This window comes from Coccinella septempunctata, chromosome 9 (genome assembly GCF_907165205.1).
Source record: "Coccinella septempunctata chromosome 9, icCocSept1.1, whole genome shotgun sequence".
NCBI classification, from domain to species: Eukaryota; Metazoa; Arthropoda; class Insecta; order Coleoptera; family Coccinellidae; genus Coccinella; species Coccinella septempunctata.
Window position 1 is genome coordinate 37163 of NC_058197.1, and position 72089 is coordinate 109251.

The following is a 72089-nucleotide window of genomic DNA, read 5'->3' on the forward strand; positions in this document are numbered from 1 at the left end:
TCTCAATGCGGATTTACTTTAAATTATGAAAAATGTGAATTCTTCAAAACATCGATAGAATTTCTAGGCGTAGTAATAGAAAAAGGAACTGTAAAACCTAGTCCGAGTAAAATAGAATCTCTCAAAAATACCCCTCAACCAGTAGATGTGAAAGGTGTACGACAATTTTTGGGTCTTGCTAGTTATTTTAGAAGGTTTATAAAAAATTTTGCCACACTCACCGCTCCAATTTCTTCTCTACTAAGAAAAAGCTCTGACTTTAAATGGACTGAGCAATGTGAAAATATCCGCTCATAAGTTATAACACGACTCACGCAAAAACCAATACTTAGGATCTTCAATCCTAACATCCCATCATACAGATGCTAGCGCTGTTGGAATTGGAGGAATTTTAATGCAAACAGATTCGGAGAAAAAAACACATCCGGTAGCCTATTTTAGTCGAAAAACCACTCTTGTAGAATCTAAGTATCACTCGTATGATCTTGAAACGCTGGCCATTGTAGAGGCCACTAGCTATTTTCGAAATTACTTGTATGGCATTAAATTTAAAATTTTTACCGATTGTAATTCCGTAAGAGCCACAGCCCTAAAGAAGGAATTGCTTCCAAGAGTAGCTCGTTGGTGGATTCGGTTGCAGGACTTTGATTTTGAGATAGAATATCGTCCTGGTGAAAAAATGAAGCATGTTGATTATCTTAGTAGAAATCTTCCCTGTGAGAACAACATACTGGCGCTCTGTAATGTTACAGGTTCTCCACAATCTATCAGAGAATGGCAAAAGGCAGACCCTTTCTGCATAGGACTACTAGATGGAAGTTTACATGAAGAGGGATTCTCAGTACAAGACGGAACCGTTTATTGGAGGGCAAGGATAACTGATCCAGCCAGATGTTTTGTTCCAAAGTTGGCGAGACTGGAGATCATGAAGCTGTACCATGACGAGTCTTCCCATATAGGATTTGAGACGATGATTGCCAAAATGAAAAAAGATTTGATTTGGCCAGGACTGAGTAAGACCGTTCGCAAATATGTACAAAGCTGCCGGTCCTGCACAGTTGGCAAATCTCATACTGGCAAAAGAGCTGGCTTTTGTCAACTTACTGATGTCCCAATTGAAAGATTGGATACGTGGCACATAGATCACGCAGGACCATTAGTGAAATCTTTTGGATGCACCCAGATCTTAGTGATTGTCGATGGTTTCACACGATTCATCAAACTATGCCCGTTGAAGCAGAGAACTACAGAAGAAAGTATAAAAGGTCTACAGAAGGCATTTGCAGAATTGGGAAAACCGAAGAGAATAATAGCAGACAGAGGAACTGCATTCATATCATCGAAATTCAAGCAATTTCTTGAGACAGAAGGTGTAAAATTGCATTTCATCGCCACAGGACTACCACGAGGAAACGGAAAAGTCGAACGAGTTATGAGAACTGTTTTCAATGCATTGAGGTGCATTCTTAACGAAAAGGAAGAGAAATTATGGTTCCAAGCCCCACCGAAAGTCGAAGATGACTTGAATAATACAGTTAATAAATCGACAGGGTATGCCCCAGCTGTTTTGATGAAAAACGCGAATAAACGATTAACAGCTACCATGAACCTATTAAGCGATATAGTAGTAAAGTCAATAGAAGTCAATAAAGGAGCTCTTAGGGAGAAGCTCAATGTTGCAACCAAGCATACAAAGAAGAAATTCGATGAAACCCGAAAAGCTAGTTACCCGTTTGAAGTTAACCAAAAAGTTGTACAACTATCTAATGGAGGAAAGTTGAAGCCAAAATTTATTGGCCCTTTTGAAATCAAGGCTGTCTTACCGAATGATCGATATGTACTGAAAAGGATAGGCGGCCAGAATAGAACGACCACGGCAGGCCAGGAACAATTAAGAATTTGGCCTGAAGATCCTTGTGAATTGTGAAATTTTCAATGTGACAGTGTATCTAACAAAAACTGTGAAAATGTAAACTGTTTAATGTTTGTATCTATCATTGCACTACAAAAGCTAATACTGTTTTATACGATTTAAGTTGAATTAATATGCTCAGAACTTGATAGCCTTGAGATATTAGCTTCTTTGAATGGTTTTAATGTCATTGCGAAGACCAGGGAGGTTCGCTTATTTTTGTTTTCTGGTGTAACAGGTGTTACAGTTTATTGTTTTTAGTTTTGCTTTTATTTTATCTGAACCGTAGTATTGACACGCATGCCCGTGACTTAGGCGAAGTCCTGTGTGGTATACCTCTGAGCAATGCTATGGTAGATCATGATAATTTACACTTTATTGTTTTTGGTTTCGCTTTTATTTTATCTGAACTGTAGTATTGACACGCATGCCCGTGACTTAGGCGAAGTCCTGTGTGGTATACCTCTGAGCAATGCTATAGTCTGATAAGAGTTTCTTTTGGTTAGCAAGGTTTGATTTTCTTTCATTCTTGGCTATTCAGTTCTAATTTACATTCAACTTATGAGCATGTAAGCGGTGGTGGTTTTTTTCTCGCTTGGCTCTTTTTTCCACCTATAATAATGCCGCAGCGCGAGCCAGCGCATCAAACAGAGCCATGTACACCAGATTAAACTGTTTTATGTTTACAAGTTCTCTTTAACAATGTTGTTTGTTATTAAGATAAGTGAAACGAAGACGTTTCAATGGTCAGTATGGCCGTGTTAGCAAATGTTAATTTTGACCCCCTTTATAATATAATGATAATGTCCGATGATGAATGTCAAAGGAAGAATAAGAGTATAGAACCCATGCTCTGTGCACCCTGTGCTTCTATGCAACCTGCTTTCTCTATGCATAGGTCTAAGACAGAATTACCCGACCTTCCTTGCCGAGTGGTATGCTTTTTACCTGATCCTTTGTTAGAGCACCGCCACGTGCGAGATAACCGTCCGCCATTTTACTTTGTAAATTAAAGCTTTCGCCCACGATACAAATTGAGTTTTTATTTCTTACATTTATTTATTTATTTATTCGCTTTGTGCTGTCTTATTTACTGATGGTTGTATATATACCTACATGCTGTACAGTGTGCGGACTATTTTGTGGAGTAAAATGTGTATACTTTTCTTCGCTGAAATGTTCAATATAATGCAAACGAACTTAGGGAGAGCCCGCGACGCTCATGACATAATGTGGGAGAGAGTATTGAAAAATTGCGTGGATGTAATTATAATATCTGAGCCCAACAAGAAGCTCTGTTCATCCAAGGGCTGGCTTACAGACGAAGACCAGGATGTGGCATTGGTTATAAAAAAAACAGAAATCTGGAAGTGCAACAGGTCAAAAAATATAAGGGCTACATACATGTACAGTTTTCAAGATTTCACCTGTTCGCAGCATATATTTCGCCCAACATTGGATTCCAAAATTTTAAAGATATAATTGACAAACTCTTCGAAAATGCAAGCAGATACGACAACGCCATCATCGCTGGGGATATCAATGCAAAATCCACATTGTGGGGATCTTTAGCGGCCGACCAGAGAGGAGAATATGTAGACACCTGGCTCTCCCAAATAGGGTGGACGGCAGTGAACAACGGGGAACCAACTTTTATAAGAGGAAGAACGGCAACGCATATAGATGTCACACTTTCACCGGAGATTTTCTGTAGGAGGCTGAAGGAGTGGCACATACAACACGAAAACCCGTATACTCAACACGGGCATATCTATCTCGAAGTCGATAGCGAAAATAAAAGAAGAAATAAACCCAAAAGAAAAGTAATTTACGATGAACAACTATTTAAAACAAAGCTGAGAGAACTCAGAGAAGCTTCAACCAGATCTTTATATGAGGACATGGTCGACGCGTACCGGCTGTCGTGTAGAGAAGAAAACACCCACGGCCCTAAGGATGCACCATATTGGTGGAATAGGAAAATAGAGGAATGTAGAAAATTCTACCTTAAACTGAGGAGAAAGATCACAAGGGAGAGGGCAAAATCTCCACATGGCATAAGTGACAGCTTGGAGGAAGCGAAGATGAAAAAGTTTAAGAATGAACTGAAGACCCTCATTAGAAGGTCAAAGAGAGAGTGCTGGAAAAAGCTTTTAGATGAGATGGACAAGGACATATGGGGCGAAGCATATCAAATCGCCACCAAAAAACTTGGCACGGGTTCACCCCCATTTAAACTGCCCGCTAATAAGAGGCGAGAGATACTAAAAGATCTATTCCCTGAAAATCGTGAGGAGCGTTTGTCACCCACAGGTGAAATTCCGAACCCGGAGCCTTTCACGATGAAAGAACTCACCACGGCCCTGTACAGAGACATCCTGTATAATATGTGTATGATGGGTTGTCTGAAAGCCAGGCGCTCCATTTCATCAAAATCTTAATGTTGTGGAAATCTTATCACTTGTCCATGTGTGGCGGTTTTTTCTTTTGTTCGCTGAATTAGTTTAATCATTTTCACAAGTCGACATCTTCTTGAAGAGCGAATCTTAATTATTGAAACTCTACGAAAGACTAATTGTGAACAGATTAACAGTGGAAATTGAAGAGAAAAAGAAGCTATCTGGGTCCCAGCATGGGTTCAGAAAGGAACACTCGACGACAACAGCCATTTTGGAATTATTAGACAAGGTCAAGGCAGTAAAAAGGAGGTGGTGTGCTGTGGTGCTGGTTGACGTCAAAAATGCGTTCAACACGATTAGGTGGAAAGGAATAGTGGAAGGCCTTGTAACGAGTGGGTAGTTTTCAAACCTACCCCCTCATTTTAGAATAATTATTTTAGTTTTCATTTTTAAATAATTTTGTTTGAATTAATTTTCCGAGAAATATTTTTAATTTCTAATTCAGGATTCCGACATCGTTCGGAATTGTAAACATAACGCACCGTTTTTATTTCCTAAAAACGATGTCGCACCGTATAAAACATCCTGAATTGGAAGATAACCGAGGTTTTTTGTTCGCTAGCGCAGATAAGTCGAAATTGAAACGTCTTCATCGACGCAAATTTACCGAATTTCGACTGCCGGGCACATCTGATTTCCGCACCCCTCCTGTGGGTATAAAATCAGATGTTCCCCCGCAGGCCACTTCACTTACGATTTTCGCTTGACTTATGACTGACGATTTTCACTCTTACCTTCCGCCGTTGAGTTTTAGTATAAGATTTCTTTTGAGTTTTGGGTTCATTTTTTTGCCGTTCAGAATATAAATTTTTAGTTTTGTTTTCTCTCAGTAATTACCGTGGACCATTCGGGTGATTTCGAGAGTTGTGAGTGTAAGTGGCCGAATATAGCCCAGAGGTAAGACGACACTCCGTTAGTTTTTTTTATTGGAACTTCAGTTTTCCGTCGACATCCCTCTTATACCCGAGTCTGAGTTCCACCCCTACTGTCATTAACGTACCCTGCTGGTGTGGATACCCGGGGAGTGCCGAACGAGCCTAAGGGTGAGCCGTCGTATTTCTGTGCTGTCTTTCATCCCCTAACCTGGCTGAAGTCCAATATCTGTCCGTCAAGTGTACGTCTCAGGTTCTGGCTGGCGAACAAGTCCGTTAAGCCCCGTATAACGTTTGAGATCGGATCCAGTGTTACTCCGTCCGTTTTGCCCTGTAAATCTCACTGATTTCGAGTCACTGTAAGAATTTTGTAATAGTGCCATTTGTGTTCCCCTTTTACGAATCGACCAATAAAAGTTGTATACGTTGATTCTGCCTATCATTGTGCGTCGCTAACATCCTAGACACCAGGGAACCCTGTCTCCGGCTAGTAGCTGCCAGGGTAGGTTTGCTATTCTCCCTTAAAGAATAGCTGGCGCTCGAGTACACCGAGGAAAACCCCAATTACAAAAATGGCGCAACGAGCAGGGACCGTTCAGAATCTACCAGGAAACAACTGAGGTGAGAGACAATAACCGGACAGTGAGTGAATTCCCGAAACAGTGAGTAAAACCTCAGAACAGTGAGTAACTATTCCTTGAACGGAAAACTGTGAAAAATAAACTTGAACTGTGTTTTATTCCCTGCCACTCCATATTGAACTGTTATACTGTGAATTGAATTGGACTATATGTTGAAAATTTTCCTACCGTTGAAAATAATTTGTGATTATTCTTTTTGCCGATTACTGTATTGAGTTGTTGAAAACTGCACTGTTATTACGCCGTTATATCAGTGAAAATTATTTCCGATTTCTAATTGCATATTTCTGATTTATTGAATTGAACTGTTTTAATTTCACATTGAAGGTGAGTGAATTTCCGGACTTTGAAAAATTGAAAATTTATTGTCGCAATTGGTAAAATTTAATAGGTGTGATTTACCTATCGGTTCAATAGGGAATCACCTATTACCTGTTGATAACCTATCTACCTGTTTTCTATTTTCTTTTGACCTGTACTGTTGAAACTTACCGATTATTTCTGATTTTTCTGAAAACTGAAAGGCAATTATTGTGATTTATTTTATGGCTATTGAACTTTGGAGACTTTTTGGAAATTTAACCTGTGCGTTTTGGTGCTATTCGAATTTCAGGAATTTTTTTTCGGACTATACGAAGTGACTTGCGATTGTGTGCGGTATTTCTCGAATATTTTCGGACTTTAGTGGGACTGATAGAAATTTTTTTTTTCGAGTAACGTTGGACTTTAAAAAAGTTTTTGAAATTTTTTTTTGTGATACATCGGGACTTAGATTGTTTTTGGTGCGCCGGGACTTAGACTCTTTTCTGATACACCGGGACTTAGACTTAATTTTTGTTTGGGGTACACCGATACCCACTTAAGTGAATAGGTTGGCTAACGATTAACTTACCGGGTTGGACTTAGAACTTAAACGGATTGTGAAAGACATACCGAGTGTGAAATATTGGTGCGTTCTGAATCGGACTTAGTTGAAAATAATATGTCGAACATGGATGTGAACCGGTTACTCAGTGATGAACTTACATTCGAATTACAACTGAGGGGACAATCGATACCCGGTACTGTGATGACTAAACGGAGTCTGTTACGACAAGTGCTTCAGTCTAATGAACCTCTACTACCCCCAACATCATTGAATCCCGCCTCCGAGATTGAGATCTGTCAAAATAAACTCACCGATTTGGTGGAATCCCTTCAGAACTTCAATCATAATAATGCGGCTAACGAATTTTCGCGAATCTACACCAGATTAATACACATTCAAGGCAGGCTGAACTTTATTTTCACCACGGACACAGCACAGTTACAATTAATTGAACAGATGAAGGCGACTACAGAAAAGGCATTGGAGACACTGGAGGAGCTGCGTAGGAGGAGTGATCGTGAACAGCCGCAGACATCCAACCGGGGTCAGAGGTCTCTTTTGGATGAGGAGGTGCCCAGTTCACCTGGGATGTCACCGATCCAACCGGAGAGGTTATCAAGGGTTGAGACATCACTTATCGACTTAGGAGATGGTGTCGACCCTCCTGTAGTAGTTAATGTCTCACGTACCGGTACACCTGTAAGGAATCCAACATTAGAACAGGTCATGAATGAGACAAGGCAGACATGTAGAGCATTACTGCAACAATTACCAGCGATACCTCTCACACAGTCGCAGGACTGTGGGACAGCAACACCTGAGGGCCCGACACAAAGTAGATGGGTTAATTCAACACGAAGGGTGTCTTTTCCTTACTTACCTGCACCATGGATAAATTCTGACCGGCCAATTATCACAACACCTGCCAGTTCGGAACCGGAGTCTCGATCAACAGTACCAGCTGTTCCGGTACACAAATGGAACATCTCCTTTGATGGCACTGGTAGTGTAACCGGATTTCTTGAGGAGGTGGAGAGGCTGGCTGAATCTCGTAAAGTATCCCTGGAACAAGTTTATGAATCAGTGTATGAATTACTACGAAAGGATGCTAGGGATTGGTTCATTCCCCGGAGAGGTACTTTCGAGAACTGGGAGGATTTTAGCAATCAACTGAAAGAAGCATTTCTGCCAGTTAACTACGAGGAGAATCTGTTGGAGGAAATAAAAAGGCGAACACAAGGCCCTGAAGAAAAGTAACTTCTATATGTTACCCGGATGCAGAACTTATTCCAGAAACTCACCTATGCAAAACCATCCGAGGTGGAGCAGATCCGGCTTATCCGACAGAGGCTGATCCCGCCTTTACAGCAAGCCTTGTCCTTCCAGGAGACCAAGACTTATGATGAACTTCTCCGTAAGGGAAAAGTTTTTGAACTGGTCCAGTGGCAGATAAGCCAGTACACCCGGCCACCCTCCAAACCAGGTTTTGTGGAAGAACGTCACCTGACATACAGTCCCCGTCAACTGAACCGATACCAAGCAAGCTTTTGTATGGACACCGGAGAGCAGGTTCACCAAACAATCAATCACAGGGAATCAGTACCGCCGACACAAGCCAACCAGACACGACTTTCTCCGCCGGGGGAAAGCCGTCCAAAGCCGCCCAGGTCCAGAGAGTCAATAGTCCCACAACAGGAATCACACCGTCCGACTTCTGGAGACAGGTCCGAAGGTCGATCCAGACCTGCAACACCACCACCCCGCCGTCCAGCCGAAAATAGCCCCGCTGACCGGACTGAGCCACCATCAGGGAGGAGAGTGTCCTTCCAGACACAGTGTTTCCGATGTGGTGAATATGGCCACATGCGTCGAGAGTGTCGCAGGCCACCGAAGATCTTCTGTTCTCGATACCAGAGGGAAAATATTCTCTCACGAGACTGTCCGTGTTCGGGAAACTGAAGGGGAGATTGGAGGCGGAGTCGACCACATCTCCCGGAATCTTGACTCCACTGGCACCGACTACCTGTAATGATAACCGTCCGTTAGTAGAGGTCAGAATAGCCGGCAAACCCTTCCGGGCACTGATAGATACCGGAGCGACCAGGAGTTTCTGCAGTCAGGCCGTATCCGATCAGTGTGAAAGTAAAGGAATCACAGGACAAACAATGCACAACAGTTTCGCAGTAATAGCGAACGGACAAACCACCGTCACACCGAAACTGTACACCACCACCGTGCAAATTTCCGATTACACACTGCCTGATTTGAAATTCTTACTGGTACCAAACTTACCGGTTGACATTATTCTGGGGATGGATGTTCTGTCGACTTTCAAGTTTTCCGTAAATCTCAGTACCGCCGAGTGCTTTCTGGAAGGCCGTCTGATCTCGAAACCGATGACTCCCGTCGAAGCCACCGCAGAAGTTCACACCGCCGAAGAACACCTGTTGGAGTTGACGGAGTCTCAGAAACAGGAGCTGGAAGCATTTCTGAAAAAAGAATTAAAGAAGTTTGAAAACCTATATGGTACAACCGACTTGATTGAACATAAGATCAAACTGAAACCGGGCACCGAACCGATCAAACAACGATACCGACCCCTAAACCCTAAAATGCAGGAGATCTTTAATCAGGAAGTAGACCGTATGCTGGCTGAGGGAGTGATTGAACCCTCCAAGTCACCGTGGAGTTCACCGGTAGTATTGGTCAGGAAGAAAGACGGAATACCGTTTTTGCATCGACTTCCGTGCCGTCAACCAAGTGTCTGTAAAAGATGCATACCCGTTGCCGTACATTTCTGGGATTCTGGATAAACTGCGTAAGGCCAAATACATCAAGATGGCGGATAATGATGACGTGTCAGAACGGTACTCCGAAGAAAGTGCCGATCTAGAATTAAAAACTACACAAAAATGTGGCAGATATTTCAAATGTTGCGTTAAAAAGCAATATACAACGTTTATATGTAAAAATTGCGGAGGTGCTTACCACGAATCATGTGCAAAAAGGCTTATGGACAAAAGTGGCTTATCATTTTTGGATGAAACCTTTATAAAGTGCTGTGAAATGAATGAATCTACTAAAACCACAATCGAAAAACCAAGAGTGGTGAAAAAGGGGTCAGGTGAGAGTGAAATTGGACTACTGAAACAGGAAAATACGGCAGTGAAGTATGAGAATCAAATGTTACGAGCGGAAATTGAGCATCTAAAGTCTATGCTAGAAGAGTATAAGGAGAGTAGAGAACGACTCATTAGTGAAATAAATGATAAAAACCTGATTTTGAAGCAAAATAATCAACTTTTATTTGAAAAGATTAAAAGGTTAGAAAATGATGATCCTAAAAAAGTGGAGTCCAAACATGAAAAAAATTGTCAAATCATAAACAATAAAAACATTGAAAGCAATGACAATTTAACAGTCACAGAAATACCCATGTCTCGTATAACCTCGAACTGGAAACCACAGAACACATTTACATCAAACAATAAACAAAACCCCAAAATGCATGAGAGAGATCTCAGCAAAAATCAAAAATTAACGACAACTTCTACGGGAAAAGGGCATGATGTGGAATGTAAAGGTAAACAACAACAATCACCTAATATTGCAAGAATGCAAGAAAATAGAATAAACCCACTTGATCATGGTACTGTGGATCTCACTGGCGTACTTGAGGACAGAATTCAGTTTTCAGGAGGAGACGGTCAGCAAATGGGAGAATGGAATCTAGTAGGACATAAAAGGAAAACTTCAAAACGGTCAAGACCAGCTCCAATTAAAGGAGAATTAGAAAAATTCAACTTGACAGTAGCCGAGAACCAATGTTGTCTGTTCGTGTCGGGTCTGAATCCAGATGTAGTTGCTCAAGAAGTGAAGGAATACATAGATGAGACCTTCAACATAAAATGCAAATGTGAAAAAATGAAGACTAAAAAAGATAAATTCAAAAGCTCTTTTAAAATATATGTCCCAGTTGATTCAAAGGACAAAGTTATGAATGGAAGTATGTGGGGAAAGGGGATTATTGTTAACCATTTTTTACACCTCAGAAGAAACATCGACAGAGAATTGAATTAAGTGATTGCTTAAATATATTGCATCAGAATATACAATGCCTGAGAAACAAACTGCCTGAAATAGAACTCTTGGTAGAAGAACTCGAAAAACCTCCTGATATTATGTGTTTCACTGAACACTGGATGGATGGGCAGGAAATTCAGTTTTTGAAAATCCCAAAATATAATGTTATATCAAATTTCTCCAGGGAACAGTATATCCATGGGGGAACATGTATTTTAATCAGGGATAACATTCATGATTTTGAAGACATTCCAGATATCACCAACTTAAGTGTGGAAAAGCAGATTGAGGTATCTTGTGTGTACAGCAAATCGAGGAAATTAATGGTCTTGTCTGTATATAGAACTTGTCGGGGAAGTATACAGGTATTTATGACTAAAATGGATCAATTACTCAATGTAGTAAACAAAAAATTTGCTAAAAGCAAAGTGGTACTATGCGGTGACTTTAACGTCAATTTAATGGAAGAAAGTGAAGCAAAATACAATTTCCTGGATATGCTTGATAGCTATGATTTACAACCAACAATATATGAACCAACTAGAATAACAAAAACATCAAAAACTTTGTTAGATAATATCTTTGTCAACACTCTTGATTTTGCAAATAACAGCAATATAAATTCTCTTTTGTGTGATCACATGGCTCAGTTCATAACCATAGAAAGTAATAATGTTATACATAAAAAAACTACTGAGAAGAAAAGACTGTTCACTAACACCAAAATTCAACAGTTTGTTCACAGCTTACAGGATGTATCTTGGCAGGATGTGATGAACGAAATGGATACGGAAAGAGCATATAACGGTTTCTCAGAGATAATGAAGATTCACTTAAACCTTATCTTCCCACAAAAAAAATGCACTGCCAGTAGGAACACAAAATCATGGATTACTACTGGGATAAGAACATCAAGTAAGCGAAAAAGAGTAATTTGGAATGAAGTACAGGAAGGAAAAATAACACTTGATTACTATAGAAAATACTGTCGAATACTCAAGCAAGTTACTAGACAGGCTATATGGATGAGCAACAGGAAGTATATAATGGAAGCTGAAAACAAAAGCAGAGCCACATGGAATCTGGTAAACAACATCACAAATAAAAAACATGGTGGAAGTAACTCTATTCTGAATGCATTTCCTCAAGGAAATGAAGACGATATACTAAATAATGTCAACTCATATTTTATTGACTCAATCAAGAAAAACTGTGAAGTAAATACTAATGTTGATAACATAAAATCTTGCAGTAAGAGTATTTTTCTGAGTCCAGTTGTAGAGCAAGAAATGTATCACTATATCCTAAATCTGAAAAATAAAAAATCTGTTGGTCATGATGAATTACCTGTGGAACTTCTTAAAAAGTGTGCATCAATAATAACATCACCTCTGACACATATATTCAATCAGATTTTACAAACAGGGAAGTATCCTCAGATGCTAAAGGAAGCACTTGTGATACCAATATTCAAAAAAGGCAGTAGAGAAAGATTTGACAACTACAGACCCATATCACTACTATCTAATGTGAACAAAATTTTTGAAAAAATAATCTTTGATAAACTCATTAAGTTTTTTGAGGAAAATAACATATTAGTTAAACAGCAATGCGGTTTCAGAAGGGGTAAATCTACCATAAATGCGATATACCAAGCACTCAAAACCATAATAAAATCACTGAACCAAAAGCACACCACAGCTGCTCTATGTTTGGACCTGTCAAAGGCCTTTGATAGGGTTGATCATGAGAAGCTATTAGCCAAGTTGGAAAAATATGGTATAAGAGGTGTAGCACTGAATCTAATAAGGTCATATCTCACAAACAGAATGCAAAAAACAACCAGCAAGGGGAAAGATGGTAACATAAAGACTTCGAAGTGGAAACAAGTGAAGAGCGGGGTTCCCCAGGGATCTATCCTAGGTCCATTGCTCTATATTCTTTATACAAATGATTTGATACAGTGCACTGACAATAATGCTGTTATGTTTGCAGATGATACAACTATAATTACTGAAGCTGATAATTTAAATGATTGTAGATCTAGTCTTGAAAAAGATATGGAAAAAATGAATAAATGGTTTAATGAAAACAACCTAATGCTTAATATAGACAAAACTAAAGTCTTATTGTTCAGAGGTGAAGAAACAGATGAGTTGAATTTAAAACATCAAGATACAAACATCAAAACAACACAAAGTCTATCATTCTTAGGATTAAATATTGACTCTAAGCTAAACTGGAAGAGTCAAATTGAAAAACTTGCTCCAAATATAGCACGACATTGCTATGCTTTAAGGGTCATCCGAGATACAATAGGGGTGGATGCTGCATTGTCTGCCTATCATGCTTTCGTTCACTCAAGAATCAGATATGGGATAATCTTCTGGGCAAGATCTCCATTAGTTGAAAGAATTTTTCTACTACAAAAAAAATGTTTAAGAGTAATTTTTGGAATGAAACAAACTGAAACCTGTAAAACTATATTTAAAAACTTTAGTATATTAACCCTTTACAGTTTGTATATATATGAGTGTGTAATGTTTGTCATTAATAATCGTTCTGAATTCAAAAATATAGAACATCCCTATAACACCAGAGGGAAAAATTGTTTAATTGAGGATAAGCCAAACTTCTCATACTTGCAGAGAAATGTCACATATAGTTTGTTGTCAATATGGAATAATTTACCTGAAAAATTCAAAAAACGATCTCTCAGTGTACAGAAAAGTAGCCTTAAAAATTTTCTTGTAAAGAAATGCTATTACAGTTTAAACGAGTTCCTAAATGAAAGAAATTATGAGGAACTGTAGAATTTATTTTCTTACTATTTTGTTTTTTTTTTTCTTTTTTCTTTTACCTTTGTAAATGAATTGTGTTTGACAAGATCAACAACTGTATTGGTTACATGATTGAATAAATGTATCTCTCTCTCTCTCTCTCTCATCTCCACACTGGATCTGAAACAAGGATATTGGCAGATACCGTTAGCAAAGGAAAGCCGCCCGATTACTGCCTTCACAGTTCCAGGAAGGGGATTGTTCCAGTTCACCGTCATGCCGTTTGGTCTTCACGCTAGTCCAGCCACATTTCAGAGATTCTTAGACACCGTTATTGGCCCAGAAATGGAACCGGAGGCGTTCGCTTACCTGGACGACATAGTTGTCCTGGGGGAAACTTTCGAGGAGCACCTGGAGAACTTAAGAGAAGTATTCCGACGGTTGAGAGAAGCCAATCTTCGTCTCAATCCCGAAAAGTGTGACTTTGTGCGAAAATCCCTAAAATACCTAAGACATGTCGTTACCTCCGAAGGAATCCGTACCGACCCGGATAAAGTTTCCTCTATCGTAGCATTCCCAGCGCCGAAAACCATCCGTGAATTGCGCCGTTTTCTGGGAGTTGCTAGCTGGTACCGCCGTTTTATAGAGAACTTTTCCGATGTCGTTTCACCGTTGACTCACCTGTTAAAGAAGAAACCACGTTGGAAGTGGGGTGAGGAACAACAAAAAGCGTTCGACCTCCTGAAACAAAAACTGACCGAATCACCGATACTGGCCTGTCCGGATTTCAATCAACCGTTCGTCCTGCAAACAGACGCCAGTGACGTAGGCCTTGGAGGAGCCCTGACCCAAGTTCTTGATGGAGAGGAAAGGGTGATCGCCTATGTCAGCCGTACCTTGAACACCGCCGAAAGAAATTACTCCGTGTCCGAAAAGGAATGTCTCGCCATTGTTTTCTCGATAGAGAAACTGCGACCATACCTGGAAGGATTTCATTTCACCGTAATTTCCGACCACATGAGTCTGAAATGGCTGAATTCCATCAAGTCACCGTCCGGAAGAATTGCTCGATGGGCCGTTTTCCTTCAGCAATTCGACTTTGAAGTCCAATACCGGAAAGGTGCCCTGAACAAAGTCGCCGACAGTCTGTCCCGAAACCCGTTACCGTCTGTAGATTCCGTATGCCTGGCCGACGTCGAAGTTCGCTGCAGTTGGTACAACAAAAAGCTCCAAGAGGTACAAAGAGACCCAGAAGATTTCCCTGACTACGCCGTTGAGGATGGGAAACTGTATCGTCACTTCTGGGACTCTTCCGACTTTACTGAAGTTGGATCCGGACAACCATGGAAGCTCTGTGTACCCACCGAACAACGACTGGAGGTCCTGAAAGAAAATCACGATTCGGAATTAGCTGGTCACCTGGGAATCTCCAAAACCATCTCACGGCTAGCCCGGAATTATTACTGGCCAGGGATGTTCAGAGATGTCGCAAAATACGTGAGAAACTGCCCATCCTGTCAAAGGTACAAAGTACCACAACAGAAGACGCCTGGAAAAATGCAACCACATAGAATGACTGATGCACCGTTCCAAGAGGTCTGTACAGATGTGGTTGGGCCACTCCCCCGTTCCAAGAAGGGAAATTCTTACGTAGTGGTGATGCAGGACCGTTTCACGAAGTGGGTTGAATGCCGTCCGTTGCGGAAAGCCACCGCTAAAACCGTTAACTCAGCCCTATATGAACAGGTTATACTCCGATATGGCTGTCCGAAACTGGTGATATCTGACAACGGGGTACAGTATGACAGTAGACTGTTCAAAAACAGTCTCCGAGAGCTAAACATTGCTCACCGTTTCACCCCTCCGTGTACACCACAGTGTAACGCCGTAGAACGAGCCAATCGTACGTTGAAGACTATGATAGGTCAGTTCTGTGAAGCCGACCACCGTACTTGGGATGAGAAGTTAGGTGAACTAACTTTCGCCCTGAATACCGCAAAACAAGAATCTACAGGATTTACACCGGCATTTCTGAACTATGGAAGGGAATTAACAGTTCCAAAGGCAATCTACTCGTCAAACACCCAAGACGAAGACACCGAGGAGACAAACAGAAGCCCAGAAGAAAGTAGAGTAAATCTTACTCACCGTACAGAACAAATCAGTCATCTTCAGGAGGCCTATGAGTTTGTCAATACCAGGTTGTACCGTGCATTTGAGCAGCAAGCTCACCATTACAACCTCCGTCGAAGAGAAGTTCGTTTCCATGTCGGTGATAGAGTTCTGCGCCGTGCTAATCCGTTGTCATCCGCCGTTGATAGCTTTGCAGCCAAGTTGGCTCCGAAGTTCTCTGGTCCGTATACCGTTGTGAAAGTAATTTCACCCGTTGTTTATGACCTGAAAGATGACAGTGGTAAGAAAATCACCAATATTCATGTGAAGGATTTAAAACCGTTCCATCCGTCTGATCATTAGTAAGTACACTGTATAATGACCGAAATCAAAATAAACCCTACCGTTATATTGTACTGATCACCGATAATAAATGGGATACATCCGTTCTGTCTGACTCTATTTCACTCCTCTATTACCGTTAAAAATAATATTCATCACCGAAACTAGGTTAGTAATGGGGTACTACCGCTGCTTTCACTGAATAAGTGCCCAGGTGAGTGAAATAGAGCCTTATACTTGTATCTCCTCATTAACTGACAAAATGTACATACCTATATTTCCGCGATTCCACCATAACCGATAGATCTAACCTGGTCTGCCAGTGTTGGCAGACAGTGTTCCGTACAGTTTTGTTTGTTCTGTGCAGCTTATTGCCACCAAACAGGACCGTCTGACTGTCATCCAGTGGGTAAGTCGTATCCCACACACCTACAACAGAAAATTTCGTTAATTCACTGGAAAAACAAGAACCGTAACAGTTAATTCAATTTTTCTGTATTATTTGTGAGACCGATAATAACAAGTGAGATACACCCGTCCTGTCTGTCTCTATTTCACCCCTGTGTCACTGTTAAATACAATAACCGAATAGAAAATAGCAATAGAAGGCTGACACCGCTTACACCGATATTACAAACTGGCCTGAACGGTAAGTGAAATAGAACAGTATATTTGTATCTCCTTATTAAAATTACCGACCGTACTTACCGTTTCTTCCGAAATTCCACCGTACACCCTGTTATCCCTCTGCTCCAGGATATCAGTATACTAAATGCTTTTCTCTCATTTTTATGCAACCTACAACTGCTGCTGACTCCAACACCATCGGACAAATCGAAATGGTACTCACTTTGAAGATTCCGTCCTGCACTGTTTCCACTATTTTCCGCCATTTCTTTCACCGATGGAAATGGGAATCGAAATTTGGAACCACAGGGCGAAATTTGACGGTTGGACTTTGGACGTTAGCTGATAGAACACAGAACTTCGACATCCAAGCGCGCCGTCAACGCGGACCATAGAGTGGGAGTAACCGAGATAGCATTAGCCGAGTATACGCCACCTGGAGTAGATTAGGTGGACTTGTTTAATGTAAATCCGATCTCAATCATCTTGCCGTGAATAGTCAAACCGTTAACCGGACTTAGTAGATTTCACCGTGAAAAATTTAATCCCCTATTTCATCGTGGATTCAATTTTTCAACCGGAGCCGGGGGGATGTAACGAGAGGGTAGTTTTCAAACCTACCCCCTCATTTTAGAATAATTATTTTAGTTTTCATTTTTAAATAATTTTGTTTGAATTAATTTTCCGAGAAATATTTTTAATTTCTAATTCAGGACTCCGACATCGTTCGGAATTGTAAACATACCGCACCGTTTTTATTTCCTAAAAACGATGTCGCACCGTATAAAACATCCTGAATTGGAAGATAACCGAGGTTTTTTGTTCGCTAGCGCAGATAAGTCGAAATTAAAACGTCTTCATCGACGCAAATTTACCGAATTTCGACTGCCGGGCACATCTGATTTCCGCACCCCCCCTGTGGGTATAAAATCAGATGTTCCCCCGCAGGCCACTTCACTTACGATTTTCGCTTGACTTATGACTGACGATTTTCACTTTTACCTTCCGCCGTTGAGTTTTAGTATAAGATTTCTTTTGAGTTTTGGGTTCATTTTTTTGCCGTTCAGAATATAAATTTTTAGTTTTGTTTTCTCTCAGTAATTACCGTGTACCATTCGGGTGATTTCGAGAGTTGTGAGTGTTGGTGGCCGAATATAGCCCAGAGGTAAGACGACACTCCGTTAGTTTTTTTTATTGGAACTTCAGTTTTCCGTCGACATCCCTCTTATACCCGAGTCTGAGTTCCACCCCTACTGTCATTAACGTACCCTGCTGGTGTGGATACCCGGGGGGTAGGCGAAGGCACTTTGGGGTGGCTCACCCTTTCCCGAAATTTCCCGTCTTATCTAGTTCCACCCCTATTGTCGTTAAAGTACCCTGCTGGCGTGGATACCCGGGGGGTACCGAGGACACTTTGGGGTGGCGCACCCTTTCCTCAGTTCCCGTCTTTTTACCCCGTTCCCGTGTTCACCCCTACGGTTAGGGAGGCATTCTGCTGGTGTGGATACCCGGGGAGTGCCGAACGAGCCTAAGGGTGAGCCGTCGTATTTCTGTGCTATCTTTCATCCCCTAACCTGGCTGAAGTCCAATATCTGTCCGTCAAGTGTACGTCTCAGGTTCTGGCTGGCGAACAAGTCCGTTAACCCCCGTATAACGTCTGAGATCGGATCCCGTGTCATTCCGTCCGTTTTGCCCTGTAAATCTCACTGATTTCGAGTCACTGTAAGAATTTTGTAATAGTGCCATTTGTGTTCCCCTTTTACGAATCGACCAATAAAAGTTGTATACGTTGATTCTACCTATCATTGTGCGTCGCTAACATCCTAGACACCAGGGAACCCTGTCTCCGGCTAGTAGCTGCCAGGGTAGGTTTGCTATTCTCTAAAGAATAGCTGGCGCTCGAGTACACCGAGGAAAACCCCAATTACAGCCTACGTAACATGGAGGTGAGCGAATACCTGATCAGGTGGGTGGTGGAATACTTTAAAGACCGCTGTGTAAGAATTGGTAGCGTATCACATAGGTGTTCCAGCGGAGTTCCCCAAGGGTCGGTGGCAGGTCCGTCTCTGTGGAACGTGGGCTACAACGGTGTCCTTGGATTGCCCTACCCGAGTGGGGTTTGGGCTGTCGCTTATGCCGATGATCTGGCGTTTGTAATAGAGGCAGATGATGAGGAGGAATTGCAGTGGAGGATTGAGAAGACGGTGGACATGGCAGGGAGGTGGATGGAACCCAGGGGACTCAGGTTGGCTCCGCAAAAGACGGAAATCTTGATAATCAAGGGACCGAGGAAGCAGGGTAACCTCAGCGTCAACGTCGCCGGTAGAAACATAACTCCAGTGAAGGAGGTTAAGTACTTGGGTGTCACGATGAGCAAGGGGCCGTCTTTTGGTGGGCATATTAAAAACATCGCTGAGAAAGCCGCAGCTAAGTCAGATGCTATGGGAAGACTCCTGCCAAACGTCGGTGGACCCCTATATCTTAAAAGAAGAGTGCTATGCTCAATAGTACATAGTGTACTCCTGTACGCGGCACCAGCCTGGAGAGATGCCATGAAGAGAGAAAACCACAGGAGGCAGTTGGTCAGCATCCAGAGACGCGGACTCCTCCGAGTGGCTTCAGCCTACCGCACTGTCTCTGCTGAGGCAGTACAGGTGGTGGCTGGCTTCCCACCGCTGGATCTCATGTTGTCAGAGGCTTGTTTTCTGTACAAGGTTGGTAGTAGACTCCAGGGCAACAGGACGATGGCTAGGAAGCAAACCCTCAGAAAGTGGAAGGAGAGATGGGAAACTGGTGGATCAGTGGCCAACTGGACGCGAGGACTTATAAAGGACCTGGAAAAATGAATAAATTGCGAACACCGCGGAACGTGCTACTTCTTCACACAGTTTCTCACGGGGCATGGATCATTTGGCACGTACACAAAACGAATTGGTAAGACACTGACGGACACGTGCCACGTGTGCGGAATTCAGGACAGCCCACAGCATGTAGTTTACGAGTGCGACAGATTTGCTCGGGAAAGACAAATCCTTGAAAATAAGATTGGAAACCTTCCAGAGATAGACAATTTAATTTCCTTTATGATACAGGACGAAGTATACTGGAACGAAATCTACGGATTTGTAGTGTACAGAGACATCCTGTATAATATGTGTATGATGGGTTGTCTGAAAGCCAGGCGCTCCATTTCATCAAAATCTTAATGTTGTGGAAATCTTATCACTTGTCCATGTGTGGCGGTTTTTTCTTTTGTTCGCTGAATTAGTTTAATCATTTTCACAAGTCGACATCTTCTTGAAGAGCGAATCTTAATTATTGAATTTTTATTACATTGAGCCTTCTATTGAGTTCATTTGATTATAAACTTACTGTCATAACGGTGAGATACCACTCTTGAGCTTGGTCAACGGTGAAGGAAAGTGATTCAAGAACACCCAAACAAGTTAAGTATTCACACCACTCAAGGAGACGAATGTTCAACCTTGAAAATCAACATGAAAAGGATAAGTCTAGAATGTTTATTATTGTATTAAATAATTGATCGTTTGGAATTTTGTTAACCTAATTTATTTAGTCAAATATAATAAGACGTTTCGGGTTCGGGCCCTTTTTCAATCTAAAAACAAATATCAAAAACACAGTTACATATACAATTATTCGAGATAGAGATCTGTCACCTTTATTTTAACAATTTCCAAGTCTTCTGCTTGTGGTGCATGTGTCTTCATTCTTCATTTTGTAACATAATGTGGTGCTAAGTTAATGAATTGTCAAGTTGGTGTCGTTGTCACTCTTCTTCTTCTTTCGTTGTCGTTTTCCGCTGTCTTCTTTATAATCGTTGAGTATATTTTGTTCAGACCATTTATATCTGTTCTGTCGTTGATAGAGTTGGGGTTTCGTTTTATATAAATCATTTCCAAAAATTCCCTGGTTCTTTTATTTGTTTCCCTATCTAATATCCTTGTATTCTCAAAATTGAAAGTGTGGTTGTTTTCTATTGTATGTTTGTAAAGGGCTGTTTGAGTTTTAGAATATTTGTGTCCTTTTATCCTGTTGTTCAGATTTTGTTCCGTTTGTCCTATGTACACTCCATTACATTGGTTGCATGGTATCTCGTAGACGATATGTGATTTTTGACCTTTCGGGACTATTGCCTTCAATCTCGAAAATAATTGATTAACCTGTATAAATGGTTTGTGTGCAATCCTTATATTGGGGTATGGCTTTATTATGTTTTCTATTTTCTCAGACAGTGTTGGGATGTATGGTAGGGGTATGTAAACTATTGGCTCGGTTTTTGGATTTTGGTAACTTAGTGAGTTGTAAAATTTATGAGTGCGTTGTTTTATTGTTTTCTTTATCATTTCTTGGGGGTAATTGTTTGTGGCAAGTAGGGAGGAGATCTGATTTAGTATCTCCGGTCTATAACGTGGTGAAGTTAATTTGATTGCTCGATCTATATAATTGGTTACTATTGCTTTTTTCTGTTTGATGTTATATACTGTGTTATAATCAAGTATCCGGTCTGAGTTAATGGTTTTTCGGAGCATTTTAGTTTCTATTTTGTTATTTTCTCTAATGATGGTCATGTCCAGAAAGTTGATTTTATTGTCCAGTTCTGTTTCTAGAGTAAATTTCAGTTTGTTGTTAAGATTGTTCAAAACTTCCATTATTTCTTTAATTTGATCTTCTGTTGTTATAATTAAACAATCATCCACGTACCTCTTGAAAATTGTTATTCTATATGATGAATTTAGCAAAACTTTTTCTTCAAAATATTCTAGCACTAATTGAGCCACTGCACCAGCAACCGGACTACCCATAGCTACACCATCTATTTGTTGGTAAAATTCGTCTTCGTATTGAAAATAGCAAGTTCCCAATGTAAGTTGCACTTCCTCTATGAATTCAGTTTTCGGTAGATCTGTATATTTTTCTATGAGGTGCCATTTTTCCTCCAGTATCTGTGGTACCAGTTGTGTGGGGATATTTGTATATAGGGACACAGCATCTATAGAAAATAATTTTTGATCATCTGGAACGTATAGTGTATCTAATTCTTGTTTAAGTTCATAGGAGTTCTTGGTGTAAAAGGGATTTTTGTTTATAACATTTGAGAGAACTGATGCTAAATATTTGGACAGCTTATAAAATGGTGTTTGCGTATGAGAAATAATAGGTCTGAGTGGAATGTTTGGCTTGTGGAGTTTTGGCAAGCCATATATTTTCGGTGAAATACTATTATGTACAGTGAGAGATCTAGCGAGGGTTGGTGATATAAATTCTGAGTTTTCCCATTTTTTAATTATTTCGTTATTGTGTTTTTGTAAGGAATTTGTTAAGTCTCTCTTTATGCGTTTGTATGTTGTTGTATCACTTAGCAGTTCTCTAATCTTTGTTTCGTAGGTAGATTTATTCATTACAACTGTTGAATTTCCCTTGTCCGCTCTCGTTACTACAATCTGTGGATTATCTCGTAGAAATTTCTTTGTTTTATTGAATGCTGTTATATCCTTCCTTTCTTTAAAATTCAGTTTTTCATTTTTAACTTTGTCGTGGTGTTTAATTAAAGTATTATGTTTAAGCACGACAAAAAAGCAAGTGGACTGTATGAAATTCGAACAATAATAATAAATCAAACGATAAAAAAGTAACACCAGAACGATAATCTGACTCACCTTTCTTTCACTTTCGACCATAAATTTCACCGAATGTGATCGACACTCTCCAAAAATGCAACGAAAATCTACCGTCGACGAAGATGCGAAAATCTCTTCTCTTCTCCTCTCGATCTTCGGGGAAATATCTCTTCCCTCGAAATTCCGGTGTTGCCAGTATTACACATTGTGGTGCAAACAAGGGAAAACAAGCAAAATATTTCGACATTGGTCTATTCGTTCCGAAATTCACAAACCAAGAAATATGCGAAACCCTAACATTCCGCTCACCAAAAATATCAAGATATTTTTTTTTTTTTTAAATAGAACCCGAAAAAAAAAATCAATGTACAGCTTGATTCAAGCAAAATAAAATAAACAAGTGCATATATACTCGAACCTCCATGTATACATAAAAAAATTAAAAAAAAAAACTAATTTGATTTTGGTAGTGGACATAATTTAGTAAGTCCACGTTTGAACTGACTATCAGGTGTTTTCACCGAAGCCACTCGAACAACTCCATCCCTGCCGGGATATAATTCCGTGATTCTACCAATCTTCCACTTCAATGGGGGAAGATTTTCATCCTTTATCAGAACTAAATCACCGACATCTATTCCAACACCGTCGCTCGTCCATTTCAATCGTTGATTTAAAGAATGCAAGTATTCAATGTGCCATCGCTTCCAAAAATCTTGGTGCAATCGAGTCAATAATTGCCACCTATCGAGATGATTGAAATTCAACGAAGTCAAATCAGGGTCCAGCAAAGCCGATAACGGTTCCAATGTCAAAAAATGACCTGGAGTCAAAACCGAAAAATCATTGGGATCTGAACTTTGTTCTGTCAGAGGGCGCGAATTGAGCACAGCTTCTATTTGAACTAATAATGTGTTCAATTCTTCGAAAGTGAGAATTTGTTCTCCTATTACACGATACAAATGTGTTTTGACCGACTTGATACCGCTCTCAGCAAGACCACCGAAATGTGGTGTGGCGGGAGGATTAAACGACCATTCCAATTTTTCGTATTCCGCAACATCCCTCAAGATGTTCTTCAAATAATTTGCTGCCCCTACAAAGTTAGTACCACCATCCGTGTGAATGTGTGATACTCGACCGCGTCTTCCAATAAAACGACGAAAGGCGGCCAGAAAACAGGCAGTACTTAGATCCGAAGCCAATTCTAAATGCAATGCCTTTGTAGCACAACAAACAAACAGACAAAGATACGATTTCTGCATTTTAGCAGATCGCAATCCGCTACTTTTGATGGTGAACGGACCACCAAAGTCGATACCCACGCACGAAAACGGTTTAGCCTGGGATATACGAAAGGGAGGCAAATTTCCCATCAATGGCTGAAAAGTTTTAGGATTCGTCCTGAAACATTTGAAGCATTTTGAAATAATACTGCGAATTGCCCTTCTAGGTGACAGAATCCAATACTGTTGCGAGAGCAAATACTGCAGTGTACGTAGACCGGGATGCAAATATTTGCGATGAAAACTTTCGATTATTAATTCCGTCAATCTATGTTTTCTAGGTAGCAAAATCGGATATTTCTTATCATAAGATAATCTACTATTAATAATACGACCGCCTACTCTGAGCAAACCGAAATCGCATAGAAACGGCATCAATTTGCGTAGAGGTTTCGAAAGAGGTAAACCTTGTTTTAACCGCTTTATTTCTTCCGCAAAAACAATACTCTGAACGTTTCTAACAACGATCATTAAAGCCGTATTCAATTCTATGGCAGTAAGAATACCACTCATCTTATGTTTATCTTTCCGAATATTATTCATGAATCTATAAAGATAGGCCATAATAGACTGTATTTTACTTAAAGACGAATATTTTTCCAATAAAGAAGAAACTACTCCATCTTCAACATGAACATTGAAACTATAAAGTTTCGTTTCCGATATTATCTTATCATCAGAGAAATTTTCTGCAATTCCATTAGAAACAGAAAAAACACTTCTAAGAAAAGGGGGCCCCGCCCACCATAACGAATTATCTAAAAGCTCAGAGGGTAGACAACCTCTAGATCCGATGTCTGCTGGATTTTCACAACCATTAATATGATGCCAGCAACTTGGACTAACCTTTTCTTGAATAGAAGCTACTCTATTGGCGACGAAAGTCTTCCATCTACTTGGTGGAGACTTGATCCAACATAATGCAACATTTGAATCTGACCAGGCAAATGTGCGAGTTATAGTGAAATTGGAAACAAATACCGATTTTATATAACTTAACATGTTACTTAACAACACGGCGGCACACAACTCCAATCTTGGTATCGATACCTTTTTTGAGGGAGCAACCTTTGTTTTTGCCAGAACTAATATCGACTTGTATTCGAACTCCGAAATCTTCATTCTCAAGTACGCAACACCAGCATAACCTCGTTCACTCGCGTCACAAAATCCGTTCAATTCACAAGATTTGGATCGAGGAATTTCTAAAAATCTAGGAATTTCAAGATTTGAAAGAGACTCGAGTTCTGATCTATATTGATTCCATCGAGAAACGATATTCTCTGGAGGAACGTCATCCCAATCTAATCCCAAACTCCATAAAATTTGGTTCAAATATTTAGCAGAAAATGTAATAGGTGCGAGAAAGCCTAAAGGATCAAATATTCTCGCTAACTCCGATAAAATAGTGCGTTTAGTGCATTCTTTAGATGAAACATTCACGGTATAACAAAATACGTCTTTAGTAGGATTCCATTTCAAACCCAAGACTTTAACAATAGAACTGTCGTCCAAATCAAGAGGAATCTGTTTAAATTCATCTGGCAGAAAACTAAGTAATTCAGAACAATTTGAAGCCCATTTCCTCAGAGGGAAACCGGCTTTTCCAAAAGCACAAATCAATTGTTCGATAATTACACGAGCATCATCTAAAGAATCACTTCCCGACAGAACATCATCGATATAAATATCATTATTTAAAATTGAAATGACTAACGGAAAGTTACAACCCTCATCAATGGCGAGCTGTTTGATTACTCTATTTGCAAGAAACGGCGAACATGTTAATCCGAATGTAACCGTATTCAACGTATATTCTAAAAGTGGTTCATCACTAGAGAAACGCCAAAACATACGCTGATAATCTCGAAACTTAGGCGAAACTATAATTTGTCGAAACATCTGCTTAATGTCAGCAGTAAAAGCAATACGATGTGTTCTGAAACGAGCCAAAAGACCCACCAAATCAGTTTGTAATTTGGGGCCGACGTACAACGAATCATTAAGTGAAAACCCCGATGTGCATTTTTGAGATGCATCAAAGACTACTCTCAATTTAGTTGTCAATGAGTCAGGTTTTATAACGCAGTGATGTGGCAAATAATAGGATTTAGAATAATCCGTCAAAGTTGGAGCAATGGTCATATGTCCCGAATTCAAATAATCACGCATGAAGTCATCATACTGAATTTTCAAAACATCATCCTTGCTTAACCGACATTCCAAGTTGAAAAATCTTTTGATAGCTATCTCCCGAGAATCTTGAAAAGATGGTTCCAAATTCGAAATAAAAGGCAAATCAACTATATATCGACCATCAACATCCCGAGTTGTAGTTTTCGAGAAGATATCTTCGCAGAGCTGATCATCTTCAGAAATGACATTATGTTCAGGTACTTGTTCCAACTCCCAAAATTTCTTTAGCGTATTTTCCAATGATTCTACTTCAGTTGGACATGAAACCAAAAATGATGTTAAACCAGCACTATCAACAAAAGAATTTTCTGAACCGATTCGTCCAGTCAAAACCCAACCGAATAATGTATTGATAGCTATAGGTTCTCCAATATTATTTTCAACTTTACCTGGAATTAATATCTGAGCAAAGATATCCGCAGAAATGAGCATATCAATCGAACGCGAACTATGAAATCTGGGATCAGCCAATTTCAGAGAAGTTATATGAGGCCAATTAAACGAAGTTATCTTGAAATTTGGCATATCCGAACATATTTTTGGTAAAACAAAGACATCAACTTTTAATTCTTGCTCGGTGTCATAACATGAACTAATCGTACAAGTTGAAGATCCCTTGGGTACAACGGGAGAGCTACCAATTCCATGAATCGAAGTTGTCAAGGGAAAATATCTCAAACCTAACTTATTCAAACATTTTGATGTTATGAAACTAGCCTGACTTCCATTATCAAGCAATGCACGAATTTTTTGTTTATTACCAAATGCGTCTTTTACCAAAATTTCTGCTGTCGAAAGCAAAACAAACGATTCTGACGATTTAATAGGAGAAATTTGCAGAGAAACTGCCTGATTTAAACTAGTTTGAGACTTATTATCAACTATAGCCTCAGAACTATCCGAATTATTTTTATGAATCAAAGAACCTGAAACTGAAGTGCTCGGTTTATTTTCCAATGATCGATTAAATTCAACTCGCTCAAAATGTAGAAATGAATGATGTCTACTACTTCCACAACGTCCGCATGACGATTTACTCGGACAACTATTACAACGATGAGAAGATTGCAAACATTTTAAACACAACTGATGATTTTTAGCTAACAAAAATCTATCATATGGAGAGCGATTCTGAAAAATAGAGCAATTCAGGTTCACGTGGTTCGATGATTTACAAAAAACACATGTTAATTTTTCAACAGAATTTGCATCAGCTAAGAATGAAACCCGCGAACTATTATTTCTAACAACTTTAGGAGCACAAGCCGAAGAATTATTCCTCTGAACTTGAAACTTATCATTCGATGATTCGACTGTCTCTAAGGCTTTACAATGATATGACAAAAATGCTATTAAGTCGGTATATTGAGGTAATTCTACCTTACTGTGATCTAATTCAAATTTAGTTCTTGTTTTGAAATCGATTTTATCCAAAAGTATATTAAACAATGGAAAATCCCACGAATCAACCGGAAAATCCAAATTGTCCAAAGCGGATAAATTTTCAGAAAATACATTTAACAATTTCCTCAATGAAGTAACATTCTCCTTTTCTAATTTTGGAAAACGAAAAATTTCGTTCCAATACGAAACTGCTAAAGGCCTCTTGTTATTATAACGCTTAAGTAAACTACCGAAAGCGATCGGATAATTGTCCCCTGACAAAGGTATTCCTTTAACTATTTCCAGAGCATCATTGGATGTACTACTCAAAAGGTACTGAAATTTTTCTATGTTGCTCAACGACAAATTTTTGTCAACCAATGATACGAACAAATCACGAAAATTAGGCCATTCTTTCAAAACACCTCCAAAAGTGGGTAGTGAAATCTTGGGTAATCTAACGTGCGATACTGTAGGTGGAGCAGTCTCCGTTTCACTGTTTCGATTTACCTTTTCAACCAAATTATAAAAGATGGATTTAACAGTGAAATATTGTTTATCTACTAAAGAACGAATATCTTCCTGTGTTTGAAGAACTTCTTCACCCTCATTTGCCCTCGCATTAACAATCTTGAAATGGCTAGCTTCGAATTGTTTATAAATTGACTCTAACCTATTCATTCGCATCTTCAGCTCCGAAATCAAAGCGGGATCGCACTGAGCATTCTGCGCTACCTCGAGGATTTCTGAAATACGATTGGAAGCGGTCTTACGATTGGCATAAGGAATAGCTAACGCAGACGCGTCAGATGGCATCCTGAATAATTTTCCGAAACAGGAAAATGCAAACTAATTGAACAAAATTTGGCAACAACGCTGAAACAAATGCCGATGATTTATTCCAATATTCAAGATAAACGATGGAACTCTTATCGTGAAAACGAAATATGAACGTTTTTTCGTCCGTTCGAAGATGTATGCACATATGCAGCTGTAGTCACTTTATCTGATATGAACGTTATCGAGTTTAATTTTCAAACGATTTTTGAAAATAAACTGATCGAAATCGAATGAATTTGACAAAATAAAATGAAATGAAAATCAATTTTTCTCAAAAACGAATCAGGCGCCGAATGGACCAATGTTTAAGCGCGACAAAAGAGCAAGTGGACTGTATGAAATTCGAACAATAATAATAAATCAAACGATCAAAAAGTAACACCAGAACGATAATCTGACTCACCTTTCTTTCACTTTCGACCATAAACTTCACCGAATGTGATCGACACTCTCCAAAAATGCAACGAAAATCTACCGTCGACGAAGATGCGAAAATCTCTTCTCTTCTCTTCTCGATCTTCGGGGAAATATCTCTTCCCTCGAAATTCCGGTGTTGCCAGTATTACACATTGTGGTGCAAACAAGGGAAAACAAACAAAATATTTCGACATTGGTCTATTCGTTCCGAAATTCACAAACCAAGAAATATGCGAAACCCTAACATATTATTTAGTTTTATTCTTATTTCATTTTGGTTTTCTTGCTTTAATTTCGTTATAATTGCTTCGATGGTGGCTATTATTTGATCTGTTGGAATTTGATTTGCATCTTTGGGGCGTATTGCAAACTTAGGGTCTTGGCTAAGTAGGAGTTGAATTTCGTCTGGAATAATGGTATCTGATAAATTCTTTATTGTGTTCTTCGTTTGAACTTGTGTGGCATTTTTAGTTGACTGTGACAATTTGACCAGTTTTTTGTTGTGCCTTTTTGTATTTAAATCTATGTTTTTCTTAATAATATCTGACTGTAGATCTTCAAAAGTGGACAAAATTTCATTTGAAGTATGTGTGAGGATAAGGTTTCTCTGCTGATCTAGTTTAAGCTGTAGTAGGTTTATACTTTTAGTTGTATCTGTTATAATCAGCTTAAGGATTTGTTTTCTATGTTTCTCATGCAATTTTTGAAACTTAAAGTTTAGATACTTACATTCAAGTTTAATTTGATTGGTGTTGAAATTTAGGAAATTTGGTAACAAATCTCTATCTTTACATTTAAGCAAGAAGATTCTTCTTGATTTCATATTGATTAGTTTGACGTTGGTTTTGGTGTAGTCCAGCATCTTTCTCAGGATGTACGCTGTCGGATCGTTTATTCCGCTTCTTTCATGGAACCTCTTGACCAAACCTATGTGCCTGCCGTTGTACTTTGTTTCTTCGATATGGAGGGGTTGTTCTGCCTGTCCCATTCTGGCCTCCTGTGTACATCTTTGGTTGTTTGCCATAATTTCAATCGTGGCTGATAACTTTGTTTGTTGGTATATTTATTCCATTAGTTTATTATTGTATTAAATAATTGATCGTTTGGAATTTTGTTAACCTAATTTATTTAGTCAAATATAATAAGACGTTTCGGGTTCGGGCCCTTTTTCAATCTAAAAACAAATATCAAAAACACAGTTACATATACAATTATTCGAGATAGAGATCTGTCACCTTTATTTTAACAATTTCCAAGTCTTCTGCTTGTGGTGCATGTGTCTTCATTCTTCATTTTGTAACATAATGTGGTGCTAAGTTAATGAATTGTCAAGTTGGTGTCGTTGTCACTCTTCTTCTTCTTTCGTTGTCGTTTTCCGCTGTCTTCTTTATAATCGTTGAGTATATTTTGATCAGACCATTTATATCTGTTCTGTCGTTGATAGAGTTGGGGTTTCGTTTTATATAAATCATTTCCAAAAATTCCCTGGTTCTTTTATTTGTTTCCCTATCTAATATCCTTGTATTCTCAAAATTGAAAGTGTGGTTGTTTTCTATTGTATGTTTGTAAAGGGCTGTTTGAGTTTTAGAATATTTGTGTCCTTTTATCCTGTTGTTCAGATTTTGTTCCGTTTGTCCTATGTACACTCCATTACATTGGTTGCATGGTATCTCGTAGACGATATGTGATTTTTGACCTTTCGGGACTATTGCCTTCAATCTCGAAAATAATTGATTAACCTGTATAAATGGTTTGTGTGCAATCCTTATATTGGGGTATGGCTTTATTATGTTTTCTATTTTCTCAGACAGTGTTGGGATGTATGGTAGGGGTATGTAAACTATTGGCTCGGTTTTTGGATTTTGGTAACTTAGTGAGTTGTAAAATTTATGAGTGCGTTGTTTTATTGTTTTCTTTATCATTTCTTGGGGGTAATTGTTTGTGGCAAGTAGGAAGGAGATCTGATTTAGTATCTCCGGTCTATAACGTGGTGAAGTTAATTTGATTGCTCGATCTATATAATTGGTTACTATTGCTTTTTTCTGTTTGATGTTATGTACTGTGTTATAATCAAGTATCCGGTCTGAGTTAATGGTTTTTCGGAGCATTTTAGTTTCTATTTTGTTATTTTCTCTAATGATGGTCATGTCCAGCAAGTTGATTTTATTGTCCAGTTCTGTTTCTAGAGTAAATTTCAGTTTGTTGTTAAGATTGTTCAAAACTTCCATTATTTCTTTAATTTGATCTTCTGTTGTTATAATTAAACAATCATCCACGTACCTCTTGAAAATTGTTATTCTATATGATGAATTTAGCAAAACTTTTTCTTCAAAATATTCTAGCACTAAATGGCTTGCCAAAACTCCACAAGCCAAACATTCCACTCAGACCTATTATTTCTCATACGCAAACACCATTTTATAAGCTGTCCAAATATTTAGCATCAGTTCTCTCAAATGTTATAAACAAAAATCCCTTTTACACCAAGAACTCCTATGAACTTAAACAAGAATTAGATACACTATACGTTCCAGATGATCAAAAATTATTTTCTATAGATGCTGTGTCCCTATATACAAATATCCCCACACAACTGGTACCACAGATACTGGAGGAAAAATGGCACCTCATAGAAAAATATACAGATCTACCGAAAACTGAATTCATAGAGGAAGTGCAACTTACATTGGGAACTTGCTATTTTCAATACGAAGACGAATTTTACCAACAAATAGATGGTGTAGCTATGGGTAGTCCGGTTGCTGGTGCAGTGGCTCAATTAGTGCTAGAATATTTTGAAGAAAAAGTTTTGCTAAATTCATCATATAGAATAACAATTTTCAAGAGGTACGTGGATGATTGTTTAATTATAACAACAGAAGATCAAATTAAAGAAATAATGGAAGTTTGAACAATCTTAACAACAAACTGAAATTAACTCTAGAAACAGAACTGGACAATAAAATCAACTTTCTGGACATGACCATCATTAAAGAAAATAACAAAATAGAAACTAAAATGCTCCGAAAAACCATTAACTCAGATCGGATACTTGATTATAACACAGTACATAACATCAAACAGAAAAAAGCAATAGTAACCAATTATATAGATCGAGCAATCAAATTAACTTCACCACGTTATAGACCGGAGATACTAAATCAGATCTCCTCCCTACTTGCCACAAAAAATTACCCCCAAGAAATGATAAAGAAAACAATAAAACAACGCACTCATAAATTTTACAACTCACTAAGTTGCCAAAATCCAAAAACCGAGCCAATAGTTTACATACCCCTACCATACATCCCAACACTGTCTGAGAAAATAGAAAACATAATAAAGCCATACCCCAATATAAGGATTGCACACAAACCATTTATACAGGTTAATCAATTATTTTCGAGATTGAAGGCAATAGTCCCGAAAGGTCAAAAATCACATATCGTCTACGAGATACCATGCAACCAATGTAATGGAGTGTACATAGGACAAACGGAACAAAATCTGAACAACAGGATAAAAGGACACAAATATTCTAAAACTCAAACAGCCCTTTACAAACATACAATAGAAAACAACCACACTTTCAATTTTGAGAATACAAGGATATTAGATAGGGAAACAAATAAAAGAACCAGGGAATTTTTGGGAATGATTTATATAAAACGAAACCCCAACTCTATCAACGACAGAACAGATATAAATGGTCTGAACAAAATATACTCAACGATTATAAAGAAGACAGCGGAAAACGACAACGAAAGAAGAAGAAGAGTGACAACGACACCAACTTGACAATTCATTAACTTAGCACCACATTATGTTACAAAATGAAGAATGAAGACACATGCACCACAAGCAGAAGACTTGGAAATTGTTAAAATAAAGGTGACAGATCTCTATCTCGAATAATTGTATATGTAACTGTGTTTTTGATATTTGTTTTTAGATTGAAAAAGGGCCCGAACCCGAAACGTCTTATTATATTTGACTAAATAAATTAGGTTAACAAAATTCCAAACGATCAATTATTTAATACAATAATAAACTAATGGAATAAATATACCAACAAACAAAGTCTAGAATGTTTGATATGTTTATTTCAAAAATTGTTAATGATTCAGTGAGAATGCCCCTAAATAATGTACAAGTTGATCAAGCTAGAAGTGGAGATCAAGAAAATGATTATTTTATGCAGGATGTTCCTGGGGTTGATTTGATTAATACTGATAATCTTGATACTGAAAATCTAGCGAATAACATACGTGGACATGCACGCGTTCAATCTGGTTCACGTATACAGGGTGTCTCTGAAAGAAATATAAACGTCAAATCAAATTTAAGTTCCAATTTTAACTTAACCTCAGTGAGGAGAGTAAACTCCCATCGGGCGCCTCCCCAGGTGGCGGATAGGGGGATGCCTCCCAGATATGGGTGGTACCGGGGAAATCAAATACCCGGGGCGGACCAAATCGGCGCTGCCTTGCGCGTTGGGGAACGGACCCCAAAGGCTAAGGGAAGGAAAACCCGGACAGAAAACCCATGCATACCGATGGGTAACCATCGGGGAAGAACGCGTAGGCGGTTAAACTTATACTTAAACATGGCGGATCAGAAAACTAAAGTGATACCCCAGGAGGGTAGGACCGAAGTGAAATAAAACACCCCTTATCTGGAATCAATGGAAGAGCGGCTTTCCACTGAACAAGGGGTGATTATTTTTAAGATGTTAACACACAAAATTGAAGGCCCTTTTAAAGGCAAAAATGGTGGATTCGGCCCGTCGCGCGAAGGACAGGACTTTGATGTTTTTCTATATTTTCTGGGGAGAAAATTTAAATGAGACTCTGTTAAAATGTAACGAATAAATCTATTCCAGGTATTTGAATACAAGCACGTATTTGGTCGATAACGACCCAAAATAAAATCTCAATTTCTTTCGCACATACAAAGTGCGCAAAGCAATAATCATTAAAATTTCGCCAACAAAATCTTGGATTAAAATTCTCTTTTTTTCAATTGCAAAACAACAATAAAAATATAATCAAAAATCACATGAATTTCAGAGGAGCTTTCAGGACTCTGGACAAACAAAAATTGGAACCTTCTACCTTTTTCTGCGACCAGCGACCGTCGTTCGCCTGGGGCTGCTGGTGAACTTTTTCGATCACCAGACTTTCCTCGCACAGAACGGCGAATTCTCAATTACACTCAACCGCACTTCCCGCACTTTACCGTCGTCAACGATTAACGCTCTTCGTTTCGACTCTATCCGAAATATTGAAAAATCCTATATCCGACCTATACCACAAATAAAAACAATGTTACGCCCTGAACTGACTTTAACCACGGTACTAATTATCTTACACTATTCCCCGAATAGCTTGTACCCGTCTCCCTTTTTGAGACCTAACTCCGAAAAAATACTTCTAAATTTCTCGAACTGCCGAATCTACTCTCGGACTTCCAAATCTACCCTATTAGAATCCCGGATTCTACTTCCGTCTTCCCGACGTATATTTTCTTCGACTAACAACTGACTCCCTTCCCTTTTTTTGATTCCTTTTATTATTCCCCTTCTTAGATCAAAACCCAAATTCCTTCTCCACCTCTCATGGGTGTTTCCCCGATTATGCCACGACGCTCTAACCTTGCATTTTTCTGAACTAATTGAATTGGCCGGTTAAAACTCAAGAGCCTGCTAATTCTTACAACGCCGAATCAATTATCTTCGAATATTGAATTGATATATAAGCTCTTATGGGCGAGTTATTATCTAAACTAAACCGTTTTCCTTTTAACTTAAAAATCGGTCTCATGTCCGACATGAAACTCTACTTCTTCGACACTTATCTTCCGAGTGGAAAATTATCGTTCTTACGCTTGTCATCAAAACCTTTATTTTCAATTATCTTGAACGTTAAGAACCCGAAAAAGAATTTCCTAGCCCAATATTCTAGAAGCATATATATCTCGTCAATATTCCCATTTATTACAATACTCCCCCCTTAAAAAAAGTTTTGGCATTGGATGCCATAACTTTTCTCTATTCCTATCAAGACTTTCACTGGTCCACTAGTCCATCGTCTCCCAACCAAAAAGCTCAAACATCCTATACTAAATGTGCCAAGCATTTAAGCGTAATTCACAAGCAAAAAAAACTGAAACAGCATTATAAAATAATAGTAATAAAATTTTCCTTACAACTATGGAAATACCTTATCTACTTAACTTAAACAAAATCAATCAAAAATCAAACATCAGTATCATTGAGATTCAAAAACATGAAAATTCAAAACAGCAAAATTCAAAGTTCATTGACCAAGTTCTTGAAGGATAAATTTTGTCTGTCACTTCACTTCTCCAGCATGGAGTCTTTTAGGTTCACTTTTCGAATTTCAAATTCACTTTCGCGGTCACAATAAGCTTCTTTCCTCCACGCCGATGTCTGCCAGGTCCACGTTGTTTACTTTCCAGGAACTCACCTTCGCCTCGGGAATAACCTTCAAGGAGATGCAACGACCTAGTCTATCATTTTGAGCGTAACGCACTTGGTGTTCAATATGAATATTTCCGTTAACTTTCTAACGTCTATTGGTATCGCGCGAGTTGTCCTCATATTATACGGCACATAATCCGGGTTCGCGATCTACCACACTACCCGCACCTTTCTCCTCTGTCCAGTGGGGTGCAGTCGCGGTCAAAGAGGGATATAACATAGACGTTCTTGTCTCCTGTGGCACTGGTGTGTCTGTCGTAGTTTCGTTATTTCTTCTCATCTTCTCTTGCTTGGTCCTGTGTTGGTTCATTAGCCACATAGTCAGGGTATTCCACAGGCTGGCTAAAAGGGTCAGTCCACAGCCGAAGACTTCATATAGATGTAGTCCATTTAATATAACTCCTATGCTGTACTTTATTATTCTAAAAATTGCATAAAATCCCATAAGTCCGCTCATGAAAAGTCCGATGTCCGTGAACCATCCCCATATTTGACGGATCGTGTTATGTGCTAGCTCTTTCATTTCTTCTGTGTTGAATATATTTATGGTCGAAAATCCTTGATCCGATGTGTCCAACCCGGCTACCCTTCTAACGATGATATTTTCCACAGCTTTCCTTTCTATCCCGAAATTCAAAATGCGTTGAGCTTTGTCGATCTCTTCTTGTGTATATATTCCCAATGCGCCAATAGGCTGAATGGGTGCGAATTCTAATTTTGAGTCGGAATCAGGTTTAAGCTCTTTGGGTGCTTTCTTTAGGGTGGGGTACGGACTCAACCCCATCCATTGTTCCTCTATTTTATACAGTGGGGGCATAAGACCATTACAGTCTACCTCTTCTGCATAGTTCTGAATAACTCTAGTAACTGGAGCCATAAATTTCGATTGGTTGTTGACAGAAATGGGTAGTTCATTATAACATTTTTCAGTTCGCCGTACCTTCACTGTGAGGGGTACACATCGCATTATATACAGAACTTCTCCCAGTACACGTCCTACATATCCTCCGCTATCTTTCACCAATTGGCTCAAGGTATTGGGTACCAACGGGGCCATCAGAAGTCGATTTCTCAGTATCTCTCGTTGCACCAGACATCGTCTATGTATGGTGTCCGTATGTAATTGGTCTAACTTTCTAGTATATGCTTGTTCTACATATAAAAACTTACTATTGACATAAGCCATTAGATCGGCATTGTGAGGTAATATATCCATTTTAAGAACGAGTCGATCTTTCTGGTTTTCTTGTAGGACTAAGATTCGAGGATGCTCAGTTTGCCATATTTCAGTGTTACACAACATAACCTTTTTGATCAACGTTACTGCAAATACTTTTGTACTGTCTTCTACGACTAGAACCTGCTCTGTGGTAAAATGATTTGAAATTATCTCTGCCTGTCCCTGATAGAGTGAGGTGAGCGATTCCTCGCAGGTAGATAGGGGTTCGTGCTCCCATGTCACTTCTCCCAATGTGGTGTCAAAACAATACCCCTTCAAATAAGGGCATACAACACCCCCTAATATACTGATCTCATTTTCATCAATTTTCACTCGAGTTTCATAGTCTGAAACTCGTATTTTCACAGAGGCCACTATAACTACATCATGCCACGTTTGTCCACTCTCCTGATAAGTAATGCCCTTGCAGCTTCCATCATTATTCAATATACCTCCTAGTGTGACTGATGCTGAAGTAGTTCCATTCATAGTTATTTTCCCTATTTCTTGATTATACAGCTTTATAGTTTGGTAGCGGTGTACGGATCGACACTCTTCGGCTCCAATTCGATAAATAAAATTAGATATTCCCCCGGCCACAACTGAACTATGACTATGCATTCCACAATGCATAATAATTCGGTTTATTTCGACGCAACATGTCCACACGTGTCTCAGTTTTATTTCGTCCTTTTGCAACACCTTTACCTTAATCGATTTGCTTTTATAAGTGGTCTCTAGGCTAGGACACTCCGCGACATCACGTATAGAAACCGCGGTTATTTCGCTGTCTTTGTTCGCACAATCGTACGCTATCAACGCGTCAGCAGCACTCGCTATAGTCAATAAGAAGGTTATTCCACCAGCTAGGGCTAGTCCCTTCCCCATACTGAGGGTTGACTGGAATCCTCTTGAACCCTTTAAGATAGAATGAAGGATTTCGTTATCCACTAACAGTCTAACATCAAACTATACATGAAACAAATAACAATAGATGTAAAAGTAATACAATCTTACTCTCATTTTGTTTTATTTTTTTTTTGTCAATTCGACCCTCTCATGATTACTATCATTCAAAATAATCATGCGGGGAAGAATATCACAAGTAATATAAAAGCCTAAGAACACAAAAAAAATAAAATTCCAGAGCATTATAAAAAAATGAAAATGCAAACACAATTCAGAAAGAAGTTATGACGCTAATCATCGCCATGCATGCCAAACAGAAATGCCGAAGGGTATCAGGGCATCCAGAAAAGATGTTGTGTTGACAAAAGAATTCCTTCTCTGGTTATACTGGAGAAACAATTCCGAGCCAAAGGTAATCCACTAGTTGAAATAAAAGTTGGATTGAGGCCAGGAGGCCACACCCAAAAATTCTATATATAGAGGATTTAAATACTATCTGTAAAGAAAGCTTAGCAGATGTCCGTCACCACATATGTAGTGCAGTGTTTACGAGGGAAAGAGAGAGAAACAAAAATCAAATCTTCAAGAAACTCATTCGGAGATGGATTTTAAACTACTGTCCTAGTAAATGGACTCAACAGAAAAAGACAAAGATAAAATAAATATTGTTCGTAACCCAGAACGGGGACCCTCGTCAAGCGGTGGCTCATTGGGTCACTGAACCTCCTGGAATCTACGAAAAGGGCAGGAGTCGATTCAATTCTCCTGGGAGGCTCATCACCAAGACGCTCCCCCTCGCTACCCTAATCTCATCTTCTTCTCAAGAATAGCCCCAGCGATCTGGTGGGCGCCGTATTCTTGTAGATCGTCGTAGAGGAATCCTATCCGTTACAAATCTTTCTACCTCTCCATCCTCACTATGTTCCTCAACCTCATCCTCACTATCTTCCTCTATATCACCTTCCAGCGCCGAGCGCCGTATTGGAATAAGTGCCGGAGGAAATGTCCCTATTTCCTCCGGAGCCTCGTCCGAATCTGATAAAACGTCATTCCCACACCTTTGTTTTCCTTGTTGTCTCGTTATATTCATATCCCTCGGGACATACTTTTTTAACCTATTCGCATGAATAATTTGTTGCTCCCTTTCTCCCTTTTTTCCAATTCTATAGGTAACCGGACCAACTACATCTAAGATTACATAGGGACCCACCCAAGATTTTGAGAGCTTTTTTGATAATCCTTGCTTGACGCTCATTTCCTTTAAATATACCTGGTCCCCTTTTTTGAAATTACATTCTGCCGTTTTTTCATTGTACCTTCTCACCCGGTCTGTCTTTGTCCTTTCCGTATTCTGGTATACTTCTGCATATACCCTTCGTAACCGCTCGACTAGTTCCGCGGCATAATTATCATCGTAGTCGTACCGTAACCTTCCCGATTCAATAAAGCCGTCAATTGGCAACCTCTGATCTCTTCCATGCAGCAGAAAATAAGGACTATAGCCAGTGGTAACATGAATATTACCACGGTAAGCCATTAATACAAAGGGTACCCAATCATTCCAATCCTGTTGATTCCTATTGATATAATGCGATAACATGTCCTTTAGAACACGATGCATCCTCTCAATCTGTCCGTTTGACGTTGGAGCGTAACTCGACGTTTGAATCTTCTTGATTCCCAACATTGAGCAGACTTCTTTAAACAGGGTCGATGTAAAATTAGCCCCTCTATCTGTGAGCAGCATTTTGGGTGCCCCATGTCTGACGATGATATGTTCGACAAACGCACGAGCGATTGTTTCCGCTTTTTGATCACGAATTGGGATAGCCTCCACATATTTCGTAAAATAGTCCTGAAATGTTAGGAGATATCGATTTCCTGTCATTGTTGTTACAAGAGGTCCTACAATGTCCATAGACGTCAGTTCCCAAGGCTCTGTTGTGGTGGTGAACCTCTGAAGAGGTGCTTTCTTCAAGTGAGGCGAAGTTTTCCTCCTGTTACAAGAATCGCAACTAGCACAATAATTGATAACATCGGATCGCATATTTGGCCAAAAGAACCTCCGTCTCAACCTGGCCAGGGTTTTCTGTTGTCCAGGATGTCCCGCCATCGGTAAATCATGGAAATCATATAACACCTTTTTTACATAAACCCGTGGTATGACCAATTTATCTTTCTCTTCATCGCAGACATATAACATCCCATCGTTTGAAATATAATACGGATTTTCCTGATCTTCTGCCTTGGCATTCAATATTTCAAAAATTGTTTGACAATAAGGGTCGTTTTTTTGTGCCTGTCTCAGAGTTACCCTGTCCCATTCGGGCTCTATGAGTTCTGGTTCTTTCCTTCCTAATTTCACGGGAGCTATCTGTAACGATACTAGCTCATAAATTGTTATTTCGATGTTGGAGTTGTGAAAAATAAATCTTATCATCTCCAGTACTCTATCCCACTCCAACTTATCCAGACCACACCCTATTTTAGGCATGGCCAGAAAAGTATCTTTATTTTTCTCGCAACACATTCTTAGGCTCCTCAGAGCATTCCACATGCTTCTGTAGGACGGTTTATCATAATAATTCATTTTAGTTATCAAATAATAGATATTTCTTTCCGGTAAATTCAATTCCGCTGTTTCTCCCACGTTTCTATTTTGCTGACGTAATTTTTCCACCGATCCATAGATATTCTTGAATTGCAGCGCAATTCCTGCACCCATAGCTAAATCTTGCGAGACACAGTGGGCTAGAGCCCACGATTCCGGTGCCAAAAATAAATTTCCTTTTCTCATGTTAAGCGTTACCATCTCTGGTATTTGGTGAGTACTTCTGTAATCCTCAAACTCCTCGAATTCTACGTCAATAAAATGATCATCTCTATTGTACATTCGACTAAGGGCATCAGCGTTTCCATGAAGTCTTCCCTTACGATGAATAACCACGAAATCATAATCAGCCAGGGTCATTGCCCATCTGGCTAGCCTAGAGCCAGGGTCCTTCAAATTAAGCAGCCATTTGAGCGGTCTATGGTCCGAAACGACGGTAAACTTTTTCCCATATAAATAACATCTAAACGTCTGTATTCCAAAAACTACCCCCAACAGTTCTTTCTCCGTAGTGGAATAGTTTAATTCTGCTTTCTTAAAATTCCTACTGGCGTACGCGATCGGACGTTCATGGCCATCCCTAATCTGACTTAACACTGCCCCTATTCCAAGTCCCGAGGCGTCTGTGGCCACTACAAATGGTTGTTTGAAGTCCGGATATATAAGTACCATGTCCGAAGTTAGGGTTTTTTTCAGATGTGCTATTGACCTTAGAACTTCTGGTGTGATTTCAAATTTAACGTCCTTTTTTGTCAAGTTTGATAACGGCGCTATCAATTCAGAGGCATTCGGGATAAACCTTCGATACCAATTTACGATTCCTAAGAATGAACGCACACCTCTAACGTTTTTGGGAATGGGAAAATTCTTGATACTTTCAATTTTCTCAGGATCTGGAAGAACCCCCTGTTGGGTGATTATGTGTCCTAGATATTTAACCCTTTTAAGCAGAAAATTACATTTTTTCGGCTTCAACTTTACATTAGCAGTTCGCAATCGTTCGAATACTTGTCGTAACTTTCCTATGTGATCGTCCTTCCCTTCCGAATTAAAAATGATAATATCGTCAAGATAAACCATACACAATTCTCCAGTCAGTCCAGCCAATGTAAGGTTCATGAAACGTTGGAACGTCGCTGGCGCATTCTTCAAACCGAATGGCATTTTCAGATATTCATAATGCCCTTGAAATGTACTAAATCCGGTTAGAGGAATGTCTTTTTCCTCCATATCAATTTGATGATACGCTTCTGCCACGTCGATTACTGAAAACAAAACTTCGTTTCCAGTACTATAGCCCTGAGTTAAATCCGATATATTGGGAAGAGGATAATATTCTGTTTTAGTTACACTGTTCAGGCCCCGATAATCAATACACATCCTAACTTTTTCTTCACCGTTGGGTAATTTTTTCGTAACAAGAACAACAGGGGCGGACCAGGGACTAAACGATGGGCGAATAACGCCAGCATCTACCAGCCTATCAATCTCTTTCTGTAAAACCTCCCTTTGGTGATATGGAATCCGATATGGGGCTTTACAGATTGGCTGCGTCCCTGGTTCTAATGTGATACTGTGTTTTACCATTGTGGTGCTGGTCAATGGTTCATTATCTTCAATGAATAAATCACTGTATTCCTTTATAAGCTTTTTCAAAGTATCCTGCGTGTCCCCGTCCAAATGTTCGAGACTGAAACCGGTAGTAGCCCAGTCCTCATTCTTGAACGATATTTTACCAATCATTTGTGATATCTCATTTTCTTTCCCCGTATCGCAAGTGAATGCTTTTGCGAGCTTCTGCCTCTTCTGTAGTCTAACCTCCCTGTTAGACAAGTTTATTACACGAATCCACAACCTTTCCGAATTTTTAGTAAGGCAATTTGCGACATAAACCTGTCCGATACCTAAATCTAGGGGTTCACATACTATATAAATCCCCTCAATTTTTTTCTTCAATCTAGTTTCAACCAAAATTTCCGAACGCTCGGGAATAGTGACCCCCGATATCAGCATAACATCGGTTTCCCACAGTCCTTTGCCATCGGTGGTTGATTCCTCCCTGATATTCTCAATAATATTTCCCAATTCCTCATAATTATCGGTCTGTATACCGAAATCTTTAAAAAGTATGTCAGGATCGACTTCTTTACTCCTGGTGTCTCCCATGACACATATCTCGTCGTTTTGAGCGTAAATTTGGTCCAGATCCCTATTCCTCTGATGGATGTCTCCCTTATAACTTCCCGTTCTTGGCTCCTTAATACCTCGAGTTATTCTCGTAATCCTCTCCATATTCTCCATACAAGTATGTTCCTCAATGTCTTCTTTCCTCCAAAACTTAAATTTCCTCCCCCACATCAGTACCGATGGATCCTCCTCATAATTGATTAGTGCCTGATTGGCACAAAGGAAATCCCTTCCTAAAATAACCTGGACGTTTCCTAATGTCCTGTCATCACACACGACAGCCGTCCAATTCGCTCCCAATTTTTCTCCTTCTGGGCCCACAAAAATATTCGTCGTACCCCAGGTACGTATATTATGCCCTGACACACTAGTCAACTGCACCCCAATTCCGGTTCCATTTATTTGGTCTTCCGCAATTTGTTCCTTTTTCACGAGTGTCACCGCTGCTCCTGTATCAACCAAACAGAAGCTCGCCCTTCCATTAATACTTAGTTTTATTATATGTGGTACGTCATATAATCCTACGAAATTCACCTCCGGGATTACCATGACCGAACGCCTCTTTGAATCTCCCTTGTATACCTGCCTCGTTGGTGACCCTCGCTTACTCTGCCTCTCTAGCAATTTTCGGCCTCCGCCCGGGCAGATGGACTTTGGCCCTCGAAGTTTAAATTTTTCAATCCAAAACTAGACGGCGACCGCGATTGCTTTGGAATCGCGCCGGTAGATTTGGTAATTCCTGATGCCCCAAGTTCCTCCCTATTATTGGAATATCTTATGCTCCTGTCCTCGTTCATACGCTTACTCCCAGAAGCATTTATTCCCTCACCTCTCCATGATCCATTTCCAAAATTCTGTCTTTGTTCTCGTCTTCCAAACGAATTTTTCTTGAGACAGTCCCTTGCCCAATGTCCCTGTTGATTACAGTTATAACACGATCCTTGTGTCCGTTGTCCCATTTTCCTGCTATTCCGACATTCCCTCGCGAAATGTCCCGTTTGGCCGCAAGAAAAGCACTTCCTTCCGTTATTTTTCTCTGGGTTTCCCTGACCTCGCCAGGTACTTTTACATTCCTTTGCCGAATGTCCCTCCTTTTCGCACAATTGACACACCGTTCCAGTGTCAACTGTTGATATCCTCATATTTGTTAACCTCCCCTGCAACATCCTATTGGTTGTTTCCTGCAACCGCACTAATTCTTCGGCCTTTTTCAAATCCAAATCCTTTTCCTTCAACAATAAAATTCCGGTTTCTTTCATGACATCCTTCCTCAGACCAATTTTGAATTGATTTAAAATTAAATCCTTATCCTTCTTCCGTATTCCAGGCTCCTCTTCTGTCTTTGCTCCGGCCAGATCCTCGATCAACAAGTTAGCCCCTATTGTGCGTAATCTGGTACAAAACGAGGACACATCCTCGTCCTGTCTTTGGAAACAACGACTCAAGTTCCATTGGTATTCGCCCGGCAATCTATCTGAAGTGAATTTTTGTATGAATCGATTTTTTAAATCAGTATAAGTTAAAGAATTTAGAGTAGGATCCGATTTAAAAAAATTGTAGGCATCACCCACAAGCTTAAGTTTTAGTAAGATGAGGGTATCGTCCTCACTCCAATCATCTAATTTTGCTCGTAATTCTAATTTATCAAAATATCTATTCACATCTTTACCGGAGAACCCATCAAGAGTGGTCGCGAGCATCCCCAACGAATACATGAAAGGGAGTTGCACAGAACTTTTTGCCGCCACACTAGGGGTGGTGTTACTAGCATTAGCCGCCGGCAACATTTTCGAAACCTAACCTCAATAAAAATTAAATTTGAAAACTATCTTTAAATTCCACAAAGATATTGAAAATCAAGTTTCCCTTTTTCGAAATCACAATATACTGCGCACACACGATAGAATTAGTCAAACTCTACACACCAAATAATCTCACTATTCAAGAAAAACCTTCAATGCAAACGTCCTGAAAAAAAAAATTATTTAAAAAAAAAAAATTTTTATCCTGAACGCAAATAATATATCGAAAAATAAATAACGCCCTGAAAAAAAAAAATTATATTTCAACAGAAAATAATATTCAATAAACAATTCCTGAAAAAAAAAAATCCTGCAACCCTATCTTGTCCTAAATTCCAAACTGACTTAAAATTCCAAATTATCCTAATGTTCACTTGATTTTAAACAATTAAATTAAAATGACCGAAATTCCAAAGTATTCAAACGTCCAAATTGGAAAAATGAAAATATTTAATTGAGAGGATTTCACTCTTAATTCCGTGTTCAACTTCTGACAAAACAACACAAAAAAAAAAATTCTTAATTTTCCATATTCGCGTTAACTAAATTGATCATAATTTCGCAAAAGTTTTTTGAAAGAAACAAACTAATTTGCGACTCCGCTTTTTGTTACGAAAAAAATAACCGATCAATCAACTCTCTTTTTTTTTCTATTTGATACTCAACAAAAAAAAATTTTCGAAATATTCACTTCAAAACCATCAAACTACTTCAAATTAAAAATTTTCAATACCACACAGTAATATACAAATATCCTGAAAAAAAAAAAAATATATATCTTTCACCATCAGCCAAGGATGCACCCTCAAACAATAAAATTCTTCCGAAAAATTAAATTTCAATCTTCAATATTACTCAATTACTTTCTGAAGGTTTCCATCAATCAAATCTTTCAAAATTATTGAACACCAATGCTTTTCGCAAATGAAATTTTTCAACTGTCTCCAGATTTGAAACTTAATACCTACTATTGATTTTGAAATAAAATTCTGATCCAACTCACTGAAGAGAAATTAACGAACTTTTCCAACTCTACTCAACTTTCCCTTATATCTCCGCAGCTAAACTTTAAAGAGAGAAAAAAAAAATCCTGTTGGCAACTTAACTTTTCACTTTTCACAAAAATTCTTAAAATGAACCAAAACCGACGCAAAATTAAATTATCCTTGGCAATAAAATAACTCACAGTTCCTTCATCCGAAAGTCCTCCTCAAATTCATTATTATAATCAAAACATCATATATTCCACGAAAACCCTTAATCAACCGCAAAAATTCTTAAAAACCAATTCTCTCAGTACTTTTCACTTCCACAATGACGCCTAACAAAATATTAGCTTCAATTTAACTCGCTCCAAAAACAACCAAAACTTTGAAAATCAAACTTCTCATAAAATAGAATTTAGTATTCCACCCCAGAAAAATCAACTAACATCATCCCACCGCTGTCACCAGTGAAATAAAACACCCCTTATCTGGAATCAATGGAAGAGCGGCTTTCCACTGAACAAGGGGTGATTATTTTTAAGATGTTAACACACAAAATTGAAGGCCCTTTTAAAGGCAAAAATGGTGGATTCGGCCCGTCGCGCGAAGGACAGGACTTTGATGTTTTTCTATATTTTCTGGGGAGAAAATTTAAATGAGACTCTGTTAAAATGTAACGAATAAATCTATTCCAGGTATTTGAATACAAGCACGTATTTGGTCGATAACGACCCAAAATAAAATCTCAATTTCTTTCGCACATACAAAGTGCGCAAAGCAATAATCATTAAAATTTCGCCAACAAAATCTTGGATTAAAATTCTCTTTTTTTCAATTGCAAAACAACAATAAAAATATAATCAAAAATCACATGAATTTCAGAGGAGCTTTCAGGACTCTGGACAAACAAAAATTGGAACCTTCTACCTTTTTCTGCGACCAGCGACCGTCGTTCGCCTGGGGCTGCTGGTGAACTTTTTCGATCACCAGACTTTCCTCGCACAGAACGGCGAATTCTCAATTACACTCAACCGCACTTCCCGCACTTTACCGTCGTCAACGATTAACGCTCTTCGTTTCGACTCTATCCGAAATATTGAAAAATCCTATATCCGACCTATACCACAAATAAAAACAATGTTACGCCCTGAACTGACTTTAACCACGGTACTAATTATCTTACACTATTCCCCGAATAGCTTGTACCCGTCTCCCTTTTTGAGACCTAACTCCGAAAAAATACTTCTAAATTTCTCGAACTGCCGAATCTACTCTCGGACTTCCAAATCTACCCTATTAGAATCCCGGATTCTACTTCCGTCTTCCCGACGTATATTTTCTTCGACTAACAACTGACTCCCTTCCCTTTTTTTGATTCCTTTTATTATTCCCCTTCTTAGATCAAAACCCAAATTCCTTCTCCACCTCTCATGGGTGTTTCCCCGATTATGCCACGACGCTCTAACCTTGCATTTTTCTGAACTAATTGAATTGGCCGGTTAAAACTCAAGAGCCTGCTAATTCTTACAACGCCGAATCAATTATCTTCGAATATTGAATTGATATATAAGCTCTTATGGGCGAGTTATTATCTAAACTAAACCGTTTTCCTTTTAACTTAAAAATCGGTCTCATGTCCGACATGAAACTCTACTTCTTCGACACTTATCTTCCGAGTGGAAAATTATCGTTCTTACGCTTGTCATCAAAACCTTTATTTTCAATTATCTTGAACGTTAAGAACCCGAAAAAGAATTTCCTAGCCCAATATTCTAGAAGCATATATATCTCGTCAATATTCCCATTTATTACAGAAGGTCCAGAATCCCTCCCCGCTTATGCGGGCTGCCCCATGGATTCTGGGGGGGGGCAATGATACGCCAGGTGCTTCAAGGGTAAGCGACCAGGCCCTGGAGTCACTTCCAGCGACTGGAAGAAAAACTGAAGAAAAGAGGAAAAAGAAGAAGCACCGCGAGAGCGGAGAAATTTTCGAGAAGGCCCAGAAAATGAGGGAAATGAGGCAGAGAAGACTAGAAGGAAAAAAAGAGAGTATTGAGAACAAGAAGGCGAATGAAGAGATGGAGCGATCCATAGAAACAATACAAATGGGGGATAGTGATGATCCTTTCAGAAGATCCTCTAAATTGCAGAGAACAACGACTAAAGAAAATAAAGAGGAAAATGAAGGAGAAGAGATGCTTGGAATGACCAGCACACCGACCGAAAAAGTGGAATCAGAACCAGAAGACTTCCTTAGACAGTGGATTCTAGGAGACCTCAGGCCATCAAAGAGGAAACGAACTGACCTATCTCCGGAAATAAGCTTCGAGGAACAGGAAATAAAAGGAACAGTGAACTCCCTAAAAGCCTTGGTACAGGACATAGGAGATGTGGTGGGAATGACATGTTGTAATGAGGAAGTCAAAAGTAAACTTCGAGAGATACAACAAAAACTGGAATTGGAGGCGACACAGTTAGCAACTAAAGGGCAAAAAATAAAAAAAGAAAGCATCGGCGTACAAACATCTGCAGAAGAAATAGACATGAACGTCACCATTAGTACACTCAGGAGTAGCTTAAGGGAAGACATGAATGTGGAGGAGGTTCGGAAAATACTGAACCAAGACTGGCCTGAAGAGGCATACCAATTTAAAGTGGATAATAGGAACATAACAAGTCCTGATATCGATGGGGACGTGGTACTGATGATTCCGGTGCAAGAGATTTCGCAAGTGCGTTTTCTGAGGACACTTCTGGGTACATCGAGAAAGCTGCAGCAATATGTATACGGGGGCAAACTAAAGGAGGGGGAGATAGTTCAACATAAGTGTGGGGTGGTGTCATGTATAAATGGCAAGGAAGTGAAGGAGGAAAATCTAGTATACATCGCAGGGCTATCAAAAAAACAAGAAGATGAAGAAGATATTATACGGAGTATAATGGAAATCGGCACAAAGCTCCGAGAGGAAAAGAAAGAAGAGATGAACTCCCGCTACATGTTGCAATCCACAGCAGACTACCGGAAGAAGATAAAAGAAAAATAATCGAGTGCGCTTTCTACGGATATGACGGAGAAGTCATATTACACTAGAAAAAAACGGACCCAAAAGGTAAACAGGCTCGAAAAAAATACTACGGAACTGAGGCTGTGATGATTGAAAGGCCGATATATAAGACATATGCGGAAATGGTTACCAGTCTGAAACAAAAGCTTAAAGAGGAACAAGGACTAGTGAAGGATATCGAAGGGATAAGAGAGACCCGGGAAGGCCATTTACTGGTAGAAGTCAAGAAAGGAAGTAAGACAATGGGCGAACTCTACGAAAAAATCAAAGGGGACACGAGCATGGGTAAGGTCGGAAAATGACAAGCATGGCACCGAAAAAAGCTGCCAATTTGTATGGAATTGATATAGACGTCAGGGAAGAAGAGATAATAGAGGCTCTGAGAAACGCATTAAAAAAACCAAACAGTGACGGCGAAATTGAGGTCAGGGCGCTGAGAAACATGAATGGCGGTAGAAAGGCAGCAACAATCCTGGCACTACCAGAAACAATTAAGAATCTAAATAGAATCAAAAATATTAAGATTGGACTATCGGTAGCTACAGTGAGGGAAAGGGAGGACATCCTTAAATGCAATAGATGCTGGGCAAAGGGTCACATGGCTAAGGACTGCGACGGAGAGGACAGGACTGGAAAGTGCAGAAACTGCTGTAAAGAAGGGCATATGGTACGAGACTGCCAAGAAAAATCGTTCTGCGCGAACTGTGGAATAGTCGGACACAGAACAGACAGCAGTCAATGCACAAAAAAAAGGAACACGGAGGCTGAGCATACAATGCATAAGCAGGGTCCGGAGATGGCATCAACAGTTACCTAAATTGAAAATGGAGGAGATATGCCTATATCATTGTGGGGGACACTATACACCCGATCAAATTTTAAACCTGTATATAGTAAATTATTATTTTAATGGACCCTATACATCCAACCGAATTTTAACTCTGTATATAGTAAATTATTATTTTAAAGGACCTTCTACATCCATACATAGACTATGTTTCAAGTGTGTTTATCTGGTGGATATACAATTATTTATTATTTTATTTATACATCTGTGTTTTGTGATTCAAGCGGCTTTTCTGCCATGCAAGAGTATTTACATGCGAGATGATGTCTAAAACGCTGCGGGTATTACAGGTGAATTTGGGAAGAGCAAGGGCGGCACACGATATGGCTTGGGACGAAGCACTCAGGACGAAGGTGGATATAATTATAATATCTGAACCTAACAAAAAGATTGGAAGTGAAAAAGGATGGATTCTGGACCAAAAGAAGGATGTTGCCTTGGTTGTCTGTAATAAAAATGTTGAGGTGGAAGAGGTAAAGAAGAAGGATGGCTACGTATGCGTCAGACTACAAGGAACATACTTATATGCGACATACATATCCCCGAATATATCTATAGAAGCATTTAAGAAAAAAATTGATGAAATTTTCGAACAAGTGTCAAGACATCCAAATAAGTCCATAGTAGCAGGTGACATAAATGCGAAGTCACCACTATGGGGATCCCCCCTCGCAGATATACGCGGAGAATACGTGGAACGCTGGATGACCCAGCTGACATGGCTCGCCACCAATGATGGCAAACATACTTTCGAGCGTGGAGCCTCCAAGAGCCATATCGATGTGACACTAAGCTCGGAACGCCTCGCGAGAAGCATAAGAGAATGGAAAATTAACTACAACAACCCCTTCACATATCACGGGCAAATTCACTATGGATTGAATGTCTCCGAAACAATAAGAAGATCCGTACAGAGAAATCTGTGCCTGAACATAGGAAAATTCACGAAACTTCTGCAAGAGATTAACGAGGAAAGTGATGGAGATGTCTATGAGGATATATTGCGGGCATATAAACAGTCTACGGTAGAAGAAGAAAAAGGCTCCAATAAAAAACCATACTGGTGGAACCAAAACATAGAGGAAAATAGGAAAATATACATAAGACTAAGAAGGCAGTATACTCGACGTAGAAGACATGAGGGAGAACAACAAGAGCTTCTGCAAAGAATGAAAGCAGAAAGGGTGCCCTGCTGAAAAGACTGATAAGGACCGCCAAAAAGGAAAAATGGAATGATATCCTCACTAGCCTTGAAAGTGATATTTGGGGGGAAGGGTACCGTATTGTGACCGGCTCAATCATGAGGGGAAATGTGGCGAATAAGATCCCGGTAAAGAGAAGAAAACAGATTCTACGCGATCTATTCCCCAAAACAAGGGAACTGCCCACAAATATCAGGAATGTTATTAACAGACCAGAGCCGTTCACAATCGCGGAACTCGAAGATGCCGTGAAAAGTATGAAAAATGGCAAAGCTCCAGGCCCGGACGGACTTACGGTTGAGGCACTGAAGCTCGCATGCAGAGTAATTCCCCATAAAGTTCTCGCTAGGCTCAATCAGCTGTTTGGGGAGATGCACTTCCCGGAAGCATGGAAGGTAGCACGGGTAATCTTAATACCAAAGGAAGGTAAAGATCCAAACGAATCCTCAAGCTACAGGCCCATATGCCTTCTCAACATCATGGCAAAGCTCTATGAAAGGCTAATAGTCAACAGACTGGAGATGGAGCTGGAGGAGAAGAGAGTGATCTCACCAAACCAGCATGGATTTAGGAGAGCAAAATCAACGGTGACGGCAATCATGCAGGTAAAAGACAGAATAAAGGCATCAAACTCCAGATGGTGCATTGTGGTCACGCTGGACATAAAAAACGCGTTCAATACTGCGAGGTGGGATCATATCCTGAATAGTCTAAACGAGGGTGGAGTAAGCCAGAGCCTAATCGAGTGCATCAAAAGCTACTTCAAGTAGCTTTTGTGTCTTCCTGGGTTGAATGTACAGACTGCTCATCATTCAGGACAACAACAAATTTCAAATTTAACTATGAACGATAATTTATTTGATTTGGGAGATCTAAGTAAACTTGTACCTGATTTTGATGGGGAGAGTCATGTGCAGGCTCCAGAATTTCTTCAGTTTCTGGAAAACGGGATAAATGTTAATGCTATCTCTTTTAATAATATCAGAATTTTACTATGCAAATCATTCAAGGGTTCAGCAAAGCTTTGGTGGGAAGCATATTCAAATTACTTCAGCAATTATTCCCAATTTAAAACCGAATTTTTGAGTCATTTTTGGGATAGGAAAAGGCAGTATAAGATAAAATAAAAATTGGAAAATAGTGAGTATGTTTCTGGTCTATTCACGGATCACTTTAACTATTGGATAGGTGCTGCAAAACATTTACAACCGCCATATACAGTCATCGAGTTGATTGACTTGATAGCACCACATTTTCCTCCTAATGTTGCAAGCTCTCTTTTGGGCTGTACCACTTTTTCTGATGCAGTTTCTCGTTTGAGGCAAGCTGACCATTACTTCAAAAATAAACCTAGTAATTCTCAAAATTTTCAAAAAAAGATCAATTTCGCTAATACAGAGAACACAACTAAGAATCCTAACTCGCACAGGTATGGCTTCACCACCTCGAACAGACAGGGTGAGAGAGTCTTTTCGAATAAAACAATTTCGGTTTTGGAAACTGAGACCCAAGAACAGGGAAACGGGGAAATCCCCCACTAGGGAATCTTGTGGGAGAAAAATCTATTCAGATAAGTAATAATCCTTTACCTGACTTACTGATGGAGGAATGTGACTATGATCATTCATTAAATGATGATAGGTGTCCACTTATTTTAATAAATTTGTATGGTTACAAGTTCGCTGCGTTGGTTGATACAGGAAGTAGAGTCTGTGCTATCTCACTTGATACATGGAATCAGATCGGAGGATCTCACAGTTCTATTCCTCATTTTCCAGTTACAGGTATAAGGGTAGTTGGAGCTTTTAAAACCAAGCTTCAGAAAGTCACCATGCAAGCTCAATTAAGTTTTTCTGTACAATCAATGTCACTTTGTTTCGAGTTCTTGATCATTCCGGGTCTAATTCATCCAGTTATATTGGGATGTGATTTGCTGCGTTTTCTTCGAGTTGATGTGAAATTATCTGAGAATGTTTTGGTATTTCATTCGATGAAAGGAACCTACAATGTTCCAGAGATCGATATTCACCACAATTTTGCACCTTCAGAAACACTCGCTCTCTCAACATTAAAAATAAAATCGAAAAATGGCATTGAAAGCATCTCAACATTAGATACCAGGTTGGAATCTGGGAATCGCTTTGAAAAAACAGTAGAAAATTGTCAACTTCCGCTAAATCACAGATCGAAATTTCAAAAGATACTGACAGAGTTTGATGCTCTGTTTTCTGATATTCCTGGACGGACTTCAGAATATTTTCACACAATCAAGGTAACGAATTCAGAAGAATTTTTCATCAAACCCTATCCAATACCCATGGCACATCGGTCTGCTGTACAAAAAACTGTAGATGAAATGCTGCAGTGGGGAGTTATTGAAAGGGCCTCACCCAAATATATATCGCCCATAATGACAACTGTTAAAAAAGATGGTTCAGTGAGAGTCTGTCTCGATGGCAGGCACATTAATAAAGTAATGGAGTCTGAGTTTGAAGTACCTAAACCGATTGATGAAATAATCAAACAGTTATCAGGGAAAACTGTCATGTCGAGTTTAGATTTGACACACGGTTACTGGCAGTGTCCTTTGGAGGAGAATTCCAAGAAGTATACTGGATTTATGCTTGGAACTAAAACCTATCAATTTCGTGTTCTTCCGTTCGGAATAAAAAATGCTACCAGCGCTTTTACTCGGTGCATGGATAAAGTTTTGCGTCCTAGTTTTCAGGATTTCGTGGTAACGTACGTTGATGACATTTTGATAATGTCAAAAGACATTGAAGAGCATCTTGTGCATTTGTCTCTTGTTTTTGAACGCTTAACGGAGGCTGGACTTACCTTGAGACTTGATAAATGTAATTTTTTTTAGGTCTGAAATAACTTACTTGGGGTTTTTACTCACGAGTCAGGGAGTCAAACCTGATGCCTGCCGGATCCAAGCTTTGGTTGATTATAAAAGACCAACAAGTGTGAAGGAACTACAAAAGTTCCTGGGGTTTTGTCAATATGACAGAATTTTCACCCCCAGATTTTCGGAAATTTCTGCACCACTAACGGCTTTATTGCATAAAAAAGTTGCATGGAGATGGACAGATGTGGAAGAAAATTCCTTTCTGAACTTGAAAGCGGAATTACAAAATGCAGTGTTACTTTACCACCCTGATCCAAATGAACCTTGGCATGTACAGACTGATGCCAGTGATAATGGTATTGCAGGTATTCTTTTTTAGATGATAAATGGGGAAAGAAAGGTGGTTTCGTGTGCGTCTCGACTCCTGTTGGAGAGGGAAAAGCGATATAGTGCTTATGAAAAAGAAGTACTGGCGGCACTTTGGGTATTACAGAAGTGGAGAATTTATCTTCTGTGTAATAAATTCACCCTGCATACTGACTGTAAGGCAATAATCTATATACAAAGTTGTCGTTTATTAACCCCTAGAATAACACGGTGGGCTCTAGCTCTCCAAGAATTCACTTTTGACATAGAACATATTCCTGGACGCGAAAATATACAGGCTGATGCGCTTTCGCGCCACGCTTGTGTGCAATTGCCGACTCCCACGGAGAAATGCTTCACAGTTTCCAAGCTCCAATTCTGCAGTGAGTTCATGAACGTACTTAAAAATATCAAAGAATACCAGGTGATGGATAGTAAGTTGTCGTCTCTGATTCATAAATTATCGGGCGGTGGAGAGCAAAGACTTAGTAAATATTTCTTGATAAGGGATGGAATTCTCTATAAAAGGGATAACATAAGTGAAAGATTTTTATTATGCGTTCCTCAGGAGTTAGTTCAAAAATTCGTGGACGCTTATCATTCGACTCTGGGACATTATGGAGTGTACAAAACCTGGATTTTTATGCGTACTGAAGTGTGGGTTACAAATCTTTACCGTCAGATAAAAAAATATATAAAATGCTGCGATCTTTGTCAACGAACAAAACATTCTGTTTTATCGTCTCCCCCTCAAAATAACGTCATTCCGACCAATCGAAACGACATAATTGCAGTGGATCTATTCGGTCCTTTAATAAGATCTAGAGGGGGTGCACAATATTTATTTGTAGTACTGAATCTTTTCACAAAGTATGTTGTGTTAATGCCTATAAAAAAGGCCACAACACGTTCACTTGTATTAAGGATAGTAAAAGATTATCTTCCTTTGTATGGGCCCGTGAATCGTATATTGTGTGACCGAGGAACTCAGTTCACCTCGAAACTTTGGCAAAGTACTTTTAAAAATGAAAATATACAAGTTATATATACCTCTGTTCGTCACCCTCAGGCAAATCCCTCCGAACGAGTGATGAAGGAGTTGGGAAGGTTGTTCCGGACTTACTGCTCCCAGCGACACTCTCGTTGGGCATTTGAGGTTCCTAAAATTCAAGAAATTTTGAATGAAATAGTTCACGAATCTACAGGATACTCACCAAGTGAACTCCAGATCGGTGGACCTCAGCTGAAGTTACTACCTGATGAGCTCATCCCACAGGAAGGTAGGATCGAGCCAACTTTGGATACAAAGTTAAGGCTTGCATCGGTATGTCTCTCTAAGAAAGCTGCCAAAAGGGCTCTTCGTCATCCTGGTAAGAGATTCACCACTTACAATGTAGGAGATCTTGTACTCCTCAAAGCTAATAACACGTCCTCTGCAATAAAATCAGAAATAAAAAAGTTTCTGCTCCTTTTTGAGGGTCCATTCAAAATAAAAAAGAAAATTCATGATCATACTTATGTTTTGGTATCTCCGAAAACTGGTGAAGAACGCGGAATTTTTCACTCGTCCCACTTAAAAACGTATGCTGTTCCGACCTATGCTGCTGAAAATTAGTTTTTCCTAATTTATCCTTGCACAGGATGGAAGGGGGGAAAGTTGTACAGAGACATCCTGTATAATATGTGTATGATGGGTTGTCTGAAAGCCAGGCGCTCCATTTCATCAAAATCTTAATGTTGTGGAAATCTTATCACTTGTCCATGTGTGGCGGTTTTTTCTTTTGTTCGCTGAATTAGTTTAATCATTTTCACAAGTCGACATCTTCTTGAAGAGCGAATCTTAATTATTGAATTTTTATTACATTGAGCCTTCTATTGAGTTCATTTGATTATAAACTTACTGTCATAACGGTGAGATACCACTCTTGAGCTTGGTCAACGTTTTTTAGGTAAGATAGATAATTTTGTAGATTGTCAAATTTGTGAATAATGAGGATTTCTGTCAGTCAATATTTTCTCTGAATCCTACATCAATTATTCGTAAACCCTCGTCCCAGCACAGTAGTGAAGATCATGAAGACAAAGGAAATCGAAGATAGAGAGAGACAGAGGGAAAATGGATTATAGATGAAAAAAGATTATACTGGGTTACGCACCTGAATGAACGAGTTTAAAAGCTCAATTCCGGGTGGCGATGATACCCGGGAAGGGAGGAGGGGGTTTGGTGGGTGAAAGTCCCACACGCAAGTACACAGCAGCATACCAAGATCTTTCAGGCCCGCTGCTGTGGAAAAAGGACTTTAGTTTCCCCCTACCTCAGGGCCAAAAAAAAAAAAAAAGGTTAGGTTAGGTTAGGTTCCCGTGAGGAGAGTGAACTCCCATCGGGCGCCTCCCCAGGTGGCGGATAGGGGGATGCCTACCAGATATGGTGGGTACCGGGGAAATCAAATACCCGGGGCGGACCAAATCCGTGCTGCCTTGCGCGAAGGGGAAAGGACCCCAAAGGCTAAGGGAAGGAAAACCCTGACAAAAAACCCAAGCATACCGCCGGGAAACTGGCGGGAAACAACGCGAAGGCGGTTAAACAGGTAAACCAATGGCAGATTCTAAAATAAAGAATTTACCCCAGGAGGGTAGGACCGAAACCGGTCCAGAATCCCTCCCCGCGTTAGCGGGCTGCCCCACGGATTCTGGAGGGGGCAAGAAAATGTCAAAATTACCGTGGATGCTGTCGGTGGAAGGCCAGGCCGGAGCATCTAAGTATACTACTGGTACAGCAAAAGAGGGAGGAGAGGTAACAGTTCAAGTAGATGCAACCTCATTGAGGGAAACATTAGTAGAGGAAATCTTCAAGAAGAGTTCATTGCTGAATAGAACTCCGCCAAAGAAAGAAATGCCTACAGAGGTGGTGGATTTGTCAACCCCAATTAGGAGGGCCTCAATGTCTAGCTGTGAGGAAATATACAAGACCCCAGCAGGGAACGAGACAGAAGCCATACATACCACACCCACCACGAAGAAAAGGAAGGCAACGTCTTCACCAGAATTAACCAGTACACCTGGTCCAAATCTCCTAGAAGCGATGGATACTCTGGACCACATTATTAAATGTATGGACATATTTGGAAAAGAGAACAATATGTGGAGCGAGCAAAAGGTGAGATGCAAATCCTGAAGACGGCTGAAAAGTTAAAGAGGGAAAGTCGCGAAGATGAGATTAAGAAGATGAATACGTATACGTGCACTGAAGGGAAAAATCAACCTGTTAGAGGAAAGACTTCATCAAAGTGGAGAACCCGAAGAAATGATGAGAAAGATGAAAGAGCAGGAGAAAGCAATCATAATGAAGGAGGAAAAGATGAAAACTCTAGAGGACCACATCAGAAAACTGGAAGAGGAAATTGGAAATCTGAAGAAAGGAAATAATCAAGAAAATGTCAGCGAATTAGATGAAATAAGTGAAATCGAAGAGTTTACAGAAGAAAAAGAGCTGATAGAAGTAACAAAACGGATGTGGTCGCAAACATTGTTCAAAAAAAGTAGTATCGTCGTTGGAAACACTCTTAGAGAGCTAGAACAGTCAGATCTCGTGGTAATTTTAACCCCAAAAGACCTGAGTATGGAAGATGAAAACCACAAACAGGTGGTGAAAAGATTTCCAGAAATCAAGGAGTTGGAAGAGAGCGAGAGCCTCGGATGTATCATTCAAGAAACAAGCATCAGAAAAAATGTGGAGATGAGGAAAACCAATAGATATATATACAGAGCAGTCGTCGAGGATTATACGGAATGGGAGGCATATAAGGCCCTAAAGAGAGTGGCAGAGGAGGCAGAGAAGGAGGGAAGAACAGACTTAGTACTCCATGGATGTCCAATGATTAGACAAAGTATAATAAGGAAACTAGTGGAACTCGCACTTAGAGGAAAAGAGTGTAAAATTAGAATATGTGTACCATTTGAAGAGAAGGAGCACCGGAAAGCCAAAACGAGGAGTACGTATGCTCTGGTTGTAGAAGGAAAGGAAAAATGTAATGAAGTTATCAAAAAAATAAAAGATAACCTAAAAAATAACGTGGTTAGCGATAGTGTCACCGGAATAAGAACAACTAGGGAGGGCAAGGTTATTATTGAAACGAAAAAAGATGAAAAAGAGATAGGAGAAATTAAAGAGGCCATAGAGAAGGAAAACGACGGTTGGAAGATTGAAAAATATGGTGATGAACAACATAGATTGGAAGCTCTCTTCATAAGGGATATGGATCCCACCATCACCCAGGACGATATTATAGAGACTCTGAAGGGTTTGTCGGAAGGGGGGAATCCAGACTTAGTAGTCAGCGAACCCAGACTAGGAATAAAAAACACTTTGAGCGCCACAGTTAGGACCAATGCTAGTTTTGCAAATAAACTGACGGAAAGATCTATAAGAATAGGCATGAATAACTGCAGAGTGGAGAGAAGAATAGAGGTGGATAGGTGCTATAGATGCCTGGGATTGGGACATACTGCAAGATATTGCAATGAGGTGGATAGGTCCAACTGCTGTATCAAGTGTGGAAAGGAGGGACATAAAGCGAAGGAATGTGAAAACGAAGAAGATTGCATGGCCTGCCATAAGAAAGGACACCAAACAGGATCCGGGAGATGCAGTGAGTTCAGAAAATATCTGAACATAGCAAGAAACCAATCTGAAAATCAGAGGAGGAAGGGGAGCCCGACGAAGGATCCAGGCAGGAATAAAGTAAGGAGTCCAACGAGTCGCGCTAGGTAGTACACCAAAGAAGGCAAGAACAAGTAAGAAGAGAAAAAAAAAAAGGGGAAAAAAGGCGGGGGGGGAGAAACACATTTTTTTCTTTTTCTTCAGCGTTTACATACATAGAGAATACACCTCCTCAAGAGGCCACGTAACTCTGTATTCATGTTGCTAATACAACAGCTGAACCTGGGACGAGCAAGAGCTGCACACGATATAGCTTGGGCAGACGCAGTGAAGAACAAGGTTGATATAATGGTGGTATCAGAACCAAACAAGAATATATGTTCAAAGGAGGGATGGTTCATGGAGGGTTAAGGAGATGTGGCTGTAAAAATATGTAACAGACAGTTGGAGGTGAAAAAGGTTGCACTGGAAAAAGGATTTGTACAGATCTCTCTATACGGCATGGAATTATTTGCGGTTTATATCTCTCCCAACATATCAATCCAGGAGTACAAAAGAGCGATAGACAAGGTGTTTGAGAAAGCTGCAAAATACTCTAAGAACTCTATAATTCTAGGGGACTTAAACTCAAAGTCGCCAGTCTGCGGTTCTCCACAGGCAGACGCAAGAGGCGACTACATCGAGGAGTGGATGGCGCAATTAAAGTGGGGAGTAGCTAATGATGGAAGACATACTTTCGAGAGGGGCAGCAGCAAAAGCCACATCGACCTGACACTGGGACCGGAGGAGGTTCTGAGACGCATGAAGCGATGGAAGGTTATTTTCGATAACCCCTATACATACCACGGGAGCATCTGGATAGAACTCAAGTTGAAGAAAGAATCTGGAAAAAAACAAGAACCGGTAAGAACATATATTGACAAAAGTGCATTGAAAGCAGCTCTATCCAGAATAGAATGGAACCAGCATACAGATGTGTACACTGAAATGCTCAAGGCCTTTAACAAATCCCTTAAAGTGAAAAATGAAGTTGGTAAGAAGCTCCCATACTGGTGGAACGAAGAAATATCCGAGTGTAGAAGAGAATATATAGACTGCAGAAGAAAGTGCACAAGATTGATGCAGAGGGACAGCCAGGGAACGGAAGAGCTGAGGGATGGGATGAAGCAGATGAAACGAAAGTTGAAAGCTATTATAAGAAGGGCAAAGCGGGAACATTTCAAGAAACTCCTGGAGGAGCTGGATGGGGACATCTGGGGCGAGGGATATAAAATAGTCACGAGGCACTTCAAGGGCAGTGGGCTGCCATACAAGTTACCAACAAAACTGAGAAGGACTATTATACGAGAGCTATTTCTAACGACCAGCGAAACCTTCAGAAATACACGAGAACAACACGAAGAGCCAGAAGGATTCACACACCAGGAATTAAAAAACGCAGTTGCCTCGATGAAGGTGGGCAAGGCACCAGGTCCTGACGGGATGACTACGGAAGTTGTTAAGTTGGCCTATGAGATGTTTCCGGAAAAGATATTAGATATGTTCAACGAACTGCTGCGAAGACAGGAGTTTCCCAAAGAGTGGAAGACGGCCAGACTAGTTCTCCTGCCAAAAAAGGGAAGAGACCTGAACCAGGCATCCGGATACAGGCCCATATGCCTATTGAATACGATGGGAAAGCTGTATGAAAGGCTCCTATGGAACAGGTTGGAAGGAGAGCTGGACGAGAAAAGAATTATTTCCGAAAACCAACATGGCTTCAGAAAGGGAAAATCCACCTGCACGGCAATGCTATCCCTGAAAAATAAAATTGAGGAGTCAAGATGTAAGTGGTGTGTCATAGTAACGATAGACATAAAAAATGCCTTCAACGCAGCTAGCTGGAGGTATATAGTGGAGGAATTGCGTGAAGCTAAGATCAGCACATACCTAATAAAATGTGTGGAGTCATATCTGAGCAGAAGATATATTAAATCGGGCTTCATCGTGCATAAGTGTAGCAGAGGAGTTCCACAGGGCTCGGTCAAAGGTCCGGGCTTATGGAATATAAAATACAACGGTGTGCTCCAGCTACCATACGGAAGAGGGGTGAGTGCACTTGCATACGCAGACGACCTGATATTTGTGGTGGAAGGAGAGAACGAACAGCAGGTGAAAAGCAGAGCGGAACAGGCGTTTGGACAGGCGGCTGCATGGATGGGGACAAGAGGCTTGGAGATAGCGGCCCAGAAGACTGAGATTTTGGTTGCGAAGGGCCCAAGGAACACAAACACCTTTAGACTGAATATTATGGGGGAAGAAATAATACCAAAAAAAGATCTGAAGTACCTGGGAGTGGTGTTCCAAAAAAACCTAATCTTCTCGAGACATATAGAGTACGTAACCAAGAAGGCTGCTGAGAAGCTGGCCGCGACATCCAGACTGATGCCAAATGTCGGAGGACCGGGCTACTGGAAGAGGAGGATATTGTGCGGAGTGGTCCACAGTGTCTTGCTATACGCTGCCCCGGTGTGGCGCGAGGCTGTTAAAAGGAAACAACAGCTTGACAAGCTTATCTCCCTTCAAAGGAAGGCAATGCTGAGAGTGGCCTCAGCATACCGGACGACATCGGCAAAAGCGGTGCAACTTATCGCAGGGTTCCCACCCATTGACCTTATGATGGCGGAGAGGTGCTTTCTCTCCAAGATTGGTGGAAGATTGGCAGGGAACAGAAGGATGGCCTATGCCAGAACTTTGAAAAAGTGGCAGGAGAGATGGGAAATGACGGAGGGAAAGGCGGAGTGGACAAAGAGACTCATTCGACGGGTGGACGAATGGGTGACCTGTAAGCACAGAACTACAGGATACTATTTCACGCAATTCCTGACCGGACATGGCTCCTTCGGGACCTACACTAAGCGTATAGGGAAGACAAGAAGTGATGAGTGTGGGAGTTGTGGGGTGGAAGACAGTCCGGAGCATATGTATGCTACGTGTAGGCGATGGAACGTGGAGAGGGAAGTACTGAGGTTTAAACTGGGCCATCTTCCAAGTGTAGAGGACGTGATCCCGAGAATGCTGGAGAGTAAGAGTAGCTGGAAAACATTGTACGGCTACATAACAGCTATTATGAAACGTAAAGAAACAGAAGACAGAAGAAGAAGAACGCCTAGATGACTTGATAAAGAAAGGGCCGACTGATAGCAAGGGCTAGAAGAAGCCTGTTCCTAGGGCCCTTTCTATGATGAAATGGAGAAAAGGAGGGGGTTTTAGTTGGGGTTAAAGTCCCACTCGAACCCACGGCATTGCACAGGCCCAGCCGTGGGGAAGGCATGATGCGTTCCCCCTACCTTAGGGCAAAAAAAAAAAGGTTAGGTTAGGTTAGGTTAGGTTAGGTTAGGTTAGGTTCCCGTGCGATGGTCATCACCTTGTCGAGGTGCACGGGCTTAAGTAATTGCGAGGAATCTCAAGACTTGTTTTTGAGGGGAGCAATGAAAACTAAGAATGACCAACAGCAACAGGAAGTAACTATGACTTTCTGGCTCCCAGAGTTTATGAATTCATGGACTCGGGATAGACCCAGAGAGTACTGTTAGTACTTCACTGTTGTGTTCCGATCTCTGATGAGTTCCCCACTACAAAGATTTCTATGTTACAGGAAACAGCGAAACCGACAGTGGGAAACAGAGAAGAGTGCTTCCAACAGGATCAACTTCGAAATTGGATGGGGAGTAACTATGGCTTAAGTGGCCCCTGAAATCTAAGGACTCCAGGTAGACCCACGGAGCAATGTAAGTGCTTTCCATCACAATATCCCGAACCCAAAATCCTTCTAATCCAAGGGCTAAAGTCTAGGCATCCTGCCGGAGACAGAGCTATCGAGAAAAGGCTTCGGAGGGTTCGTAGGAGGAAGTGGCGTGGTTAACTATGGCTTTATTGGCCCCTCTAGTCCGCGGACAAGAGGTAGACCCAAGAAGTACCGTTAGTACCACCTGCAAGAAGCAACTATGGCTTTGTTGGCACCTCGAGTCCACGGACACGGGGAAGACCCAAGGAGCAATGTTAGTGCTTCGAATGGGATCTACGACTTGTCTTTCTCGGCGGGAATCCGAGCGTGGCCGCAAGGAGTACGTCTCACTTTCCCCCTCGGAACCACGGGGTGGACATAGCCCGTGGTGATACGTCGGAGAAACTATGACTCGCTTGGCCCCCGGCATCTCCGGATCCGGAGGAGACCCAAGGAGTACCGTTATTGTCTGACAGATACCACAACCTCTCTGCGCAATCTGCAAGAAGAATAGAAAGCCATAACGATCATAGAGCGAAACACCGAAGCAAAAAAGGAAGAGTGGTTAATGGAGGTAGCACCAACCCTCGAAAACTTCCTAATAGACGAAGGGAAGTGTAATGGGAAACCGGTGGAAATGATGAGATGTTTAATCTTCAGCTTTCTTTAATTGAATTCCCGTATTCATAACAACAATAACAATTTATATCAATTGAGTAAGTTTGCGATTACAGCAAGTGTTGTAATAATAACTATTAATGCAAGGTGTTTGAAATCAATAACAATGATTGGTATTCAGGTAATCAGGTTGATTGCCGAAATTAGATCAATAATACAAAACATCTCTACACCTTCCCTTCCTGAGGAACGATCTTCACTATGGCCACTTATGAAGATCGATCCCTAAGAATGAGAAGATTCTTAACAATTCTGAAATTTAAACTTTTATTCGAAATATCTACTTGAACCCAAAATTACCATAAATTTACATCGGGATAGAATAAGCGAAGATATAAAAGTCTTACTGCTAAGTTACATGTTTTCTTACCTACAGGTAGCTACCATCCTACTGGTAATAATCCTAGGTATAAATGAATGAAAATTATTACAAACTACTATACAGATACACTATCTCATATATCTCTTAATTCTATTTTTGTGCACAGTACTGCGTCTTCCATCTTTGTCGACAATTATGCAATTAGGCCCACTTGCAGAGACAACTGTATAGGGACCTTTCCACCAAGGGTCAAATTTTTGTCTGGCTTCATTCGTTATGAGAACAAGGTCTCCTTCTTTAATGTGCAATTGAAAAGCATCTTTATCATGTAACTCCTTACGCTTTATTTTGGCACTTTCAAGATAATTTCTAGCTCTGTTCTGCGCGAATTGTAACCTAAAACGTATTTCTTGGTCATATGCTTCAATACTATAAAGAGGATCTACTCGATTATCACAGAATATATCCGAGCTAAGGTTTGCCCTTCTTGCAAAAACTAACTCATAAGGTGTATAATTGTGATACGTCATTGGGGTTGTATTGTAACAAAATGTAAAATATTTAGTCCACGTATCCCAGTCAGACTGACTTTCATTGATATACATTTTAATGAAATCATTTAAGACCCTATGATTCCTTTCACATCCTCCTATAGTCTGACTATGATACGCTGTTGAAATTTTGTGTTGTATCTTGAGCAGTTCCGCAAGATTCGAGAAAACTTCATTCTTGTATTCTGTACCCATATCCGTTCTAATTTCTTTCATGGGTCCATATATAAGAATGAAATCCTCTAGGATTGCTTTCGCTACCGTAGGAGCTTCTTTATTGGTTATTGGCGATATGACTACATATTTTGACAATTCGCACTGTATAGTTACCGCATATTGATTTCCTCGCGATGTTTTAGGAAATGGTCCAACGGTATCGATGCATACTATATCGAAAGCATTCTGAGGAGTTGGTGTTATCACGAAGGGTTGATTATGCCTTTTGTTAATTTTATTAATTTGACATTTATGACATTGCCTAGTGTATTGAGCAACATCCCTCGACATTCCTTTCCAATAGTAGAACGATTTTAATTTCTTTAGCAACCGCTTTTGTCCACAATGACCACCATACATAGGATCATTGTGATACTTTTCAACTAATTTTAGTCTTTCATCTTTATCAACAATTACTATTCGTGGTTCACGTAAAACTATGCATATGTTTCGTAAAATGTTTTGCCCCACTCTCTTGAATTCATTTATGTTAAACCTCGTAAATATGGGATCATTCACATTCATTCTTAATGTTTTATAATCTCTTTCACCAGCCAACTGATCAAGCTTAGACAATACCTGCTCTAAAGCGAGGTTATCGCCATTAGTGATTGAAATTTTTACATGAGTACTCACTTTTCTCTTATCATATATTAACATATCAATTTCATAATTTTCGAGAGTGCTTTTTCCTATATTTTCAACCTTGAATCTTAAATAGGGCAAGTTCAATGAATCATAATTATTTATTGAATTATAAACTTTTACTTGGTTTGTTATTTGAGCCGCTTCAGCATCTTTTTCGCTTGGTGTATTGTTCGATGACTTCGACCTTGACCTAGTCACCGCAAGAATTTGAGAAGTGTTATGATTAATTTCTTTAAGGTCATCAATGTTTATCCTAGACAATGCGTCTGCACAAACGTTCTGCCTGCCTTTGATATATTCAATTTCAAAGTTGAACTCTTCCAAATCTAATCTCATACGTGTTAATTTAGAACTTGGGTCTTTCATCGAAAACAAATAGACTAACGGTTTATGGTCAGTTTTTATCAAAAATTTTTGTCCATACAAATAGCAACGAAAATGTTTGACAGCCCAATGAATTGCTGTGAGCTCTTTCAGAATCGTCGGTTTATGTGATTCTCCTTTAGTAAAGGCTTTGGATCCGTAAGAAATTGGAAACTCTTGTCCGCCAATAATTTGAGAAAGAACGGCTCCGCATGCTAAATTTGAGCTATCTGTGGTCAAAATGAACTGTTTGGAAAAATCTGGATATTTCAATATTTGTGGGTTGATGAGAGCTTTTTTTAGTTCAACAAAAGAATCTTGACATGATTTGGACCAGATAAATTTACTACCTTTTCTTGTTAATTGATTTAATGGTTGAGTTATTTCCGCAAAACGAGGAATAAACCTTCTATAATAATTGCAAAACGCAACAAATCTTTTAACTTCATCTGCATTAGTTGGAGTTGGATATTTGTTAATTACCTCGAACTTTGAGTCGTCCGGCAGAATGCCTTTGTCTGTAATTTTGTGGCCTAAAAAAGTTACTTCGTTCCTGAAAAAATTGCATTTTTCTGGATTCAACTTTAAATTGAATTTTCTACAAGTTTCAAAAACTTCTTTCAAGTTTTTCAAATGATGATTCTCAGAGCATCCTATTACAATGAGATCGTCCATGTAGAGGAAAGCTTTTTCTAGGGTTAGACCTGCAAAAGCGATTGTCATCATCCTTTGAAAACTATTAGGACTTACAGATAAACCAAAGGGTAGGCGTGTAAACCTATAGGAACCTGATTCCGTACTGAATGAAGTTATGTCACGGGAGTCTACGTCCAGTTCAACTTGATGAAATCCTGAATATAAATCAATAACAGAAAACCATTTTGCTCGACCTAACTGATCCAAAATGTCGTCTATACGTGGAAGAGGAAATTTATCAGCAATTAGTTTTTTATTTACGTTTCGAAAGTCTAAAACAAGCCTTGAGGATTTTTGGCCATTTGGTCCTTTTTTTGGTACTAATAAAATGGGGTTATTGTATTCTGACACTGAAGGTTCTATGATTTTGTGTTGAAGCAACTTTTGCACATGATTTTTAATGTCTTCCTTTTGTGCCATTGGTAGCCTATAATTTTTTGTGTATACTGGTTTCGGATCCGATAATTTTAATTTTTGTTTGTAAAAATTATTTACTGTCAAAATATCATCTTTCAATGCAAAAATATCTGAATAATCTTTACATAAACTAATAACTTCTGATCGAATGAAATCCGGCATTTCCTTATTTAGTTGATTCATTAGTTTTTCATGCCTATCATTATGATCAGCATTAATGTTATAGATGTTGAACTTATCTAGACTTATTACTTCTAGCTGAATGTTTTTCAAAATAACACTTTCGAAAGTAGTGTTCATGATTTTTACCAAACCTTCTCCTGGAGACACGACCGTTCGTGCAATGAAAACTCCTGGTAAAGGTTCTTTATTCAACACTAATACACTTTCCGAAATATTTTTAAGAGATGGTATTTGCCTAATTACTTCACAACGTGGTGGTATATGAATTTGGTTTTCCTCAACTCCGCTTAGAATAGGAATCACAAAGTTCTTATTAAAATATCGAAGATTCAACGTCCACCGACCATAATCTAAATTAGCACTATATTTGATAAGAAAATCCCTGCCTAGAATTCCATCTCCCGGAATTGGAAAGTCGTCGCTTACCACGTGAAAATTATGTCCGATAGTTTGATTATTTTTCACCCATATTTCAGTATTAATAACACCCAAAGATTTTGTCAATCCCTCAGTTACACCTTTGATATCAATTATTTTAGAATTATCAACAGAATTTTGGAACAAAATTTTCCCTACTTTTAATATAGGAACATCAGCCCCGGTATCTACCAACAAAGTGACCTTTTCTCGAGTTATCTTAGTTTCAACGGTTACAAAATTCGAAAGAGATAAATCTAGCTGATAAATATTTATTGCTCTGTCTCCCCCAATCGAACCGGTTGGGGGTCCGATTGGTTTCCCTGGTTTGACAATTCCAAAAATCTGACATTGGCATTAGTTTGTCCGTTACCTCTGCCACTAGGTCTACTATTATTGTCATACCTATTTCCAGCGAATCGATATTGACCTCTCCCGGCATTGAAATTGTGTGAATTTCTGAAACCACGGTATGAATTTTGAAAATTTCTCCCTGAACCACGCCGGTTATTATTGAACGGATGTCTGTTGCGTGAATTATTATTGTTATTCATAAAGAATACGTTGTTTGCAGGCGACGGTTGAGTGTTAACGTTTAAAAATTTTGTCATGATTTCCTGGACAGAGCTGAAATTGCCAGCTTCTATCACTACACGAGCTCTTTCGGTATTTGAATTTTGACTAAGTGCCCTGGAAGTAGTTTGAACTGCATATTTTTCGGCTACTTCATTAGGAACACCCTCACTTATGAAAGCATTTTGTAATTTCTGAGCCAACTGCTCAATCTCTGCTGCATAAGTGGAAGTGTCCTTATGGTTTTGCCTTAAATTCAATAATTTGGATGTTAGAAGGTTCGAACTTTCACCTTTTAAGGCATGTTTCAACTTCCTCGCAATATCATTCAGATCATCTCCGTCAGAAATTAAATTACGCGCCTTTCCGACTAGTCTAGTTTTTACAAAAGACACGGCTCTATCCTGGTGATCCGCGCTATTCTCCTGAAGGAGTTCTAACGAATCTAAAAAGGATCTCAAATTATCAACATTTCCGTCGAACTGATTTGGAATGATTTTGCTTGCCAAATTGAAAAATTCTGTTGTAGTCATTGCCATGATTTTTTCGGCTTCGTCTTGGGACTCTTCTTCTAACGATAATATATTGATTTGTTCTACACAAGACACTGGAACCTGATATTTAACACCTAAAGTTTGAAAAGAACGAATAACCTTGTCTCGGATATAGTGAAAATCAGTTTTTATTGATTGCCTATCTGTATTATCTAAATATTGCCAAGAACTAGCTACGCTTTTTGTAAACTCGTTGAAGAGAGCTACCAAATTATCTCGAACTTCAACTCTAATTGAATTGCTCTTTGGAACATTTTTCTTTAGTATTCTTTTAGATTGTTTTTTCAATTCAGTTTTTATTATTGAAAGGTTGCCTAATACAGCTTCTCTTTTTTGAGCCTGCATAAAATTTCTATCAACTGTTAATTAAAAATAAACCGCAATTGTCATCATAACTAGTCAAAACGAGCTCACCCTTTGTTCCACGCACACAACAGCACTTTAACTTCACTCACGGAATGTTTTCGTCGCTGCCTCCTATCACTAGATTGCTGCCACAGACGCCCTTGATGCAGTAGCCTCTCGCCTGAACCTCTTCACCAAATTTTTTTTGTGCATTTTATATGCCTTGAAAATCAAGTTGAGCACCAACACAGCCAAAATCAAATACAACACGATTTTCATGTCCTTTGAGATGTTGTACTCACTCTCTTGTACAATGAAGTTCGAATTGATCGCTCCATTTTCTTTTACCGTCTGGGTGGTGTCCTTGGAATTTGAACTTCCCATTTTAAGTTCTTCGAATTTTTCACTTTGCCATCCCTTTATTCATCCGACTAAACACTTTACGAATATTGGTCAGAATTATTCAACACTGATGTTTTACTAGTATGGCAGGATCGCCATGTAATGGGAAACCGGTGGAAATGATGAGATGTTTAATCTTCAGCTTTCTTCAATTGAATTCCCGTATTCATAACAACAATAACAATTTATATCAATTGAGTAAGTTTGCGATTACAGCAAGTGTTGTAATAATAACTATTAATGCAAGGTGTTTGAAATCAATAACAATGATTGGTATTCAGGTAATCAGGTTGATTGCCGAAATTAGATCAATAATACAAAACATCTCTACAGAAGTTCTACCTAAAGAAGACAGAGATAAAAGTAAGCCGGGTCCGGCCAACCGAAGATACGCCGAGGCCCGCACAAACAGAAGAGAGAAAGAGAAAGAGGAAAGATACCGGAACCAAGGAAAAGAAGAAGAAGAAGACAAAACAACCGATAAGTATTACCATACGCAAAAATAAACAAGTTGTTTTCAGGAATTCAAAGAAACATATGGCAATGGGAAACATACAAAGAGAGGGTATCAAGAACAACCAGGAAATCGCTACCAGATTTGAAGAGGAATGGGAGGCAATGAGAATAATGAAAAGAACAATCATAGCGGAAAAAGAAGAATGGATCGTAGAGGTAGCACCCATACTGGAAACCTACCTAACGGAAATAGGAACAATCTCCCTAAAGAAGATCGAAGTAGAAGTACTCCCGGTAAGGAAAAACAAAACCCAGATCTGTTTCAGGTGCAGCGAGATCGGCCACACCCAAAAAGCATTCAAGAAAGAGACCAAATGCAAGAGATGCGGAGGCAATCACAACAGGAACGAATGTACAACGAGAGCGAACTGCCCCAACTGCAGAACGGAAGGACTGCACCCAAGAGGCCATGAAGCAGATAGCGAGAAATGCTCTGTCCTACTAAGGGCACAGAGGGAGAATAAGGAAGAAACAATAGAGCTAATGGAAATAGCAGAAGAAAATGAATCAGACGAAAGCGACGAAGAAGAAGGAACCGAAGCAGGAAGAAAGATATTTGTCCTCCAGAACAACCTCCAACGCTGCAAGAAAGCGCATGACTTGCTATGGGGTAAGATCACCACCTCAAACATCGACTTAGCTTTGTTGCAGGAGCCTAATGAGAATATAGCGACACAAAAAAAACCACTGATGGACCAACAACTAGTCAGCGCCATTCTACCCGGGGGCGACCTGAGGAAGGGAAGAAATGGAAGAGGCCACGGATTCTGTTGGATAGACGTAGAGGGCATCAGAATGATTAGCTGCTACTTCTCGCCGAACGACAAGAGCAGGAAAAACCTTGACAAGTGGCTGAATGACATGGAAGCCGTAATACAAGACGGGAAGACAGCAGTAATAGCAGGCGACTTTAACGCCAAGTCCGAGCAATGGGGATCGACCTACACCGACAACAGAGGAAAAGTAGTGATGGATTGGATCGAGCGTCTCAGGCTAGTGATTCATAACGTAGGGAAAGAACCGACCTTCATCAGAGGGGACCAGAGTAGTAGGATAGACCTGACCCTGTCCACCGAAGACCTCGCAGACCGAATAGAAGAGTGGAGGGTATTCTGGCAAGAGACGTTCTCCGACCACGCCGACATTCGATATACCATCCGGACCAAGAGCACCAAAAGACGACTAGAAACCAAAGGAACATGGAAGATTGACGAAACCATACTAAAAGACCTAAGAGAGAACTTCAAGGAGCACCCACTGCCAAGACCCGACGCGCCAGAGCTGGATCCCACCAGTTTCACAGAACTGGTAAGTAGCACCTGTAATGAGTTTGCTTCCAGGAAAACCAAAGGCACCGTCAAGAAACCAGCCTACTGGTGGAATGACGAGATAAAAGAACTGAGTCGAATCTGCAACGTGGAGAAGAAACTACACAAGAAATACCACGGAATAAACGACAGGGAGTACATGGAGGCCCGAAGAAACTTAAAGAAAGCGATCCGAAGAAGCAAGCGAGAGAAATGGAAGGATCTCATAGATGAACTGGACGAAGATATCTGGGGTCAAGGATACAAGATTCTGGTCAAGAAGATGGGACTGAACACCAGAGAGTGCCTAGATGAGGAGACCGAGGATGCCATAGTAAGTACTCATTTCCCAACGAGAAATGTTACAGACATAGAGGAAAAAAGCCCGGGAACAGAAGCAGAACCGTTCACGATGGAAGAACTGATGACAGCCGCCGGAAAAATGAAAAAGAGGAAGGCACCCGGCCCGGACGGAATAACGGCAGAGATAATGAAAATGCTCCTAGAACACAATAGCGAAAAAATCCTCGGAATGTACAATGACCTATGGAAACAGGCAGAATTCCCCGAAATTTGGAAAGAGGCGGAACTGGTATTAATCCGAAAGCCCGGGAAGATAGATACAGAGCCAAGCATTTTTCGACCCATATGTCTGCTGAGCGTTGTCGGCAAACTATACGAGCAGCTCATCAAGGAACGACTCCAAAAAGAATTAGACGGTAAGCATATAATTGCGGATAATCAACACAGTTTCAGGGAGGCAAGATCGACCATAACGGCCATAGAGGAGGTAGTACAGTTTGCGAACTGGGCCAAAGGAGGCACCCACCGAACAAGACGCATAACCCTCCTGACTGCGTTCGACGTCAAGAACGCTTTCAACACCGCCGGATGGAAGGAGATTCTAGAAGTATTGAAGAACAAAGGCGTTTCCGAACATCTCCAGAACGTCATAAAGAGCTACTTCCAGGACAGGAAGCTGATAACCTCCTACAAAAAGGTAAGCCTAACCTGTGGGGTACCCCAAGGCTCTGTTCTAGGTCCAATGCTATGGAATCTCTTGTACAACGGAGTGTTGGAGCTGGCGGACGACGACCTAGATGTCAAGCTTGTGGCGTACGCTGATGACCTAGCCATGGTTGTCACCGGAAAAACAGAAGAAGAAGCCTGGCAGAAGACCGAAGAAATGGCAGCAAAAGTAGCACAATGGCTGAGAAGCCGAGGATTACAGCTGGCACCCCACAAGACAGAGATCCTCGCAGTAACCGGGAGAAAACCGCTTGAAAAGGCAAGCGCAACGATAGAGGGAGTGGAAATAGAGGCGAAGAAAAAACTCAAATACCTAGGAGTAATCCTCGACAAAGACCTCAACTTCCTCCGACACATCGAGTACGCGGTAGAAAGAACCAGAGAGACCACCAACGCCTTACGAAAGATCATGCCGAGAGTGGACGGACCAGCGACGAGGAAGAGACGAGTCCTCGCGGCAGCAGCAATGTCTAGGTTGCTGTACGGAGCGGAGATCTGGGCGGAGAGCATGACCACCTACAAAACCGGCAGAGACCAGATCAGGAGGGCCCAACGAGGAGTTGTGGTAAGTGCCATTCGAGGTTACAAAAATATTTCAGGAATCGCTGCACTCCTCATCGCGGGGATGCTGCCAGCCGACCTCCTCGCAGAAGAGAGGCGAGAGATCTACCAAGACCGAACAGGCAAGAAAGAGGCCCGAGAGAAGACACGAAGAAAATGGATAGAGGAAATAAGGAACCACAGAGGTGCCAGATGGACGAAGGAACTAATACAAGACCCGTTGAAATGGATGGACCGGGCACACGGAGACTTTGAGTACGAAATCGTCCAATTCCTGAGTGGGCATGGCTGCTTTGAGACCTATAGAAAGAAGATAGGAAAGAGTAATAGCGCCCAATGTTGGAACTGCCAAGGACTGGACAAACCGGACCACATCCTAATATGCAGAAAGTGGGAAGATACCAGGAAAGACCTGGCAAGGAAGGCAGAAGGAAACCCGGACTTCAGATACACCAAATCCAACATCGTGGACAAGATGCTTGAGAATGAGGATAAGTGGAACCTCATAACGAAATGGATCAGGGAAGTGATGAAGGCTAAAGCCGAAGAAGAAAAAGAACGAGAATCCCAAGGAAGGTATGACTAGATCCAACATTAACCTAGGCTAAGTGTGTTCTAGAGAACCACCGCCCTGAGAGAGAACCAAGAAGACGACACCCTCCCAAGGAGAAGACCGATGATGACACACCGGAAGTAACTATGCCTCTCTTGGCCCCTCGGATCCCCGGACACGAGGTAGACCCAAGGAGTACCGTTAGCACTTCCCACTACTGCAATACCCCAAACCTTAACTCATGTCAAATCCAAGGGCTTAAGTCTAGGCAGCTTGCCGGAGACAGAGCTATCGAGAAAAGGCTTCGGAGGGTTCACAGGAGGAA

At 40.1% G+C, this 72089-nt stretch overlaps 3 protein-coding genes across 3 annotated transcripts; 2 read left to right on the top strand and 1 right to left on the bottom strand.

The window, feature by feature from the left end:
• The first annotated feature begins 9764 nt into the window (after positions 1 to 9764).
• Positions 9765 to 10832, top strand: LOC123320133. The gene is made up of 2 exons (XM_044907326.1): positions 9765 to 10335; positions 10450 to 10832. Exons 1-2 carry the CDS (start codon positions 9765 to 9767, stop codon positions 10830 to 10832), a joined length of 954 nt encoding a protein of 317 aa, XP_044763261.1.
• Positions 10833 to 20217: 9385 nt separating this feature from the next.
• On the bottom strand, positions 20218 to 21587 carry LOC123320132. The gene is made up of 2 exons (XM_044907325.1): positions 20377 to 21587; positions 20218 to 20315 (listed from the first exon to the last, which is right to left on the bottom strand). Exon 1 carries the CDS (start codon positions 21520 to 21522, stop codon positions 20470 to 20472), a length of 1053 nt encoding a protein of 350 aa, XP_044763260.1. The 5' UTR covers positions 21523 to 21587; the 3' UTR covers positions 20218 to 20315; positions 20377 to 20469.
• Positions 21588 to 32844: 11257 nt separating this feature from the next.
• LOC123320134 lies at positions 32845 to 47733 on the top strand. Its single transcript, XM_044907327.1, has 2 exons — positions 32845 to 33114; positions 46493 to 47733. Exon 2 carries the CDS (start codon positions 46515 to 46517, stop codon positions 47718 to 47720), a length of 1206 nt encoding a protein of 401 aa, XP_044763262.1. The 5' UTR covers positions 32845 to 33114; positions 46493 to 46514; the 3' UTR covers positions 47721 to 47733.
• Positions 47734 to 72089: the final 24356 nt, after the last annotated feature.

Excerpts from the sequence above, each read along its gene's own strand:
- LOC123320133 (XM_044907326.1), top strand. The coding sequence starts at position 9,765 with ATGGACAAAAGTGGCTTATCATTTTTGGATGAAACCTTTATAAAGTGC. Across the intron at positions 10,336-10,449 it reads GCATGATGTGGAATGTAAAG|GAGGAGACGGTCAGCAAATG; the intron begins GTAAACAACAAC and ends TTCAGTTTTCAG.
- LOC123320132 (XM_044907325.1), bottom strand. The coding sequence starts at position 21,522 with ATGGGTAGTCCGGTTGCTGGTGCAGTGGCTCAATTAGTGCTAGAATAT.
- LOC123320134 (XM_044907327.1), top strand. The coding sequence starts at position 46,515 with ATGCGGGCTGCCCCATGGATTCTGGGGGGGGGCAATGATACGCCAGGT.